Here is a 70,626-nt window from a genome sequence, read left to right as displayed (position 1 = left end):
GGTATTTAAATTTTAAAGCAGGTTTCTTCATATCTGAACTGGCGTCAAATATTCAGGTTTAATCACTTGCACTTACTACAATTTACAGAGGTACTTGTATAAGATCCTCAGGCTTAGTGACCGGTTATTATCTATTCCCTTGTAGTAGGGTGACAGGGGTGCGCGGGTCGGGGTTTTGTTTTGCCGCGATGAAATTGGCCTGAGAAAGAAGAATCAGAATATACTCTACTCTCTTATTAATAATATTCCCCAATGTAATAGCTTTGTTTTACTAGGACTAACTTTACAGTGTGACCGGAAATTTGATGGGCATGTAAGAACTAAGCTTGTCAAAGTAAGTGTTTGCACGTCCTACGAACATTGAGAAAAGAACATTACTCTCAGTCAGAGATTGATCATCTTTTTGTATCCATTGTTTTGCCTAATTTTAGCTATGCTCTTTCAGTCTGGGGGCATCCGAGTCCGATCTTACAGTTGTACAAAATATTTTATACCGATGTCATAAACGCCGTTTTATTTCTTTAATTTCCAGTTTTTATCAGGAACCTTCTAAACAAACAAGAAAGAAACATTTTGAAGAAAGCAAACTCAACGAATTGCCACCCCCTGAAATACATTATTCCTGTCCAAAAGACTTATGTACACAATATCAGGAAATAGGGCTTCGCACGCCAAAAAATTACACAGCGTTAATGAACACCTTTCTAAATAGGTTGATATTTAAGCTCCATTTATTCTAATGACATACTTTTTAATTCATAATATGTTTGTAGATTTCTATTGTAGCTTTTTTCCGAATTCATTGTTACATACGAGATGTAGTTTATATCTTATGAAGGAATAAAGAAATTACTATTGTTGTTAGTATTATTATTATTATTATTATTATCACTGTTATTATTATTATCATTATTATTATTATTATCATTATTATTATTATTATTATTATCATTATTATTATTATTATCATTATTATTATTGGTCCGTTTGCTCTACTTTAACGTTATGGTCACCTGATCATGACCTGCAGAGTTGTAACAACAGTCATTCTGCTGATTGTTTGCAGCATCGAACGACCCACATCCACCCCCACAGGAATCAACAAGGTGTCTGTCTACCACTGCTTCCATCGTCCTCTTTTGCGATTTATCAAAGTTAAGAATGGATTGACGCGGGAAATTAATCGTCTTTATAGCCATATACACCCCACCCGCGCATATCTTCTCGACCCTTGGTTAAATCGAGAGAGCAAATATTGAAAGTGGTTTTATGAAAAATAAAGAAGGTGACATTAGTCTTTCGAGGTCGCTTTCAAATTCTACCACAAAATAGGAGAAGTAACGCAAATTAATAATCAGAATTTCCTTGGCTTTGCAATCACCGATAATCACAATCACTGACACCTCACTGAAACATCATTCAGCTTTCTCTCATGGCTAAGTTCTTCTATTATCAGTATTATATTTTATCGGATGAAAATAAGGCTTCAGAGAAGGTCCAGGCTCTGCTAAATCTCCCTACAGTTATTCATATTAATGCTATGAGTCCCAAGCCGTCCCTTAAAAACTACCTCAGTCTGACGTCATGAGTAAAAGGAATGTAATGGCGGATGCCTTGATTCTCTTTCCTTGTCTTTTCTTTTTTTCTCTAGAGTTGGTGACACGTATTCTGTGATTGTTTTTTTATAGAAATGTTATGGTCACCTGACCATGACCTTCTAAATTGTTACAACATTCATTCTGCTGATTTTTTCCAACATTGAATGACCCACCCCCACCACCACAGGAATTACCTCTATCATCTCCCCTACTTCCCCCGGAGTACCCTCCTCCTCCCCTCCCCCTCCATGTCCACCTCCACCAAATCCACCCACGATATCTTTGGACTTGGCTCCTCCACCCACCCCTCCCTGAAGAAATCCCTCACCACCCTCTTTATTCATACCACTTCTTCCCTCGGAGTAAATCCCGCGGCCACCGCCTGAAAATATTTTAAAATAATTTCAATATAAGTAAACAAGACGAAAATTTGTTTAATCAATGAGTTTAAGTCTTCCTAGGTACTTTGATTAGTGTCAAAGTAAATAACTTCTTTTTTCAGCTATTGTGCTCAGCGAACTCAAACCTCGATATAATGAGTTCGGGTTAGGCACTATCCTTTAGGTTAAATAGTTGAATATCTTCAGGCACAAAAGTTTTCTTTTCTCGATTGAAATAACTAGTCTTTCTCCCAAATATTGCGAGAAATTTGATGACTTTCGTGCTAACTGATTTAGTAAGTATCCACAATCAGTTGGCAAAAATTCAATTCCATGTTTTTGTCTTTTCGCTGTTGTTTTATTTGCTTATCTTTTTGTCTGATTGTTTTATTTTGTTTTCCTTTCATTGATAAGAATGAAATGTAAGGCATGGTCCCAAAATACTCTCACCTGAAGTCGCACCATTATCATTCTGTGTACCTTGTCCATTCTTCCCCGCTGGCCTTAGTCTGTCCCCAGGATTTCCTGTTGTGCTTGTGCTTGCATCACATCCTGCATGTCTTGACTGAGCCATGTCTACCCCTCCACCACCTCCAGCTATCATCAAAGGTGTGCTGGCTCCTCTCACTACAAATGTACCTCCCCCACCTCCAGAAGAATAGGACTCGTTGCTTATTCCTCCTTCTTGACCGATAAGTATCTGAATGACTTCACCCGTGTCTAAGCTGAATGTTCCAGTCATTCTTGCCCCTCTTCCACGGTACTGGGCACTATTTTCAAATGGATCATACCGGCCTGCTGCTCCTATTGCTTCTATTCTGTAGTCACCAGTGTACGGTACAGACCAATGTTGAATACCGCTGGACAGTGTAATTTGTCCGTCTTGATCCTGACCTTTGTAGTGATCCCCCAATGTTGATGGACCATATCTTCCAATTGCATTAAGATTGGTAAAAACAACTCTGAACGATACTGAAGGGGAAAGACAAAGTTAACGTTAAAGCCGTTTTCCTGTCACAAGTGTTTTTCCAAAAAAAATAAAACAAACAAAAAAACAAAACAAGATCTAACAAAATGAAAAACACGTGGAGTAACCCTCGCTGGGCTTTTATTGGTATGCTTGTCTTTTCATCTTACCATTAATAAACTCCAGAAGACAAAAAATTGTATCATCGGGATTAGGAGATAAGATAACAGGTGCTTAAATTCTTGTGAGGGTGGCGACGAAAGCGTAGAATAAACAGTATAATCATTTTGGAAGGTTCGTCTCGTACTCATACCATTGTCTGTTTATTGTGCTTTTTTCTCTTATTTGTTTTACATTTTATGTTATAACTACGTTTACTCAGCAATTTAAATCAAATGAAAAAGATTGAAATAATAGTAACTTTAGAAAAGTTTCATTAAACATCAGTTTGTATAGCATTTTAAAGGGTCATCTATGCAAATGAATAATTGCAGTAACTGTTGTGTCGCCTCTGTGCATTCATCTAAGATTCTTCAATGGATAGAGCACTGGACTGTTGTGCGGGAGGTCGAGGGTTCGAGCCCCGGCCGGACCAACACTCAGGGTCTTAAAATAATTGACAAGAATTTGCTACCTTTCTATAACATCAAGAAATGGTTAGATATTCTAGTCTTCTCGGATAGGGACGAATAAATGGAGGTCCCGTCTCCTCCAGGGTTGGGGTAGCAGACTTTAATCTCGCACACACGAGATTACTTTGAAATGGATGTCCTCCCCTGGGGTGGGACGGGTGGGATATTGGGCGCACTTAATTTGGAGCCTCGCTCTGTTGTGCGACCCTCACCATACTCTGGTGAAAGTGATTAAATATGTACAAATAGGAAATTTTCTAAATTGTTAATATTGGGCTGTTTCTGCCTTCTGGTTGAGTGGAAAATTAATGATAAGGAAAGATTATATGGATCGAGGACTGGTGGATGGGTTATCCCCTAAACTAAAAGGAACATTCGGTCCTCTGTGAAGTAGGTTACTTTAATACATATGCCGGAACAAGATATAGTAGGTGGCTTAAAGTTCTATATTAGTTGTGTGTGTCATCCACTAGACCTTGCATACATGTAATGTATAAGCTTGCTCTCTGAACCGAGAGCCATGTCTTTATAGGTCATTATTACTCAAAAGAAGTGAGTCAGCAGAAGTTTGGAGGTCTTATAAGTCCATTTGCTCCACAAAAGTAAACCAAAAAAGGTAAAATTACAAATAAGGGATTCTCTGTTGCTATAGTAACAGGAAAACGAGTTTGAAAGCACTTTAAGTTCGTTCACTCATTTTTTACCAACATTCAAGTCCAAAGCAGTTTTTATCAGACCTTTTAAATGACTGGAATTCTGAAACGCAGCATCCACAGTTTTTTCTACAAACTTTACGCAATCTAGAACAACTTGAAGTCCTGGTGACCTTGAAAGCAGCGAAAGAAGTTTGACGCCTCTCTTAGAAAGAGTACAGAAAAACTTTGGAACTCGAAGAATAATTTCTGTTCTTTTTGTCACAGCAAACTAGACTCAGTATATCCTGGTGATTTAACCAAACGAAATATCTTGTCAAAAATTCTCCACTGTTGTTGAAAAAAAAAATAGTCATACGTAGTCCACCTGTTTAAGATAACGATTGAAAATCTTAACATATCCAAAGGCTGAGAGTGAATGCAGATTTCGAATAAAAAAAGTTATCTTAAATACATCTTCATCTTTTTTTAGTTTCACCTCTTTCACAATTGTGGCCCATGAATCCAGAAGGACATAAACATCGATATCGTTTTCTTGTGAAACCCGACTGACAGATTCCGTAGTTCTTGCATGGGGCTTGAGCACAAAAATTCTAGAAAAAAAATAGAAATCATAAGTTACCATTGGAGATAAAATTCAGAATCATTTCAACGTTCATTACTTTAGTATTACAATGAGAAGGCTCTAGATCTGTGTTAATTTCAGGACATCAGAACTAGAAGAACAGTATTTCTCAGGTGAAATGTAGCGAGGACTCTCCTATCCCGCCTACGTGCTGCCTCTATCAATTTGAAACTTTGATTTATTTCCTTTATTTTTATTCATGTTCTATACATGATTAGCTGTAGTTGTACATACATACATACATACCTACCTACCTACCTACCTACCTACATACACACACACACACACACACACACACACACACACATACATACACACACACACACACACACACACACACACACACACACACACACACACACACAAACACACACGCACATACATACATACATACATACTTTATTTAATCTCGCAGGTTAAAAACTAGCAGCCGTTGGCTGATGTGGACCTGCGTTACTAATTTACAATATTTATATCTAAAAAGAAGACCTAATATACTATGTGCGAAAATGAACAAAGTTAAAAAAAAATTATCAATAATAATAAAAGTGATCCCATTTGTTTGTGATCAGAGAGCTCTCCTTTTCAAAGGTGAAATTTTTAATCAATTCTGAAAATTGTTTTAAACGATTTATAAACGAACTGACGTTATCATAAATATTTATTAACCAGGGATTTACTTTAATTGGCTACACTGTAATGGAATTTCTACTCCTAGGGTTCATTATGATTCGTAAATGGATGTAAATGTTTGCTGTTATGATTTGAAGCCTGTTTTCTTTTTTTTTTTTTACCGCGAATCCTGAGTAAAATGGCCTTCATCGAAACATCGTACTGGTAGAAGTGTTGTATTCTAGTAAGGCGACGCCAAATGAACAAATGAATAAGTATGAAATACGGATAATACTGATCTAGCTATCATAAGTGGCTAACTGAAAAGTTGAGTAGTTGATACTTAGATGCTTCCACCTTCGTTCCATGGTAAACATAATTTGCTTCTTTCACCAGATTCTTCTCATATTCGTTATTCGTGGAGTTATTCAGTTCACAGTTCTGTTTTTCTGCCTTATTTCCTCCAAAATAAAGGTTAATACTGACGCAGTTATCGTCCAGGTACCAACGATATTCACACGTGTCCCTGTCAATCACGCTGATGTTTTCAATGGTGTGGTTAACAAGACGTTCTCCCACAAAGAACGGAGTAGATGGAAATGCTAAGATACGGCATTGATCTAAAAAAAAAAGATTAATGAAACATCCAAATGCTTTAGATCTACCTTTCCCCTGGACATTTCAGATGTCACTTAGAATGCCATTCGGAGATCACAACGCGTATTATGATAGTTCCGCTATTTGCTTAAATTCTCTATGGCAACACCGAAAACCAAACTTTAATGTGTGCGAAACAGCATTTTCGTCCTGTAAAGTTAATCGTTACAACGGGAAGATACAGACTTTCGACATTTTTGACCTACAAATGTAAATTTTATGAGGAAGTCCTTTGTTTATGAAGCAGACAATTAGCAAGCTAGTTTTACTCCTTTGTTTTACTCAAAAAATTATTAGATATCTTACAGACAGAAGTATAGGGTAAAGACCAAACCTGAGAGGTGTTAAAAGTTCATAACTGCACCTAACACTAATCATTTTGGAAGGAAAGAGGGTTGTTTACTATTGGTGCAGACCTTATTTTTGAACAAAAAATCCCCTTGCATAATTTAGAGGTTGTGTTAAATAACAGTATCCAATATGTATAAAGAAACAAATGTATTGAATAAAAATACTGCACAAGGCTGTAGAAATGCAATCCAAGTTAAACATCCTGTGTGTCGGCTATGATATAATGATGACCTTCAATATCTGCTCAAGGTATGGTTACAGGACAATTTGAGATTAAAGTGATTCCATGTCCAATCCCGCTTATATTTGTTCTATATAATTTTTATTTTGTAGCTAAAATTACAGTATTCCTTTGTCAATCTTGCAAAAATATTTTTGAGGGGTTTTTCCTGTGATCTACAAAGTGATTCACTAAAGAGAAAAAACAATTATTCGGAAACAGCGGTTTATTCTATAAGGAAGGCGCTTAATCGCGTCACCTGTCTACAACGATAGCAAAAATGGAAATATTTTACCATGAAAGTTTAGTTATATGACAGCCGAAATGATATCAACCAATTGTGCTACATTTATTTTACCAGATGCAGATCCTAGCTTTACAAGATTAGGTCGACTAGTTGCTATCTACCTTAAGAAATAAGATCAATGATCGCTCAGAATCAAAATGCCTTCTTTTCTTTTATTCATGTAGGCATCAAAGGTGTTTAGCCACTTTCGAAACTTCTATAGACTAAATTCTATCTTGAATAGTTTAGAGCTACAGAAACATGAATGGATGATATATCTCACAATTTTGTCACTTGGAAGACCTTAGTAGAACTCTGTTGGACTCACTTATCTTTTTAGTGGCGAAAATAAAGTAAACTGACTGGTGAAGAGTATGATACTTTCTTATCTAGAATGTTGCGAGTAAGGAAAAACAAAATCTAGCAAATGTTTCCAAATTATTTTGAAATAACAGAGTATTTAAACTTTGCAAGGGGTTTAAGGGCATTGCATATATTTAAGGTTACCGTGAACCTTTAGAAGTGTCTCGCGTGCAAGCGCGCGATGTAGCGAGTCCGGTTTAAACTGTAGATATCTGAACCCCTATATCGAGTTAAAATTTATAGGACTGGCTATCAGACTATGCCAAAATTTAAAAGAAAAACATGAGCTGTCGAATTTTTTGACAACTTCTAAATGGGAGCGCCCGAATCCCCTTTTGAACGTTATATGTGATGTGGAGTGATCGTACAAAAATCGCTCTTGAAAGTCTTTCAAAAAAAAAAAAAGAACAAAATCGGAGACACGTTTTTGTTGTTTATATGTAAAAATAGCTACTGTCAAAATTTGAGAGCAATCGAACAAACTCCCTTTGAATTGTAGCTCTTAAAAAGGTGATTCGAGCGCTCGCATTTAGAAGTCGTGGAAAATTTTAACAATTAATGTTTTTTCCAAATTTTTGGTATAGTCTGATAGCCAGTCCTATAAGCTTTAATTTGATATAGCGGTTTAGATATCTACAGTTTAAACCGGACGTGCTACATCGCCTGCACGCGAGACACTCCTGATGGTGCACGGTAACCTGAAACTCCCATCTATTGCATTTCCAACTTTTTTAGGAAACAGTTGAAAATAAATTAACCTTAGAGGCGATTAAGAAATTCAGGTAATATAATTCCTCAAAGCGAAAAAGTAAACTTACCATCCGGGCAGGATAAAACATGTCCAAGGGAAAAAAACAGAGAGAAAAAAAAATATGTGGGGAAAAAGCCCCATGTCTTCAAAACTAGGTAGGAAAGGAAATTTTTCGTTGTAAAGGAGAAATGTTTGGCCGTGAGTAAGTTGAGAGCAATTCTCTCACTGATGCATATTTATTGCGTGCTGAATTATATAGTTTTGTTTTCTCTCCTTTTTCCACCTGTTATTATATGTCCGTTGCATCCGCATTTCCACATTAATTATTTCGTACATTCTCCACCTCGAACATTCTCCGCTTCGTTCATGTTTTGAATGGATGTAAGCACTACACGATTTGAACATGATTGCGTAAGAGAACAGTTTAGTAATAACAATTCGCCGTTAAAAGAAAAAAATAATAATCGCACAAGGAAATGATCCCCTCTACTAACGATTATTCGAAGGGATGTTTTTCCGAAAGTGTAAGCCCGAGCTTAATTCCCAGGAAGACTATATTGAGCTCAGAGACCGAGACGGATTAAATATTAGCTGTAGTTAAACTTACGTCCTTCCCGTGGTAACCCTGTGGGTAATAACCTTGGGTTGGGATGAGTTTGGGTTTCCGGTGAGGTTTAATCCTCTGGTTACATTGCAAATAATTACCCGAGGTCAACTTCTGACCTAGCAGTGTTTGGCGGGAAAAAATTCATCATGGAGATCGCAAACTGCGAAACTTATGGCTTTTATTGGAGTATTCAGAGGAAAGACGAGTAAATTAACGATTGGTTCATACTTCAGCGCACGTTCATCAAGATATGAAGCACGCGGGAAGTTTGGAGAGCACGAAAGATGCATAAGAGTTGCTCGAGGCGTAGCTGAGAGCAAGTCTAGCTTCTTGAGTGCTCTCCAAACTTCCCAAGTGCTTGATATCTCGATGAACGCATAGCTGACGTATGAACTAATTGTTTTATAACATTTTCAACGCTGTAGTTTATGTATAAAGGGCAGAAATTCCCTCTCCTACGCTTCAATACTTTTGTTTATTTCGTTTCGGAAAAGTATTTCGTCATGCTTAAATGATCTTGTCTCAGATTGGTCAAAAACTGACAGGTGAATTCATGCGTGGAAATGAAGTTAGAGTTCCGAAAGGAGAAGAAAACGTTGATTGTTTTGGTTTTCCCTTTATCTGGGTTCTTTTTCGGGAGTTAAAAAATCCACTCCAAAAGAAAAAGTATGCAGATCTTCATACGCTTGTTCGCTTGTTGCCACCTCTAGTTTAACATTTTTAAGGAAGTTTTTCCCGGTTTTTAATAAAAAGTGCTGAAGTGACTCGTGAGAAAAACAGTTTTTTCGCGAGGCATTTGTTTGCTGACGACACCAGCGTGCACAATGGAAAATTGAAGCACGCTCGCGCTATTGAATTTGATTGCATGAATTTACAAGCTATGTTATAAATATACTTAATGTGAACCTCGAAAGTTCGCCATATTTGATGCCGCGTGTCTTGGATTTGGTACTTGCGAGGATATCTGCCGCGATTTCAGCGCAGCACCACAAAAATGCCCAGCATGTGCTGCGGTTTCCGGATTTACTTTTTTCTTCTATCCGACTGGTTGAACTACTCTTGTGGTTAGATAAACCATTGCTAAACCCTACGACTTGGATTCGGGAAACGTCATGGGTAATTCTTTTGTTCTTTTTGATGTATCCATAGCGATTTCCCTTGGGCAGTTTCACAGTGGAAATAGAGGTCACACACAAAACACAGACTTCCCGTGGATAAGGTCTTACTTTCCCGTGGGCAAAAGGTCTCGTGTATCCTCAGCTACTGTGTTCTCGTAACCACTCATTAGCGGTTTTCTATGCTATGATGTGTTAATTACCATCGCCACGTTTGGACAACTCATTATTTCCATTATATATTCTTATTATTTGCATTACTTACATTGCTTTTATATCACGCAATGTTTTCTTTTACCTTTCCTGACGAAGCCATGGATCACCGAAAGCTTGGAATGAAAATTATATACCGTATCTCGAGGCCTCAATCGAATCGTCCATTTCATTAACATGCCAACGAGGGACAATAATTTACTATTATTTTTTAATTTCCTTTCGTTCCACTTAACTTTAATTTGCTTTTTTCGATTTTTGCAAACCAAATTTATTACTGTTTTCCATTCAACGTTAAATCCTTGCAATCCGTGTAAGTGTCTTTGCCCTGTCAGTTCTACTTGTTCAGGTATTATAATTATATTCCTTTTTATATCTATTTATTTGCATTCCAATTTTCAGAGCATTTTACAGAGCGTTCAAATTTACAAATTTTCGAATAAATCGCTCATCGCGTGAGCCGCATGCAAAAAACATCCTCAAGCGTTTCAAGCTCGTGTAAGAGAGAGGTCCCTGAGATAGAAAGCACAGTGCCGGACTCAAATGGGCGTCAGTGTTTTGCACCAGCACACTACGCGTGTTCACTCTCTTGCTTGCGAGTTTCTGTTTTCGTCGAGAGGTCGAAAAACCCCTTTTCGAGAGTTTCAGTATTTAAATTTTTAAGGAACTTTCTTTTTCATATGTAAACTCATTTTCATTTCATTTCAATTATTCCTGCTATTCGCACATTGGAGGAAAAAAAATACACAAGAACAGCCAAAGCCCGGGGCATCAAATATCCAGGTTCAATTACTTGCACTTATTATAATTTACAGAGGTTCTTGTATGTGATCCTCAGGGTTAGTGACCGGTTATTATCTATCGCCTGCTAGTATGGTGACAGGGGTGTAGGATTCGGAACAGTTTTGTTGTGCCACGATGAAATTTACCCTGTACGCCCTAAGGTTCTGTAATATTCGTATGAAATCCACCCCTCCCCTCTTTTCCTTCACTGGAAATAAATATTCTCTACTGCCCCATTTATGCACTGCTGGAAACAACCTATCTCCCTTCCACTCGCCCTGAAAACCATAAAATCTTCCCCCTCCCCAAGAGATGAATAATTACCCGTCCCTAAATATTAGAGCTAATAAAGCGATAATTGCAATATAATGATTTTAATAAGAATACTTACTGGTCCCTAAATATATTTAGAGATAATAAACCAATAAATTCATTATAAAGAATATGGATAATAGTGAGTTACAGAACGGAATTATCGCCTTTCTATAACAGAGGCGGATCCAGGAGTTTTAGACAGGGGGGTCCAAACTTTGGCTCAGATAGGACTATTGGACTCTTTGAGGCAAATTACTTCTCCTCCACACTCCCTCTCACCAGTCGCGGTTGCACGTTATAATTCCTTGGCCGCCTACCATTTATTTGGATTCATTAAAAAATCAGCCAGTTAAAAGTGATATACGGTCCTGTCTCAAAGTTATAACCGTCAGGTTTGATAGGGAGGGTCCGGACCCCCCGGACCCTCCCAATGGATCCGCCACTGTATGATATCCTCCTGACACTTATCCCAATCCAGAAAACCTCTCACAGGGCTTGATTTGAACTTTCCCAAAGACCCGAATCTCAAAGTAAACTTTTCCCACGCTACTGCAGCATGACTCATGCAAAGGTAGATAAGCCCTCTAGTCAAAAGCTTGTGCAGTGGATAACATTACTCATGTGTGAAAAATATGTGCAAACTGGCGATAACTCAAACAAATACTGTTAGGTCAATACTAGTTTAGACTTGTCTCAATTTTTACGTTAATTCACAATTTATTTGGCCAAATCGCAAGGTTTCTGTAACGTCTTTGTATTTGCAGTTTTTATACCAACTTGCGACTTCTAATGTTCCCCTCGCCTAGAACCTTGAAAAAGTACTTGCGTCATAGCTTCAGTGAGTTTTACCGGCCTTATTTATCTCACTCGTCAACATTTAATAACCCCAGATTATACTCTAAGTCATGGCTGCGTTCGAAGAACCTCACTGATTCCTTTAGACCGTTTTTCATGACGGGACTGTACTAATAACCTTACATTCATAACCTCAGATAGTTTAGATTACAACACCAATATAATAAGCATTTGGATATAAAGAGGAGTTAAATGATCCTTTTTTCATTAATTCACAACTGAATTAATAACAAATTATTTATTTATTAATTCACAACTGAGAGCGTTTTCCAAACGTTTTGGGAAATAAATAACAAGTTGAAATTATAGTATAATTTTAATATATCAACAAAGTTGAACTGGTAAATTGGCCACCGTAACGATTACAAAAGCTGACGTTTCGAGCGTTAGCCCCTCGTCGGAGCTCCAACGAAGGGTAACGCTCGAAACGTCAGCTTTTGTAATCGTTACGATGGCCAATTTACCATTTCAACTCTGTTGATATATCCAAATTATTTCGTTACTCCCACCGACGCAGCCCCAAACAGTTTCTTTCGAAACTATCAGCCTTTATTCATTTGAAATTATAGTAGGCCGTCAAAGAAAGAAAAAGAGATGGATAAAAAAACTTTAAAGCTTTCTTCCTGCTAGGGTTACTTCTTTTAATTCATGCAACTTCCTACCTCGGTTTTCTACCATGAGGCAATGAAGCCATACTCCCAACGAACACATGATAACAGCAACATGGCTAGAGATCTCGGACACGCACGCGCAGTTGAATGGGCCAGAATAAACAAAAGCGAGTCACGCAACTCCTCACGACTTAGAGACTTAACTGAGAAAATAGATTTAAAATCCCAGTTACCTCCTTACTCCCTTGCAAAGTCTCAAATGTTCACTGACGGTTATTTAGTACGACCCGAGACCCAAAATATTCTTAGAACATTGTCGGCTTCCACGTCGTAATCGTTGCGTTTTTTCAAGAGTAACAGTACAGATGATATTATGTAGTAACATTATGGCGGCAGTGCAAGAACAACATCACCAGGTCTCCGTAGATGTCCTTTCGCCGGCAATCTTTGGAGTGCAACAACTTTGTTCACTGCGATTTTAAAAGCGTCGAAGCCACACTTCAAGACACAATAAATCATATTTCTCAGGACTTCATATCCATTGCGTTTTTAGGTCTTGTTTCTCTGTAATTTTGATCTTTTCTGGTCGAGAAATGATGATATTCCTACGGAACCGTGCGGCGAAATCCACCATAAAAGTAGCACACTTCTTTGCTATTTCTTTGATCAACCATGTTGTTTTCAATCTCCCCGGGTAACCTGGCTTTCTTTCTTCCAGTCTCTTTTTATCTTATTGCCCGGAAATTTAAAACCAGGGGGATCTGAAACCGCACTCTCCTGATGGCGCGAAAACGCCGCGAGAAACTTAAAGGTCACCCACCAACACAACAAATTATTTTCAATATGCAAATTTCAGCATCAGGAGAGCCCGATTTCCGGATCCCAAGATATTAATTATTTTCCGGGCAACAAGATTTCAGCATCACCTGTATTATTATACAGTGAAATGCCTGACAAAACTTATGAATGTGAATGTGCTTATATATGGAACAGTTTCTTCACAACACCCTAACTACAAACATCTGGACTATGTTGCAAAACAAGCAATTGCTGGTGATCAAGTTGTGTACAGGATGGCTATCCAAAACATTATACTGTTGCAGTGGGCAAGTTTAAAGAACTCCGAGAAAAACCACATCGACTTGCTTACCGAAATTATACCTGGAACTGTTCTGAGAAATAAAAGAGATTCCAAACGAATGAAAGAACGTTTGCGAGTTACGACCATTCGTCTAACTGAGAGCTTAAGGAAAAAAAAAAAACAGATCCGGCTCAAAAGAGCAGAGAAATAAAAATTTAAACGGCTGGACAAACCTCAGCATTTTGGCCGGTGATGAAATGAATTCTGGGGAGATGGAGGAAGAACTAAAGAGACTTGAAGCAACAAACAACAGTTTTAATGGAAAGGTTACAGGAGTGTCATGGGGAAGTCGATGAATGGAGAAAAAAGTATGAAAATCTTAAAGACGAAAAGGAAAATCTTCTTGAGGAACTAACAGAGGAAATCCTCAACAGCCAGGATAAGAAAAAAATATCTAATCAAGAAAAAGAAAATGAAGAACTAAAAAAAAATATGTAAGAAAGTTAGAGAAACAGTAAAGTAATGATTTCAGTGAGAGACAATTGTTCACTAAGGAGATGGCAACACTTTCTAAACGACGGGTACGTCGTAGGTTAGAAGCTGTCTCAAGCAGAGCACGAAAAGCCTTATGATGCTCTGGGCTTTAAAGACAATGAGGGAAATCAATACTCATTAAAGATGTCACCTTCCAGTAGTACATCATGTGCTGCACCCACCCCATCCCAAACTCCTGGCCCTACCCCTACACAACTTCCTGGTTCTGCTCCATCAACACCACCAACAGTCCGTGGTTCTAACACATTTACTCCATCTCAGGCCTCTGGTTTTATGACACCTACCCCACCACAAGGCACTGTCACATGATAACAGCAAAGACGAAAGTGAAAACCTGCACCTTTCCATCGCTCGCTAGGTCAAGAGTTTCAACACGAAAAGTTCGCGCAGTATCAATGTTTGCGAACTCAGAACCAGCTCTGACAAGTTGCACACTTCCAGGCTTGTTACTGCTATTTCACCGTTTTCTTTAACCCTGAGAAAGATAATGTTGATTTGTCACAGTAACTGCAAGAGCAATCAGCGGAGATAAGCTTACAGTAAAGAAACCGGCTACTGGAATATAATGCGAACCATGCATTCAGACCCCTAATTGATTATTTGATTTCACCTAATTAATGCGACTACTAACAGAATGTCTCCTAAAAAAGTTTCATCACAGGCAAAAATCCAGAAAGTTTGATGACAAACTTGCAAATTTTGAAGCGCTGAGGTGTTCCGATTAACCAGGAAGGTGTTAGATTAACACAAAAATCCGATTTTTAACCTAGAGCTTTTGATAGACATGACAGGTTTAAGGAAGTAATTATTGCCGAAATGAATTCTGAGCTGCGCCGCAGTTCTTCATTTTTAATCAATCAGTGGTGCCTGTCTGTCAGAAACCAAATATTTCGATCACCGAAATGGATATCAGTAAGTTAAAATGGTGACGATGGTGAAATTTAAGAAAACTTTGAATAAAAAATGACTTTATTTAGCGTGCGTTATATCCAGTCTCTGATAGGATTCTATATTCTTATTTAGCGGCAGCCTTTTTGGAAAATAAACAAGGTTCTAAAGCGCATACATCGTTCAAGATGTTCTTGTCATTAAATGTTTTTTTTTTACATCACAGTCGTTCTTTCTCAAGTCCCATTATTAGATGAAACAATAATCGTTATCCACATTCTAAACACTCGACTAATCTACTTCTTCATGGTACGTTATTTACTGTTTTCCAGAGTTCCACAAGTATCAATTAAGAAGTACTCTAGGTAAACGATTGGCATACGAGCGTTTTCAGCCAATTTCAGCCCGTTTGAGACCCCTTACGGCTACGTAACAAAACGTTACAAAGCACGCACACATATCTGTTAGCCATGAAAACTACATTAGACCAGATCCATTTAAAATCATGTGGCATTCAGTGACTGGGTTAAAATCCTTATGGCTCAGATCCCGTAAGTCTTAGTTGAACCAAATTTCCTAAAAACACTTGCTTCACAGGAACACAGATATCCCGTGTACATTATTTTAATTAAACTAAGGGTAATTTGAAAATATTTGCTAAAGCTATCCTCGCTTTATGATTGACCTGAATCTTCATTTTAAGTAGCTGAAAATAATTTCAACTTTTAACTTTTTTAGCATTTTATCAAGTTTTTTTCTTTAAATTTTTGTTGTAATTGGTAGTATTTCAATTCCTTTTCGTTTTGGCAATGGACAGCGAAACATCAATCCAATTTCATTTCAAATTAAACCTAAAAGAATGATCAAGCTTCACGCTTTTTCATAATTTTAGAAAACGTTAGAAGGTGCAAGCTATCATCTTTTTGCAAATAAAACCTTCACGGGTTATACATGTAACTAATTAATGATGCCCTCGCTTTCTGGAAGCCCCCCCCCCTCCCCCACCGATCCCCCCAATGCGCAACGACCTCATGCCTGAAGGGCAGCTAAGTGTCATAGACAGTTTCCTGAGAAGAGATTGCAAACATCTGCCCCCTTCGGTTTTCGCTGTTTTATCTTCCGAGATTATTAAATTATTATTTAATGATGAGACGTTGATAAGTCATTCAAAAACTGAGAAAACCAAGCTCTTAAACAAATGAGTCCTTGTATATGTAAATTGTTCATTCGCTCGAATTTTATAATTACTATCGTAACTCAAATACACTGGAAAATCAGACAAGTCAGACGAGTTTGACCCGTTATACATATATCATAGCTATCCTATAGGTACAGGTTTGCATAATGACCAGCTTCCTTTTGATTGAAGACTGTAGTACTTTAAGCACCTCAATGAAGGCATTAATAATTGTTCGGCTTTCTTTTCAAGTATGATTTTCTTAGTCTGGCATTCTAGCAACTATGCTGTGCATGAGGCGCTTTAGCGGAGCCCGACATTTAAGAAAACAATTTTTAAACCGAGATAGCTTTTTAAAGGCGAAGTTCTACTTGAATTCTCCAATGTCACCATTCTATCCCTTTTAACTTAATTGCAATAAGGAAACCCCTGTTAAGTTATTGTTCCATGATCACTCCCTACTCATTTATAACGTACAATTCAGATGAAAGAGTTATGAAACTACGAAGGCATTTCACAAAATTATACTTATGAAAGAGCAACACCCCAATAGCTAAAGGACTGACAGATCACTTCACAGAACTCGTTAATCTCTACGACCTATTTCTTCTATCGATCATCATTGAGTCTTGATAAATGAGATGTGATTGGATGGAGACACTCTATTCACTGTCAGATCTCATACAACTTGCAGCTGGAAATATGGCGTTAAACTTTCTCTTCGACCACTCTCTAATCTGCAACAGGAAAAAATATCATGACATTCTTTTAGTCTCAGCCGCGAGAAAGGGTGTCTGAAAAATACTAGTTTGAGATTCCGATAGATAACCTAAAGTAAGACTTAAAACGTGTCGTTAAGGCAAAGAAGAAGGGAAAAGGGACTTTTCTTCGACTTAGTCAAGCGGCAGGGTTGCTAAGCAATATTAAAAATGTGAGGATCGTTTGGCGACTTGCAAATTTGAAGACAATTTCAAAAAGGCTAGGTTACTCCTCTGACAGCTTTTAACGTGATCGTCACCATAATTTTACGTCCAATCTTGAATTGCTTTAATAACCAAGCAGTGTAAGTCTTCCCCATCATACAACTCCTGTAGTTAGTCGCCTGTGGGGGGTGGGGGGGGGGGGGGCTAGAGAAAATTAATCTTACAGCGAAAATTGCAATTTTTCATTCAGCTGAGCATTATGACTTTGTGTGAATTGGCGTTTAAACGTCATCATATTCGATAATCAAACTTTAAATCAGTTCAGTTAAAACAACACCATTTGTACTTACCTGAGTGTTTCGCACACAATGCAAAAGAAAAATAAGAAATCCCTGTAAAAAGAATAAGATGCATTCCTGGATGATACATGCAACTTAACAATTATGAGGTTGGTTTCATGTGATTTTTTAATAAGCTTACTAAAAGTTTGTCGGGTTAAACATATGGATGGATATGTTTACCTGAGTCGAGCTGAAGATAGTAAATACATAAGCGAAAGCTTTGTGAAATGCAGAAAGGATACCAAACAACCACGTAATACCCAGCAAGGGAATCATTACAACGCATGTCTTGATACAAAGTCTATGAAAAAAATTACAATAAGCAAACAAACAATAACAAATTGACAAATAAGAAAAATAGATTAACAATAATATGCGACCGGGCTGTATCACTGAGTTCCTTGCCTAAGACCAACGAGCTCATCCGATTGAATTATAGAAAAAAGAAACAGAAAAAAAGGATAAAATAGAATAAGATATCAAACGAAAAGCGATAATGCACCCCGAAAACCTTACTTCAAAGAGCAAAGACCATGAATTACCAAATTGACTGCAAAACCTAGCAAAACTCCTAAATTTTTCCCCCTGTATCGCCAGAGGTGCATTTCAAACGATACATTTTCATGAACCAATGATGAATACCAAAAACAGGTTCGATACAAGGCAGATAATCATAACTCAAAAGCAAAGTGCCACGGCTTAAGTCTTTGGCTGTTTTTTTTTTTTTTTTTTGTTATTTTTGTTTTTGTTTTTTTTTGCCGTTATTGTTGTCATTATTTTTGTTGTTGGTGTTATGGTTTTCCCGTCTCTAGAGTTCTCTTTTATTCTTACCCTATCTGATGATTTTCCGGAGCTGACTGTATTGCGGATATTTCTTTAATAACTCTGGCCAGAATTAACAAATTAAGCTACAAAATGATAAAATTTAAGATGGGTTAAACAGGCGTGTGCGATTGCCCTCAACCACTCAAATACAAACTTTTTTCCTCAGTCTGAGGCTCAGGTATTTAACAACTATCCCATGGGGGTGCGTTGGGTACGAGATGGTAAAAAAAACTAACAAGAAGCATAGCACCCAGTTGGTTAAAACCTATTTTGTATCCAACAAGAGCGAATGGAATATTCCGGAACAGTTGGTGAAATGCATTTTCATATCAGATAACTGGAATCGGGTGTACAAACCAGAACAATAGAAATGCAATACTCGGAGTTGCAAATTAGATGATTACTAATTCATTATTAAGCAGATAGATGTTTAACATTAAGAAAATTGGTTGACAATTTTAAATGAAAGTCATTATCAGATTCGTGTTGGGTGTCACAACCGTGAGTCAACGGTCTTGGGGAACTTTTTTTGCTTGTTTGTTCCTTTCTTTTCTTTTTCTATCAGCGACTGATAAAATCAGAAAAAATAAAAAAATTGAGCTGTTTCTCTTTGATTATTTGTTATTGTTGTTTTTTTTTGTTGTTGTTTTACCTCCTTTATGTATAAAAGCCATCTCAACTTGATTAATGTGTAAAACACAGCATGCTGTAATTGTTTTGTTTGTGCAAATTTCAAAAGAAGTATCAGTTATGGTTAAAAAGGTGATTTACTTACGACTTCCACCACTCCCACATAAACAGCAAATATCCAGATAGAATGGTTGGCGTGGGACAGCCAGCAGCTTATGCACAATGTAAATTAAATAATTATATTAGTTTTGAAGTTGAATGAAGCCTTCAAACGGATGTGGAAGGAGCGGGAGAGGAGAATGTGTTGCCTTTGCCATGACATCCGCGAAAAGCTGCCGGTTATTCTAGACTTCTTAGTTAATAATAATAATAATGATAATAATAATTATTATTATTATTTATTATACAGCGCGATCTACAATGACATATCAACAGCGCTTTATAATTAATTTCTCTAAATATCAACCCACTCATCCCAACCCAGGGGAAGACCTACATCACACAGTAATATCGTGCGTGGGATGTTCTGGAAAGGTAGTATATTCTCAATTATTTTAAGACCTTGAGTGTTGGTCCGGCCAGGTCTCGAACCCTCGACCTCCCTCACAACAGTCCAGCGCTCTATTCATTGAGCTAACCGGGAGGCGATTTAGCTAACCGGGAGGCGATTTAGCTAACCGGGAGATTGGAATGCTTACTATTCTTTGCTGATGAAACTATCGATTTCCTCTCTTGCTGAAGCAATTATCAGCGAAATACTGACCAAAACGGCTGGGAGACCTGTAATTAAAAAAAAGGAGGAAAGTTTCATCAAAGATGAAATCACTACGCATTAGAATCACTTTGATATAGAAAACTCGATATAGTTTTTCATAGTCTTGGAATAGTGCAAGAGCTTACCCCATGAACAAGCATGGTACAAAGCCATCCTCTCATCTATATTGTAAACTTTGACAACAAACAGGTAAAGATAAATTCCTTCAACAAGCATCCAAAAAAAAGCTGACATGAAAAAATACTGCATCAAGGCTGCCACTGCGACACAAATACCCTACGAATCAAGGAAAGATAACGCTAGTTGTCAAACTTCAAAAGAAGAATCGTTGCAACAAGCATAGACATGGTCAAATGCTCAAAGTTGTCACGAAAGCTAAGACTCCTCCGTCACAAAGTTGTCACGAAGTTGTCACGAAGTTGTCACGAAAGCTTTTTCTGACTTTGTGTTATGTTGGGTTTTTTAAAAACAAAAATAAAGGCAAACGGTTACTTTGTCCTGTGTGGCATTGATCCCGGCAAGAAACATGATCTGACCAAGTCCCAGAGAGGCAGCAAGACTTAACCTCACTTGAGACAGGGGCTGATGTACATCGCTACTGAAAAAAAAAAAAAGACAATTTTGTTGATAGAGATAAAAAGTTAAAACAGCATAATTGTTTTTTACATCAAGTAAGAAACTGTACAACAGTATCAAAATTTAAAGGATATGAACTTAACTACAAGTACGAGAAAAGACAATTAAACTAGAGAGGTCATAGTTCGAGAGTACGAAGTGTAGTAAAAAAAAATCAAGAAAAAGCCAAAAAACAAACAAACAAACAAACAAAAGAACAAATAAAAGAAGAAACTTACGTGAGGAGAGCATACAAAACTATCGTAAGAATGATTCCAATCAAAGACAAGATCAGTCCCACGTAGGTGAGAATCGTCAATATCTCCTCATCTATCTTCGTTGGCTATTTTGCCACCGTAATACCAGACAAAAAATAGCAAATTTTAATTGGTGAAAGAAATCGATATCATCTGACCTAATATCGCGTAACCAGCATAAAATAGAATAACAGCACCCTTTAGTAGACATAACCACAGCGAAATATCTAAAATTGGGTTCGATTTTACTTTAAATCTGGATGAGTTTGTAATTGTTTATCATGATGCTGTTTTGCTGTAATTATTATTATTATTATTATTAAAAAAAATAGTTATTGACCCGTGATCGTATAACCACCTAAAGGGACAATCGCCATTACCTTTGCTGAAGTGTTGCCAAAGTCGAACAAAACTGCAAAGTGAGTCAAATGGTTGCAGCTGCACTCTGTGTCGTCTGAGTTTCTTTTAGATACGCGACATCCTTCATCTGACCATCCGTCAGAACTAATACAACAGACCCGACTTGTTAGCTCAATCTATGAATTGATTAATAATACATCCTCCCTATTCTCTATTCGTTGAGAGGTTGGCTATGTGGCTTGGAGTCATCTAACTCAATTAGCCTGTCTTTCCATTCGCCCATGCTCTGGGGCGTTATCAAGGAAGGATACATGAAGCGTATCTGGGTTTTTGTAACATTTCAGCTTTTGAAATAACTCATCCTTAAAAAGATAGCTGTCTATTTGCTAAAGTGATGCGCAAGAGTGATTAGGAAGATTGGCCAACGAAACACAGAGTTAATAGGTGAGGAGGCTTAGTATTATGGCTTATAATAAACATAACATTATCTAGTAAAATAGCCACTAAGACATATATTACTTGAATTTCCTTAGTATAACACAAAAGTAGAGAAAATAAAAATAGGAAAACCAAGTAAGATAATTAGATAAAACGAGTGGGAAAAATTAGCGAAATTCTCACATTAATCTGAAAACTGATGCATTAAAGTGACTGCCTGGGACATTCTGAAGTTTTTGGACAGTCACTCTAGATTTTTTCAGTCACACTTTTTTTTCAGTCACACTTTTCTCTTCCTGATGCCTACGAAGCGAACAAGTTTTACTATAACAACCCCATTTTAGGTTTTTACGGTGTACGCGTTCGCTGATAATAGAGGTTTGATTACTGTAAAATACTGCTAAGCACCACAAAATTAATTATTCTTACCTTATGGAATCAAATCCTCTCCAGTACACACAACGCCTGGTTGCGTCACGAAACTAAAGAATGAATTACTTTGTCAGCCTGGTTTAATACTTTAGGAAAACAAGAGCACAGCTAATCTCGAAAACGGCATTAGCCTTGTATTGTACTTTTTTTTTTCCATCTATTCATTCGTTGACATAGCTTATCATTCATTTCATATTATTTCAGTTACACGTGTATTTTTTACCCGTCGGTTTCTAAACTTCAGGACGACATTTCGTTTCAAGCGTTTTGGCTTCGGATCCATTGCAGCTGCCATTATCAAGCTGTCGAGACGCCTAAATGACAAAGACACATGAAACCCTCAGTTATCGCTCGCTAAACAAACCAGTAGACGTTACCTTGAATTTCCTTTCGCCAGATTATCTATAGAGGTTTTGCACAGCAGCCATGTTAGATGGCAGGAGCAATAGATAATTTTTCTCATGGGAAGAATGTTTCTTTCTTAATCACAATATTTTCCTGCCATCCAACATGGCTGCTGTGCAAAACCTCTATATTCTATCTGTAAATAAACAATCTCAGCGTATACGCAAGCGGGTGCAGAAAAACGAATGTAGCATTTATGGGCCTAATCGCTGCACAGGATTGTAATGGTTAAGTACCAGTTTTTCTCACGTGACCCAAATGGTGAGGCTGAGACTTGGAACCCTAATTCACACTAAAAGTATCATTTGCGGGACTCTATCTTTCATGCTTTTTGTTATTATCATTATCATCACTAGGATGTATCAAGTCATTGCCAATGGTCTTTGTTCTTCCCTCAGCCATCACTTCGTACATTTTTATTGCCATTGTCATCGTCCTTTAATTTCAAACACAAAACTTTGTCTACAACAAAGAACAAAGACGCTGGGAAAAACGCAATTCCTGATCAGATCTCAGACGCTACCGTCCCCAGGAACTCACAACTCAGCGAGAATTGAAGGGTAAGCTCCTGAATTAGTGGTTGTGATCATACGAGCGTGTTTAAAAATACCTCCTCTTCTTTGATGTAGTGCCGTTTGATTCTCTTTCTCCGAGTAGCTCATGTAGGTCTCTATACACTATTCCGACAATCACTAAACCTATGGCAAAACAAAGGTAAAAAAAAACCTACACAATGTTTCCGTGAGCTAGTTTGACTGCGTATGAATCGTTCTTCATATGCATGTAGATTATATAACGAAACTGTGGACTCTTCACTTAGCCCGCTCCCTTCCCCCCGTAAAGGGGTTGACGAGTATTTCTATAGCATTTACGAATTCAGCAATTATTACTCATTGTTTTCTTTCTGGTATTCATCACATGAATTCCTCTTCGAAAACGTTACTCGGCAATTGACTTGTTATATTTTTGGCGCATTGTTTTATTTTCAGTTGAAGATCATAGTTGTTATGTTTTGGGACATTTTACCCCCCTACCCCTCCCGAGGCTATCGCAAGCTTCATATATCCAAACGGGGTTTTCAGAAAGAAAAAAGGAAAGAAGTAAAATGGTTTTGTTCAAGACAATGGTCAATTCATTTCACGTCGCAAATCACCGCGAGACCAATTCCATGTAACTCATATTGATAAGTTTGATTTATACATCGCATTCTGTTACCTACCCTTTTCTTTAAAGTTGACGGATGGGATGTTGACAGTTTCACCTATTGATTCACCGAGGCGAAAGTCATCTAAGTCTAGTGGACGAATCTTCCGAATACGAAGAACTGGTGTAATGGACAAATAATGATGGTTAAACATTACAGAATTATCGTAAGATATCTTAAGAATAATGTTGAATAGAAATTGATAAACTCTAACATGAGACATATTTATCGTACACTATAAAGTTCATTCTTGGGATTTTAAGTGTATTCTGCTTCAAAGGTTATGGGACTACTTAATGTATTCCTAGAATAAGACTTATGTACTAACACCCTCAGATACTTGATATTGATAGTGATGCTGACTCGATGCTTTGAATAGAAATGGAAATTAGCTCCAAGAAAAAAAAATTTTAGCCTTCAATCTTGGTACCACTTAATTTTTTGTTTGTCATATAGTTTCCATCTTTTTATTCTTGTAGAAAACAAGCAATCTTGGCATGGCTTTATTTATTTATTAATTTTTTTTGGAGGTATAAAATTTTACAATTTTTGTACAAACAAAGAAGATTTAAACTTACCGCGGATTTTATCGTATCTCCTCGTTATCCTTGGCTTTGATTTGTTCAGATGGTGTCGGGCATATCTGAGAGCAAAGGTCTGAAAGGCGTTTGCCGTTGCGTAGATCAACTTTTTCCGTTTCTGTTCTGTTATTATTTTATGCTGAACTTCTGTGAACGATATCTCTTTGTACCTGGCAAGAGTGTCTTGCAACAAATCGACAACGTTCTGCAAAAGAATATACCAAAAAAAATTTATACACAAAGAGAGCGTGCCTCCGTGAGAATGATTTTTTAGGGTGCTGAATCAGCACCCTAAAAAATCCTTATCACTGCTGATGACAATGACTCTTCCATCATTACTATCATTGTTATCTTTTTCTTACAAGATAAATTACTAATTGTGTTTATTGTGCTGCAAAGTTTTAGGACAAGATGTTTACGAGCAGCTTACCGTTTGCTGCACGGAATGTTCACTTTTTAATGTCATCTGGTACGACCGTCTGAACAAAAATGATCGCCCCTTCCTCCATAAGTATAACAGCTAAACGCTCTTTCATCATGAATTAAAAATCGGTCTGACTTTAGTTGCTTTTCGTTCATTTTGGACACTTTTGTAGTAAATTTTAAAATCAGTTCACGGATATAGATTATATCAGGTATGGTTTAGGGGTTGATATCAGCCACTAGAGAGTTAAAACTTTTAAGTGCAAAGGGGTATTAGAGTAAATCTATTGACATCTTCTGAGTCTCAATTTCCATTTTCCTGTCAAGCTGTTTTTTTTTCTCCATTTAACGAGTCAAACATTTGTGTAGAAAAAGTATGAAATCTAAAACAAGTCCGTTATTTTCGATGACGTTATTGGTATATGTATTGTATGTATCCCATAATATTAACATTATTTTGCAGATTATATAACGAGTTATTTATGTAAAAGTTTTTTATCAAATATAGCAACGTAACAAAGACGCTAAGAGCTAAGGGGAGGGAGAGGAGGGTTCAAACACTACCCTGTACCACGTTGGGGTATGATCTCGCATCTATCTCCCCAAATTGAACGAAGATTTGTATCGTATCTGTGTACGGTTTGAAAATTGGGGAATATTACTTGGAAAACATCGCTGGATATCCTCCGGCTTTAGCTGAGGTATATTCGTTCACACGTGTAGAAAAATAATGCCTGATGGATTGTAAACAACAATTGGACATACTTGCAAAGAGTCATCATGTTGAATATCTGTTTTGTTTAACATCAAGGTAAAATTGTTTGACTGAAAGAGAGATAACATATTAATTTAGTTTTGTAATACGTGGCGAAAAAGATTGATAAAAATGCCAAACGTTTTTAAAGTTAACTTTCAAATATGTCCATGGTCTATGAAGTGCAGCTGAACCACGTCTAAATCTTTTTTTTTAAATTCTTGTTGGAAAAATTAAAAAAAAAAATCAAGACAATTGAAAACAGCAAACAGCAAACAAAGCTACCGAAAAGGATCAAAACAAATTAAAAAATCCAAACACAACAAAAAAATCACTTACTAGTATTAATAACGGTAAAAATAGTTATGGCAATAATAATGGCACTAAACAACGATGGCATTAGCAACGACAATAGCGACAACAGTGACAGTAGAAAGTATGATACCATAGAATAAGTACATGTCAGAAGGATTGGACTTAGCAGTGCATACCAATTCTTCTGTTTTTGAGATGTTTTTGGATCTTCTATAACGTTGGGATGATCCAGTCGCTGATTGTAAAGGACCTTAGATTGAAAAAGAAGCTTGTTATGAAATCAAACTATTCTAGTATTTACGTAACGTTTTCTGGCCATTGTAAAAAATCAATTTTTTTTAAGGATAGGATAAATATACGATATTCAACACCATCAATACACTTATGACTTGGACGAAGGGCTTTTGTTTGGAATGTCGGCTTTGCAATCTCACTAATCAACTATTAAGAATCCGATGATACAAAAATTCACCGAGCTATATATACAAGAAAATGTAATTTTTGTTAGTTAATTAGAAAAGGAGATGTATCGTATAGACGCGATAATTGGAATTTATGTTTCTTTGCAGATGCAATCTTTATAAAACCTAAAAAAGTATGGGATCCAATGGAAGAAGCAATTTAAGAAAATATTTATCATAGCAGTAGGTTTTGTCCTGTTTCGCAAAGTAGTTTGCTTGACAATGCCTAAATTCCATGACTTGAATAGTCTTATTTGCTATCGTTAGACTAAAAATCATACATTAATCTTCACCACGAGGCCGAGTCGCTGTGGATTTGATATTTGAGGTTGAAAATTGATTCTTCTATTGCTGTGACTTTAACTGTCAGGGAAATGCCAGTGGCAGTGGTACTTGACACATAATCCGTGATGCATTTAGAGGGGTATTAGCCCGCACTACACTGGACAGGATTTCTGCAAATGCACTGAGTTACTTTTCGGTTGTTAGTGCTTTTGCACTCTGGGCTGTTGTATGTTTGACAGCAAATACCGTCAGCGTTCCACTTCTGGTCACAGCTGCTTGAATTGCATTTCATGGAACAAAAATCCTTAACGATGGTTGCAAGTCTGACGGCGTTCTGTTCCGCTGCATTCCAGATCACATGTGTTGAAATTGCATATTTTTGTGCAATTATCTCCATTGCATAGCAGACTACATTGGTAGTTATCCCTATTACATATCTGCATACATTTCGTCTCTTTGTAAACCTTTCTGCATGGATTTCTATTTTTGTTACAAACCTGCGGAGAGTTCTTTCCAGTAGTTGAAGCCTTTTAAAACACTATGAAGCTCCTGCTTTCCTTATTCATATTTTCATCTTTCATCAGCATACAATTAAACATATCTTGCAGAGGGTTTAAGTTTTTCAAAGCATAATATTATTTTCGTATTATGCTTAACCGATGCAAATGTCATGCACAGGCGAGTCTTTTCGCGCAAAAAAGACTACCCTTAAAAAGCCCTTCCTTAGCCAGACTGTACCCAAGTTGATTTTAGGTTGAATGCGAAAAGCTGATTGAAATTCAAGCATTGGTCCGCCAAAAATTATCCGAGAAACCCAAGCCGATTACAGCGCGTTAAATGCGCTTACCGTTTTCCTTAATTTAGCGAGCAGATGGTTGAAAAAATTAAATGAGTGCGCGAGCAGGAGAAAGGATGCCATTCTTGGTAAAGAGATACCAAAATACGTATTAAATCAGCTTTTTAAGATAGTTTTAGTTGCAAATCGGCAATGGGTTAAGAAAGTTCTTTAAAATGTTTTACAAATCCATATTAATAGGATATGTGGGATATGTAGATGTAAAGAAAATGAAACTTAGCGAAATACCTCGCCATTATAGCGCTAAAAAGAACTAACTTGTAACATGCGAGTTTATACTTACCTGTACATAATGAAGAGACCAAAAATAGTGCAAATTTATGAAAATCATCCATCTCTTTGGAGGTTGACGTGTCGCGACTTCGTTTTCAGTTAGACCATTAAACGTGTTGAGATCAGCTAATCACCTAGAAGCAATCATAAGGTTGTGTCCGTATGATGTGTATCAAATACTTTTGGGATCATGGCAGGAATACTATTTGTTGATATTTGAAAAATTTTCTCCTCTTAAAGAATAAATCAAGTTTGTCATGTTTTTTTTTTTTTTAAGCACCAGTCAGGCTTTTATAGAGCCGTTTTTATGGCCATGGCGTTGAGCGTAGAATTGAGTGTCATGCAAATTATTGCCATCTGGACTTTTATTCTCCATTTTAATTGAAATTTCACCTACTAAAGGGCATTTGAATATTAGAATAGCTTATCTGTCAAATCCAAATAAATTTTAGAGACGGTTTTCTAGAAGTCTCGTAATTCTCTTTGTTAATACCTTTTACCATCCATCAACTCAAATATTATCTTTCCAGCAAAGAACTTTTCCTTCGCTCGAGCGGACTGCACTGAAACCTTATCAATGCATTGAAGGAAGTCGTAACATGATTTTTTTATTTGTTTGGTTTACGTGTTAACTCAGGAACAAAGTAATTCTCCCCCGTCACAACTGACGCACTGCTATCCTAAAATGACTGCTTCCCGTAATTAGCAAAATGCTTTAAATTTTACTCGTAAGTTCCATTTTATTCTATGAATGTATAATTACGAGGAAGATTATAATTTTTCTTGCTCGTGAGGCTTGACCTCTTCACCGTATGCAATTGCACATCATTTATGTCACTTACATCTCACAATTGAGAATATAACATGGTCGTCTTGGTAACCAGGTATTATAGCTGCACGTGATTATTTTTCATGAAACATTAGTGATTCTAAAGTTAACTTTACTCTTTTGATATTGTGATCATTATTCATAATTCATATTATTATTGCAGAGAAATCAACTGAATGCTACATTCAGTTAATTTATTATTATTTATTACTATTATTTATTTATTTTTATTATTATTATTATTGTTATCATCATACGATGGCCTATCAGTGTGAGTTGGCATGTGTTGGCGTTGTCTTGCCGTGAGTTGGCGTTGTCTTGCCGTGAGTTGGCGTTGTCTTGCCGTGAGTTGGCGTTGTCTTGCCGTGAGTTGGCGTTGTCTTGCCGTGAATTGGCATTGTCTTGCTGTGAGTTGGCGTTACATTGCCGTGAGTTTTAACATAAATTGAAGTTGTCTTGCCGTGAGTTTGCTATTTCTGGTTGTTTTTGCCGTGACACTTATGGGCCACCGCATCATCATCATTATTTTAATGTCTGTCGCTGAGATAAAATTTCTTTGAGTTTAAGGCATCGCAACATTCGATGCTTTCGGTTTCCGGAAAAATACTGTCTCAGTTTTCCCATTAGGAGAGTACGTGATGAAAGGAGTTTGGGTTTATCAATCACTCTCACGCAAACGCTGAGTCAGCTGAACTTAAGAGAAAAAGTCCGAATACCTTAGTAGTGTTCAGACTGTTGAGTGATTTAAAGTAATGGAAAAGTGTAATATGCATGCTGCACAGAGAGGAGCACAAACGAGTCGAGTGAGCTTTAGCTAAGTATCCGAAGCAAAACCTCAAAATATCTTGTACGGTGGGATCTTTTTTTTCTTTTCAATGAATTAGGAAAATAAGGAGAGAGGAATAAACGGGTTATCACTTTTCAGGCTCTGAATTGTAGTTCATCGCCAGAAAAAAGATTAAAGATTCATTTATCTACTAGATAACCACGATGCACAACACCACCTTCTACATAAAATGAGGAAAGCTGAATTACCTCTGCTATTCAATTTGAAGACTTCGTCGTTCGTATTTTTGAGTAAACCTCAATTGGACCTAAAAGAAGACTTATTTCTCTGCCTTTGTGAAAATTAGTAAATCCCAACAAAGAGTACATCTCTGAAAATGCGACGAAGCGGCTTTCAAAGAAGGTTAATTTGTAGTTATTAGTTGGATTGCTTTTAGGCGCAGGTGAAGCTTTCTGGAACTTAATTGACTCCTGGGAAAGGCAAACAACCTTTTTGTCACCGAATGGTTGAAAAATATTAAATGTCAGCCTGCCAAATACAGTAATGTAAAGAATGTTTACCGTCCACGTTCAGCTCCTAGGTGCCAAACACACACTCACGCGAAAAAAGTCCCTTTTTCTCAGATATACGAGGATGGGTCGGAAGCTGGATTCATTTTAAAAAGCTTCTTCGCACGCAGCATTTCTTTCCAAAAGCTGGCCTGAAAACGTCGCATTGCTTGTACCTCAAAAGAAGCTTAAAAACGAAGATGCCTTGGGTCCTAAATTGCTGTTTTCTCAGTGCCAAAAATAGTTTTCGCAAATATGTCGAAACTAGTGGAAAAAAGAACCTTTGAAAGAACTACATGGGTTTTACTTTTATGATCCTGAAATACTGACAAATCTGCCATGTTATTTCTATCCCGCCTTTGGTTTTCTACATAAACGAAAAATTGTTCAGCTCTTCTTCCCCATGCGGATACAACGAGCTAAATGTCACGTCATTTGTTTTTCCTGAAGATTTATGACAGCCACACAAGAAGTGATGCAATACATGTGAAAATTCACTTTTAGTTCTTTCATGTTTACATATTTTTCTAAATCTTATAGATACAGATGTTTCTGTTTAATGTCATTCATCTTATAAATGATATTTCTTTATGAACTGGACAGTAGAATTTTTTGCATTCATAGCGATGAGCTGGATATATGGAAAAACAAAGAAATGCGTTAGTTTACGTCTAAAATACTTAACGGGTAAGTGTGCTCATTCAATTTTTTTTTTTTTTCATTTATAGCCAAACTACTCTCGTCATCTATTTAACGTGTACCTAATGGTAAAAGACAAACATTATGGTTATCTAATCTCAGAAATATCGCTATAATGGCGACAAATGGTGAGCTTCAAGACTCGATGATATATTGTGATTCCAGACTAAACATCCTCAACGCTAATTAAACAATTTAAGTGACTAAAAAAAGGTTACTCACTAATTCCTAGGGTTATTCATAAAAATCATTCAAACGAAGGCCGAAGGGTTAACTTTTTCACTCATAACGTCAGCTTCAAGCTATTCTAGTTACCTCTAAAAGAGACTAACGGAAATCAAAACATAAGTGACCGTTTCAGACGAGTGACGTACGTGATCAAAGAAGACTAACAGTTGTTATCTCAACTCTAGCCAGCATTATACGGACGACGTAATCATTCATGACATCATCATAATGACCGACGATTTGAGTCAGAATGACTTAAATTAATTGACATATCGTGACTGAACAACGGTCCACCCTTGTCAACTCTATTATGAAGTCGATTGAATGGTTTTTCTCACATAAAGAGTTACTCGTTGAAAGACTGCAATTCAACTGCCCACATATCGCTGGCGCCACTTGGATTGATTTGTGAGGTTCTCTTTACAGAGTTCCCATGATTTGCGGTGTATGGAAAAATGCGATTCATAGTCGTTTTGAATCGCTCTCTAATCTGTAGATGAACAAGCGAAAAAAAATCAGTTGTTCAGCACTCAAATCTTTATCTAATTCAAAACCTAACAATCCTCTTCATGTGTGTCCTCAGTTTGATATCCTTCTTACCTGGCTGTTTCGCACACAGTGGAGGGCGAAAATAAGGAAACCCTAAAACAGAAAATTATTTCAAGAACAAACTTAATTATTTGATTCTGGTAAGCAGTGGTAGGGAGTCGTATGAAATATTTGATGCAGAGAACTTACAATTCCATTTACTTTTCTTATAAAACGTCTTCATGAAAAAAGGTTACAAAAAGGATATAAGAATCAAAGCAAGTTACACGTCTCACCAACCAAAGAGGAATTTTTCTTTTTCATACTGAGAAAAATTGAGAGCAACCTATTTTCAATTTTTTTCATGAAATTCAATGCGAGAGGGTCTGGCTGTGGCGAATAAGTTGTCTGAGCATTCAAGTATGCATATAGAAAACTGCTATTCTACGGTTTTACTCAAAAGCTCACCTGTGTAGAGTTTAAGATGGTGAAAATGTAAGCGAAAGCTTTATGTACTGGTAACAAAAGACCAAACAGCCATGTAACGCCCAACAGTGGAACCATCACCGCGCATGTTCTTAGGCCAAGTCTGGAATAGAAGAACAACATGTGACTTTTGGAATCGTTAATCTTCAGTCGAAGTTTTCGCTCACCCGCTTGTTTACTCGCCTCATCGTTTATGATTGACCAGAAACGAACTGAGGTAGATATCTTAGAACTAGTTTATACAAAAATGCGTTTTCAGTGTTTAAGGAGTCCCTTTTGAAACTGTGTATTCTTTATCTTGCTTGTTGTTAACCTCTAATTAATTACAATTGTTTGGTAAAATGTTATGGTTCAGTTCCCACCGTATTTGAAGAACATGGTCATCTTCCCCCATTGGCTGTACCAATGTAGTCATCTCTTTTATGACTCGGACGAGTATCAAAATGTTGAGCTGGAACCGAAAAGACATGTTAGATCTCAAAAAAAAAAAAGAAAAGAAAAAAAAAAAAGAGAGAGAATGTTTTATGTCTCGTTACGAGCGTCTTAAAAATAAAAATTGTGTTAACATGAAAACTTTAGTCTCGGTGAGGAATTGAAAACTCGAGCTTTGAATTCACTGCTCCGATACTCCAGGACAACGAAAGCAAACGCAATGGTAAGCTAGGCATTTTGAAGCTTCACAAATGGTTAGAGTTCGTTCATATTGCAAGGAGAAAGAGAACATGTCCAACAACGGTCAGTCCTGGTATATATAAAGTAAAATAACGTATCCGTCAATCGTCGACTTACAACTTCAATGAACGCCACAAATGCAATAAATATCCAGACTAGGTTGTTAGTGGAGGACAGCCAGCAACTTCAAACGAAAAAAGGAAAAAATAAACGTAGATTGTAACAAATAATTCCTCCTTCCTGGCTGAGTCTAAACACCTATAAATCGAAACATAAGTAAAAACACAAAAACAACATGAATTTCAGTTAAAAGAGTGAAAAGATACAGACGAGAAGAAACTAGTACCGAAGGAATTTCTTACTATTCATTACTGGTATAGCTTTGAATTCCTTCTTTTCCAGCAGCGATGCTGAGTGAAATACTGACCATGATCATGGGCAAACCTGAACAAAAAGGAGAGAAAGTCAATGCAGTTCAAGGAATTACATACCCAATCAGAAGCGACTCAAAATAGCAAAGTACCGATAATTTACAACAATTAAAATGAAAATACCCCATGAGATGACGTGATACATGTGCATCTTTTCGGCGGTGTTGTAAACTTTCACAACAAACAGGTAGAGATAAATTCCCTCGACCAGCATCCAACAGAAAGCGGCCATCAGAAAATACTGCATTAAAGCTGCCACCGAAACACAAGCAGCCTATGAAAAAAGGAAAAGAGAGCGTCTGTTGTTCATGCTCCTGTTTACAGAATATATTAGGCCATTAAAATAGTTTGTTAAAAAAAAAGATAGATGTAAATATGACTCACTTCGTTTTCCGTGGCGTTTATCCCGGCAAGAAAGATTATCTGACCAGCTCCAATGGCCACAGAGAGGCTCAATCTTATTTGAGACAGAGGCTGACGAACATCACTAGTAATAAAAAAAATGCGAAGAACTGCAAAAACAAACTAACAAACAAAGCAAAAAAAAAAAGCTTTATATAATAACACACAATGCTCATTTAACGGTATACTTCTCGAGGCATTTCACTTTCGGTTGCCACTGAAGGGGTTTAATTTACCGTTATTTTCTTCGTTCTTATTTGTTGCAAATATCATCATCATTATAATAACTAAGGTTTTTAAGTTAATTGATAGTCCGGTTACAGTACTTACGTTAGGAAGGAATAGACAATAATTGTCAAATATATTCCCGTCATGGAAAGGCTTAATCCAACGTAAGTGATAATTTCCAATATGGTTATGTCCTCCTTGGTGAGCTGTGACACAAATTGTATTACAGTAATATAAAATGTTGATTAACTCAAAGGGATTGTATCACGCATGTTGAAGATACGATCAAAATTATTTCATTACCCCTAAGATACCGTTGTAATCGACTAATACGGCGAAATGGGTCAAATGATTGCAGCTGCAAACTGTGTCTTTTCCATGTAAGTTGTTTTTGGATGTTACAACGTGGCATCCTCTCTCTGAAAATCCGTCGGTGCTAAGAAGAAAGAACAGAAAAAAAAAAAAAAAAAAAAAAAACACAAAACTTTAAGAAACATTGAAGGGAAAAAAAGAAAGCAAAACAAAAACGCACACATATCATAAAAAAGGTTCTTTCCTACTCCTTCCGAATTCAGAACGATATCTACTGCCAATATCTACGGAGAAATAATACGCTTACAATATTCATTTCACTTATCTACTTCATTTGCGATCAAGAATTAGTTCATGAACGGGAAAAATAAATAACATATTCCAGTATCCTACCTTTCGCTAAAGCCACTCCAGAACGCACATTTCTTCTCTCCCTCTTTATAAACCTAAAAACATATTTTATATTCATGGAATAAACCCAACACAGACCAACTATTCTTAGTTTCACTGATTCTGTTACCTCGAGGTTTGTGAACTTGATGATGATATTTTCTTGTAATTTGTGTGATTTCGGATCCATAGCTATAGCCATTATTCTGGAACCCAAAAGCCTATAAAGATAATTTAAATCTCAAACTGAGACACAAATAGTCGAGAGAAAGTTTCTTGTGAGGGATACGGCAAGCTAAGAACCTTTACAAACCAGTGATAGATTTATGGTAGTTTCCTAGACGATGAGCTAATCTAGATGGAGACTAACAGGCAAAGAAATCTCCCTCTAACAGGGCTTTGACAATTTTGCAACAAACATGTTGAACCCAAAATTCTCTTTTTATGCACATAGGGTGAAAGCAACATCTGGCTGGGAGATTTAGGGAAGTATTGTCACCTTCTTTTTCCTGTTTTATTTCTGATGGTTTGTTTTGTAAGAACTATTTCATGGAGATCCTTGTACGCAATCCCAACAATCAGTGATACTGAGGGAAAGAAGAGAAGAAGAATTTAAAATTTGGGAAACCCAACAAACTAATTTGTATCGAATAGGCAGATGTATTTAGTTACAGCGCAAAATGGGACAGAAAGCCAAGGCAAATTGCATATTAAAAGTGAAAAAAATAATCAATACAAACCATTGTTCTCAAAATTTGTTGAGGGAAATTTCATGCTTGCTTGCAATTTCTGTTCCCCGAAATAGAGGTTACTGGCATTTTGTCGGTAGGCTTTCTGAATAACCAGTACTGACAGAAAAAGAATACAATTAATTCAGCTGGTATATAATTATCAAGAACATGTCAACACACTAATTAGGGCATTTGGCGCTAGATTTACAGTGGGTCATGTGCATATCCATGATCGTGGCCTTTTCTTCACTTTACCTCTCGAAAAGTACGTTTCTCTAAGATCACAGCAACATCGTCGAGAAGAGTCGCAAGAAGCTCTGCGCTTTCTCCTTTTCAAAAATATCTACAAATTTTCTTTACCGCCTAGTTAATAGAAACAATAGTTCAAAGGCGGGGAACGGATTGATGATTTTATTTAGAGGTTAGCCCAAAGTCAACAACTCGCCAAGCCAATAAATAGACAAGTTCCATATCACCCCTTGTCTGAAAAGAAGGTCGTGTCATCACTCACTCATTTTGTCGCTTTCAATCACTTCTGAAGACTTCGTTCCAATCAGGTGGTACTTGCTATAATTAAGAGCAAGTGTCTCGAAGTGGACCGCCACCTTGAAAATTGATTCTGTTCTCTTTTCAGACTCTTCTATGCTAGGAGGTCTTGTGATACTTTTAATAACTGTGAAGAAGTCTTCGAAAACTCCTATGGCCTCCTGTAGTTGCATGAAATATTTTTGATAAGGTAATGATGCGATGCTAAGCACTCGTCATAACTGTGAGTCAAAGAATAGACCTGAATTTCTTATGAGTATTCGAAGGATAATGAATTACCTTCAAGGAACTTTTATTGGTGACATCTATTTTGGCAAGATTAGTGACATATTCATTAGCCTAAAGAGGAGTAAACAGTGAGTAAATAAAGTAGAAAAGTAACAGTCACGATTACATTCTATGAATTAAAGAGTTCATACAAATAATGAGCACAGGGGCTATGATCGAATAGAGTACACACCAGCTTCTGAATTGTTCTCGACGACGATGATGTTGGCAATTTTAACGATAGTGACGGCGACGGCGATTGTGATGACGAAGCCTGGGAAGAGAATGAGAGTAAGGACGAGGACGACGAAGAGCTTGAAGCTGGAGGCGAGGATAAGAGGAATGGCAAGAGCGACGGCGACGGTGACGGCGACGGTGATAACGACACCCAGACAGAGGGTGAGGGTAAGAACGAGGACGAGGAAGATGTTGAAAGTGGAGGCGAAAACGAGAGTGGAGGCGACGCTGATTGCATAGGTGACCTCATTAACGATAGCGATGGTGACAACGATGGCGATGATGATGGCGATGTTAACGATAGCGAAAGCGATGGTGACGGTAATGACGAATCCCGGAAAGAGGGTGAGAGTAACAACAAGGACGACGACGAGGTTGAGGTTGAAGGTGAGGACAAGAAGAAGGGCGACAGCGATGGCAACGAAGACGGTGATAACAACACCCAGACGGTGGGCGAGAGTAAGAACGAGGATGAAGAAGAGGTTGAAAGTGGAGACGAAGATGAGAACGAGGACGACGACGAATGCGTTGGTGATCTCCTTAAAGGTAGCGATGATGACGGCGACGGCAACAGCGATGATGATGGCGATTTTAACGATAGCGACGGTGACAGTGATGTCGAAACCTGGAAAGAGGGCGAGAGTAAGAACGGGGACAACGAAGAGCTTGAAGTCGGAAGTGAGGACAATAGGAAGGGCAACAGCGACGGTGACGGTGACGGTGACGGTGATAGCGACGTCCAGACATTGGGCGAGAGGAATAAGGAGGACGAGGAAGAGGTTGAAGGTGGAGACGAGGATAAGAGGAGGGGCGACGGTGACCAGAAAGTGGGTGAGGGGAAGAATGATGACGAGGAATAAATTGAAAGTGGAAGCGAGGATGAGAGCGAGGGCAACGGTGACTGTATTAGTGACTTCATTCGTAACAATGATGAAGACAGCAAAGGCGATAGCGATGGTCGTATCCATGTTGATGCGGAAGATGCGGAGGCTGCCGCAGGTAATGGTGAGAGTGACGATGTTGCCACTGATACGACAATTTAGAGAAAGAGAAAGAATCAGTTCAGTTCACCAGAAAATTGCAACTTAAAACTATACCTATATTATTATCATAACCAAATGACCTATTTTTATAGTCATAATGATTTTATAATTATTTTAGTCACATCTCTTTTAGAATACAGATACAATTATAATAATAATAAAATTATACTACTTCCTACATACGTTGTTTCAGAGTGCAGGGTATTGTTAAGCTAAGTTGTCCTGGTAGTATCCAGTGACTGAAAACGCCGAGAAATATTATAGGTGCTATGAAAACGATTTCGCTAATTCTTAGGAGAAAACAAACTATTATTTGTCTTTGCTGATTGGTAATACTTAACCATGGAACAAGTACGAGATGAACATGATTTACGGCCGCATTTTGTATGCAAACGGAAGATTTTTTTTATCTATGACAGTCAGGAACACAATAGACGCCTAGGCACTGCGGAATATAAGGTGTTTTTAAGAGGATCGCCTTCATGTAGTTTTTGCTGGGCTGGCCGAGCAACCCGCTATAATCGCATAAGGTGCATAATTATCATATTCTTATTTATTATCCAACTACACTCCGTAGAGTACAATTAACGTCATAGACGAGTACAAATATCACGCGGTATTTGTACACCAGAGAACTGGTTAGACAGGTCTTCACGCAGCGCGCAAGCAAAAAATTGGTTGAAGTTAAGAAAAAAGAATTGCCGGAACATTTGAATTGTATTTCTGACGACAGTGAGTCGGAATGGCTGGCAAATATAGATCCAAGTTTAATAGATTAATCGAATGATGAAAAAAAGCTATAAAACCAGGAAATTTCTCCATTTATTGCTGAAAATAGAAATAGCAACACGACAACGCGCCAGTTCCGTTCCGCTTCGCATATTTCTCTCTCGCTCTCCCCGTAAATAAATATCTAGGAAATTCGCCCGCTCTGAAATAACAGTTTGGCGTGCTAGATAATAAATAACTTGTTAAACGTTTTGTTGTGTAGTATCGTTGAGTATTTTAACTTGTCAAGATACGGCAGAACTCGTAAAATACTCGGCGATACTACACAACAGAACTTCCAGAAAGATATATTTACCGAACTATCTGAAAATTTTTACAAAACATTGAAGGAAGCAGTGAAAGTGTCCGGTATTACCTGTACAGACAATACTGTATAAATTACCATTGCTTTTACTATAGCACAAAAGCATAATCTACTTAGATGATGATAAAATTACCAAGATTGCAGTTACAATCTTACTTAGATTACATGTTCAGCCCGATCACGTGACTCATTCATATTAACCTCACGTTAAACCTTCGAGCACAGATCCCCTTTTTTCTAATCTAATTTAGTTTTCAGGATACTTAATAGTAGTTTCATCAGTTCTTGGCGTTTCGCGAGCCCCTTTTCCCTCAATCTTTGTAATAAAGCAGTAAATTACTCATTTTTTTTTTTTATTTCACGCTTGAAATCGAAAACTCATCTAAACCAGTAAGGGGTAATTTCTGCAAACAGAGAACACGTTTAGAACAAACGCAATTTGAATATACAAAAATACAACGAAAACTCGCCGACTGTTCGAGCTTAGGGTTTCTATCAACTACGATAATTTACTGTAACAAATATCCCAACATGAACGCGACAATTTTCCTTCAAGAGCACCTGAGAGATTGCCCTGATGTTTTACGTAAAACATAGGTCCGCAATGGGAGCTACACTAGTTCTGCCTTACCTTTTTTAAACTCACAAATGTAAGCTTTATGTGTAGTCCTATAGACGGTCTCGAATAAGCCGCTTGTACCGTTAAAGCTCTTCAAAATGGCAGCTACCGTCCGACGAGTCCATGTCAGGTTTCCCCTCCATTTCTTGATAGTCAGCGGTCTTCTATTCACCCAATTCCAATTTTCAGCCTCTTTTTCTAAACCAATATAATAGCCCGGAATAGTTCTTTTCTGAATCTCGTTATTGATAAAACTCCATTCTTCTTCTGTCTCTATGGAAACCAGGTCTCCCCCTTGGCTTTGGCAGATGTCTCTGTTGTCGTTCCATTTTCTTCCCAATTTCATAAATGTGTACCATGAATCTTTAAAAGAAGTATTTGGGCATACTACAAAATAATAATGACAATAGTAATTATGATAGGGATGATAATAATAGTAATAATAATTAAATAATAGTGATGATGACAATAACAATAACAGTGACAATGTTCATAGTAACGATGATTACAGTAAAAGTAATAATTGTTACTAAAATGGCAGCTGTAATGAAGATTATAATAACAGTAAATAATAATAATAATGATAATAAATGAGATGATGACAATGATGATAAGATAATGATAATAATAAAAGTAACTGTGACAATAACAATAACAATAACAATAACAGTGACAATGTTCATAGCAACGATGATTACAGTAAAAGTAATAATTGTTACTAAAATGGCAGCTGTAATGAAGATTATAATAACAGTAAATAATAATAATAATGACAATAATAATAATAAATGAGATGATGACAAAGATGATAAGATAATGATAATAACAAAAGTAACTGTGATGATACCGACAATCACATTTTTAGAACATTTAGCACACGTGACTAAGAACATAAAATTTGTTCTATTGTTCTTCATAGCGTTTGATTGATAGATGTCACGTAATACACTTTTCGCATTCGAATCTCGAAAGTGCTCTCATTTACCCATTATGCAAGGAACCATTTGGAACCATTTTGGAAGGCCATCTCACAACAATAAGTTCAAAATACCATAAGGGTTGCTCAGTAAATCCATTGCTTAAAAAATATTTTTTCCTTTTAACGACCATATCACCGAGAGAAAACTCCTGCTTGTATTTTTTTTCTTTAAAAGCGTTAGATTCAACTGCGTGTTTAAGTATCAACCCATTCCTCCTTTCCCCATCTAAAAAAAATTAAAAGTAGGATTCGTGTTTAGCGATCATTTTTTGCAACACGCTCTTATTCACCGCGTACTAATCTCTGAGACGCACAACTTAGGTTAGGTTATCCCTATTCGTTGAGCAGTGACATGCCTTTTTTTAAAGAGAAATTTTCTCGAGGTCGAGTGTTAGCTAGGCGTACATTTTTAAAATGCGATCTCACCTTCAGGAATTTCACAAATAAAAGGTTTGGCATCTGTCTCGGGGATTGCATTAAAAAGGCTCCCATTCTTGATTATTTCCGCAAACGTTCTGTTACCACTTCTCTCCCAGTTTCGCCATTTTGAAATATTCAGCTGCGTTCCACTCCTCCAAGTCCAACCTCCTTCTGTCTTTTTTTCCAAGCCAACGAGCCACGCACTGACATTCCAAATACTACGTTTTTTAATTTCTTGATTGATAAACTCCCATTCTTCCTCGGTTTCGATGGAAGCTAGGTCACCTCCTTGGTGGCGGCAGATTTCACTGTTGTCCCACTCAGCCCATCCCCATTTTGTAAATGTGTACCAGGAATTTTTGAAACAGGAATTTTGGCATTCTATGGAAAAAAAATTCAATAATATCAAACTTCGTCGTTGTTTTTGTTGTTGTTATTGTTTTTATTGTTGTCGTTGTTGTTGTTGTTGTTGTTGTTGTTCAACGACTCGCATTAGGAGCCGGAAGCCACTTGAGGATCTTCCATGCTGTAGTCCGACAATTGATTATTTATATCAATCGGACAGAATATCATCTTTCTTCAAGTCCAGGTTCATGCACATCAATAGAAAAAGTAGGAGTTACACTGCTTCACCTGTTCCTTGTAGCTGCATTGTCAAGGTAAGGATAACTGCAAAAGAAAAGAGAAATAGATGTGCATTTTCAGAACTAAAATTCTGCCACTAAAATCATTGTGAAACTTCCACAGGTAAAAGTTTTGAAAAAGAAAGTAGCCAGAGAGACAATTACAAATGATCCTGACAGAAATAACGATTGAATTTGAACCGTTTGCATGTGTGTGTGTGTGTGCGTGTGTGTGTGCGTGTGCGCGTGCGCGCGCGTGCGTGTGTGTGTGTGGGACTAGTGTGTGTGTGTGTGTGTGCGTGCGTGCGTGTGTGTTTGCGTGCGTGTGTGTTTGTGTGGACAGTCCCGTGCCACTTAACTAAGAAAGAAACAAATGAACAATTATCAAGATTCTACGATATTAAGGAGAGCTTTCGCCACTGTAGGTATTTTAAAACCTAGAAATTTAGGCATGCATTCTTCATTAGTCTGAAACTTTGAAAAAGGGGAACAACTCTCAGGCATTTTGATTAACTACATGTAAATACAAAGATATTCACCTTGTCTCATTCTTCGAAAGAAATGGCATCAACCCACTTCTAATATTTAAAAATTAAAACTTCGCCCTGGTGTTGGATTGTACGGCTAAATAGGCTCGCAGGCCCTAGTATAGTCGGCCGAAGTCACGACAAAGTCGCGAAGCTTACCCCCGTGGAAGAGTGTTCTTCCAATTAGATAAGTCGAACACGCGGGGAGGATGTTTCTACTGCAGAACACTGATTTTATTGTTAACTTTTTATGTTTTTGCACTGGTCTCTTGCATAGAAAAAAGATCAGATTTTGTCTTTTTATAGCTATCAGGATGTACGAGCATATTTTTTATTTATTAATTTTTTTTTTCTGGTGATAAGGTTGAGTTCTCAAATACTTCAAGCCACAACCTTTCCCAGTCGAGGATTGTTCTTTGTCTCGTCTGTTCGCGTTTAATTTCTCAGATGAATCAAAAAAATATATAGCTCGTAATCCTAATTATGCGCTCTAAAATCATAACGATTGAATAAAAACGTTTTTTAATTTTCTTTTCAAGTTATTTTTCTCCAGCTACGTTTTTGCAGTTATCTTCTGAGTCATCATTCAATTGTTAGCAAACTTTACTAATAATGCGAACAAATACGCAAGCGCTGCAAGCGGAAGATGACTACCAATTCACCCTTTATGCTCGTTTATTTTCGGAATCTATTACAAAAATGTCTTCATCGCTACATTTTGTCATATCGACGCAAGAGGATATGAACTAAGCTATTGTTGTCCTGTTTTCCTTAAAATCGCTGCTAAAACCTGTTGCGCAGAGCGTGAAAACAAACCAGTTGTGGATTAAAAGCACTACTTCATTGTCAAAACTTCTTGTATCGTGTCGAAACTAAAATATAACATTGTAAAACTCTCCTAAGAGCCGACGTTTTGAGACCTTTTCCTTTTGTCAATAGAAAGCTGAACAAGGACTTATTGACAAATACTTTCCTGGTTCACTCAAGCGTAGGGTTTCTCAATAGCGTAATATGGTAAATGCATCCTATCAGTCACAACTACTCTTATAATTCTGACAAAAAATGAAATAGAGGGTGTACTTACTCAGCGAACGACGTATAGACCGGGCTATGAACATTTTACCGGACTGGATCCCACTCTTCACCCAAGTTATAAGGTTACAGCTAGTAGATGTCAGTAACCTTGTAATAGTTTGTGAATCGGTAACAGCACATGGGAGGCTACAGATTTTTCAACGAATTTTACAGTTTTTAGCAAGAGGTACAATGTAAAGGATATCACAACACTGCATCGCTTTTCTCTGACAATGGTGATCTTTTTTTTTTCCATCATTAACTGACCAATGAGACTCGCTCTATTTTCACCAGGTGCAGATCACTGTTTTACTTAACAAAAACAAGAAATACACGAAATGAAAATAGCTCTATTAAGTTTACATTTTGTGATAGAACTGCAGATGATAATGAGTCAATAAAATAAGTTTTAAATCCTCTAAAATCTAGTTCATGACCTTTGCTTTCAACGGTATTTACCTAAAGCAAACTTGCGTTCAGCATCATTTGCCCACTGGAAGCTTATTTGAGTATTCCATTAGTAATATTTCCATTTTCCACACTAATAGCAATATTTCCATTTTCCATAATAGCAATATTTCCATTTTCCACACTAATAGCAATTTACCATCTTTCCATGAAACAAGTGAGTCTACAGTTTGAAACTGACATATTATTAACTGCGCATACAACTGAAAGTTGCATATAATTAGCTCCACAGATCCTTTTTCTTCGTCGGAGGCACTGATTCAGTAATATCTTGGTGCACTTGAGCAAATAAGATTCTGTCATAGAATTCGCCGGGTCAAAACATATCTTCACTTTCTAGTTAGATCACTCGATGTGTATTTCGACAGGGGTTGATTGTCAAACGACTGTGCACCTCCTTCCTCCCCTCCCCCCTTCTCCTTCTAAATCGTTTAATAATTCCATCCTTTTCATATCCAGCTATTTATACTCCAACTTTTACACTATATGGCAAGATAATTCTTATTTTCAAGTTCATTAAACCTCGATGGGCGCATTTAGATGAAAGTGCAAGGTATGCATAGAGTCTTTCTTGAAGTTTTCAGACATGTGCGTGTCTGCGAATTTACTGAATTCAACTTGTGACTTTTAGCAAATTAAAGTAGAATTCTCCTGACCAATATCTTGTAACCACCGCGCGTTCAGCAATATCTGTAATGATTAATAGTTGTTCTGTCGCACTTTATAATAACACCTACCGAGCTTTTTTAATAATAATACAAGAAAAGCTGTCGAACTTTGTAACAACGGACCAACGCGTATGAAATAAAGTTAGCTGTCGCACTTTGTAATAACAGTTGTTTTACTTTGTAATTAATTTGAAAAATATTAACGGAGAGCAGAATTCGAGAATTATCATCATCATTATTACTATTATGATCACCCCAATCATTATTGTTATGATTGTAGTTGTTAGCAAAGATGACGTTTGATCGTTGGGTCTACTCGCTCTCTCAGCATTTATACCAAGTTAATTACAAAGTGCGACAAGTAAGTGTTTATACAAAGGGCGACATTTTATTTATAAGAAAGTGTAATGGTCAGTTATATCCGCTAAAGGGAGACAACTTTTTTTTATTGCAAAGTGCGACAATTTTATTAAAGAGTGCGACAGGTTTTTACAAAGTGCAGCAGAACAAAACTTTCGATCGCTGTCCTTTCAGGAAGCTTACCCGATAGACGATTTTGGCTTGGACAGCGCAAAAGCAAACGAACTAACAAAAACATAGACAAAAAAAACAAAAGCGAAAGCAATACGAGAATTATAAAAATTACCTTGAAACACCTCTCCCAATCCCTTTTTTCGGGCAAAAATTAAAGAGTCACTTTTTTTTTCTGTTAAAGGTCGAGAAGACCTCTTATAACAAGAGCGACACTTAATTCATTTCAACAGGGTGGTGGTAAGTAAGTATATATGTAAGTAAGTCCTTTATTTTAAAACGACATTCATTAGAGCTGTGATACTTCTGGGGTCGTTTTAAAAGTTTTCACAATCTCGCCTGTTCCTGTTCGTAAGTCCAGCCAAGCCTCCATGGTCATCGGCCCCCGTAACTTTGGCTTATAAACACAGGCGTTTTGTTATACTTGTAAAACTTCCTCAAGAAGTCTGTGACAGTTAGACGAAACGCGTCGGGGAATAAAGAAGTTTTGCAGCTACTGTTTGCAGAAGTGCTGCTCACTATTTTATTCAAAAAATAATAATTAAAAAATAAAAAAATTAAAACATAGCAAAAATATCTATCTATAAGGTGAAATTAGCTAAACGTCTTGAAAACTACAATATTTTGATCGTTTAACTTAGTTTATAGATGTTGTGTGAACGTCTAGAAGATGTTTTGCAATATTCTACAAATCAGGGGAGTTCAGAGCAATTAGAAGATAGACCATTTGGCATTGCAATTGTCTTCAATTTCTAAAACATTATTTAACCTCCTCGCACTGTGAAATTGTTCTAATACGTTTGGTCAAGAGAAATGAGGGAACAGAGAAAGGGACTATTGGTCCAAGCCTTAGGACAAATACTAATTTCACAAAAGCTACAGATAGTTTTCAGGCGGCTGTCTGTTTTCCGAAAATTTGTCTGGTCAGCTACGCTCTCCCACAGTTTGAATAAAAGCTTCATACTGTCAGACGCTCTGAATCTCCGTTCATCGTCCGTGTCCAGTTCCTGATTGCCAAACACACAGACACAAAACAATGCTTATTTCATTCCCAGCTATATGAGGATGGACTGGAAACTGGATTCGTCATAAAATGGTTCTTAGCACGCAGCACTTCATTTCAGAAGACGTCCCGAAAATATTTTATTGCATAAAGCTCAAAAGAAGCTTGAAAATCATGCTGCCTTGGGTCTTAAATTGCATTCTGCTAAATACCAGAATTTTTCTTTTTTGGCAAAATATTTAGAAACTAGAGTAAAGGAGAACCTTCTAAAGAACGACACGAGTTTTATTGTCAAGATCCTCAAATACTGATGACTCATCTGCCGCGCTATTTCTCTCCCACCCTTGGTTTTTATATCGACGAAAAGTTGCTAAGCCCTCCTTCCCTTGTGGACAAAACGAGCTACAGCTCACGTCATTTGCTATTCCTGAAGATTTATGTCTCTGAGAAGCCACACAAGAAGCGACTTAATACATATGAAAATTTATTTTTAGTTTGTCCATGTTTACATATTTTTCTAAATCGTGTCGATGTGGATGTTTCTGTTAATATCATTCATTTTATAACTGATTTTCTAACTGAACGGGATGGTAGAGTGTTTAACATTCATAACGATAAGCTGGATCTGATACAAGCAAAGACAAAGAAAATGCGTTTGTTTACATCTAAAATACTTAGGAGGCAAAAGAGCACATCCAAATTTTTCATTTCTAGTCAAACTATTTTCTTCACCACTTCAACGTGCGCTCAATGGTAAAGGGCTATCATTATCATGTAGCTATCTCATTTCAGAAATATTGCAATAATCAGAACGACCCGGCTAACTTAACTGACACAACGAGACTGAACATCGATCTACCTTCATCAACTTTGTTATACTAAGTGACTGCGCATTACCAAACGTCGATTCAGAATGTTTTCTCAATTATACAGCTACTCATTGAAAGACTGCAATTCAACTGCCCACATATCGCTGGCACCACTTGGATTAATTTGTGTGGATTTCTTTATGGAGTTTCCATGATCTGCAGTAGATGGAAAAATGGTGTTCATCTTCCTTTTACATTGCTCTCTAATCTGTGGATTTTTATAAACAGGCATCAAAATATCAGTTGCTGAGCACTCAAATCCTTATTGATGTTAAAAACTATAATTCCTTCCATGTACATACTCCTATTTTTATGTCCTTACCTGGCTGTTTCGCACACAATGAAAGGCGAATATGAGGAAACCCTAAAACAGAAAATTATTTCAAGATCAAACTTCATTTTTAGATCCTGGTAAGCAGTGGCTGATAGTCGTATGAGATATTTGATGCAGGGAATTTATTATTGCGTTTAGATTCCTTATAACATGTCAGTAAAAAGGGTATAAAAATTCAATAGAGCAAGTTTCATCTGATGGAAGAGAGAAATATTATCTGATGTATGTGAAAGAGCGTGGTTTTAGAGAATTAGTAGTCCGAGCAGTCAAATACGAATACAGAAAACTGATGTTCGACAGATTTACTCAAAAGCTCACCTGTGTAGAGTTAAAGATGGTAAAATGTAAGCGAAAGCTTTGTGCATTGGTACCAAAAGACCAAATAGCCACGTGACACCCAGCAGTGGAACCATCACCGCGCATGTTCTTATGCGAAGTCTGAAGAACAACAACAATAATGTATAAAATGTAGAATATACGTTCAATTGCTTCACAAGATTAGTGAACGTTTTAGACGAAGTCGTAGTCCTCGTTGCTTCTTATTAACTAGAGAGGAACTTAAGCAGATGCCTAAGAACTGGGACAGTCATTCTTTCACATTCGTTGAGGCGTCCCTTAAGAGACTTTGTATTCTTCATCTTGTTTTACCCTAACTCCATTCATCACAAATATTTGGTAGAACGTTGAATTTTGATCCAACCTTATCTGCTGAATATGGTTGTATTCCCCCGTAGGCTGCACAAGTGTAGTCATCTCTCTTATGACTCGGACGAGTATCAAAATGTTGAGCTGAAACAAGGAAGAAGTACATGTCAGATGTCGTAAAGTAAAGAATATGCTATTTGTCTTGGTTATAAACGTGGTAAGAAGAAAAATGTGAATCCCCTTGGAGGATTGAAAACTCCAGTTTCGAGTTACTTGCTCTAATAGAAATAGAGCAAATTGAATGGTTAGCAAGGCAATTTCTAAGTTCAGAAATGACAAGCGTTCATTTATACTGCAAAGATCAAAATACTGAAAACATCGTGTAAAGGAAAAGAATCGAGTGGAGGAAGGCGTGTTTCGTTTCGTAGGAAAAGAGGAAAAAGTAGCCTCCAACAGCAATGAGTCCTAGTATATAAAAAGTAATACTGAGGAATCTATCCATTGACGACTTACAACTTCAATGAACACCACGAATGAGATGAATATCCAGACGAGATTGTTAGTGTGAGAGAGCCAGCAACTTTAAACGAGAAAAACGAAAAAAAAGGGAAAAATAAAATTTGAAGAAAATACTCCACCCCGCCACGGTGTCAAAACACCCATAAAGCGAAACATGAATCTAGACACAACAAAAAAACAATTTAACTCAAACAAGAGTGAAAGTGAAGACGGAGAAAAGGTAGGAACTAGCACATACTGATTGTCTTACTATCTATCGCTGGTATAACTTTGAAGTCCACCTTTTCCAGCAGCAATACAAAGTGAAATGCCGATTACGATGATGGGCAAACCTAAATATCGATAAGAAGAAGTTAACGTAACTCATAATAGTCAAGGTAGCAATAACTCACAACAAGTAAAATGAAAATACCCCATGAGATGACGTGATACATGTGCATCTTTTCAGTGATGTTGTAAACTTTCACAACGAACAGGTAAAGGTAAACTCCCTCGACCAGCATCCAAAAGAAAGCGGCCATCAAAAAATACTGCATGAATACTGCTGCTGTAACACATGCAACCTGCCAGAGGAAAAATATGTTTTTGTTCAGTTGTTGCTGCTGTTGTTTGTGTGCTTTTTTGTTTTTGTTTTTGTTTTTTTTATTACGCTCCGCTCCACAGAATGTATTAAGCCATGAAAAACTCTTTATTCAATTAACGAATGGAAAAGTTACCAACCGTATTTTCTGTGGCGTTTATTCCGGCGAGAAAGATCATTTGTCCAGCTCCGAGGGACACAGAAAGACTAAGTCGTATTTGAGACAGAGGCTGACGAACATCTCTATTGAAACAAACAAACAAACAAACAAACAAACAAAAAAGTAAAAAAGGACAGGGCATTCTTTGACAAAGTATGCTACTAATTTATGTAAGATGCTATGAATATATGAAGTTCATATATTTTGAACTGCGGTTATAGATACGTGTGATGTACGATCCTCGAAGTAGAGAGCGCTATTTGTGCGATAGTGAAAATCAGACCTGAAAAAAATCAGGCCTGTACGGGATACAAACCACTGCATCATACGTATCTATAACCGCAGTTCAAATTATATGAACTTCATATTTTTATCGTATCTGATTTATCATCACGGGTTTATTACGAATCAACTTAACGGCCTGCTCCCAGTTGGCTTGTTAGCTCCATTGGTAGAGCGCTGCACTAGTATCGCAGAGGTCAGTGGTTCGAATCCCGTACAGGCTTGATTTTTTTCAGGTCTGATTTTCGCTATTGCATAAATAGCGCTCTCTACTGCGAGGATCGTGCATCATACGTAAGTTGTGTAATACTAGTTGATCCATTCTAATCGCTTTCGCTATCTTCATTCTTGTTCTATCGTAATTTTCAACTATAATAACTATTTTTATCATTTGTATTGTACCTTTTTCAAATTTTTTTATTAATTATCATTATCTTTTTTATTATTATCATTTTATATGAACTAGTCCGATTTGGGCCTGAAATCTTCGAAGTCATGTAAATACTAACTCTTAAGTCGTATGTTTATAATACTTACGTGAGGAAGGAATATAGAATAATTGTCAAAAGTATCCCAATAATGGAGAGGCTTAGTCCCACGTAGGTAATAATTTCCAGAATAGTTTCATCCTCCTCGGTGAGCTGCGTCATAAATGTGATAAAGAGCAACTAATGATCTGCTTATTAACCTAACGCAGTTGTATTTTAAAACAATGCTTGAGTTGAAGTAAAAAACAGTTCATTACCTTTAGATCACTGTTGTAGTCCACTAACACAGCAAAGTGTGTCAAATGATTGCAGCTACAAATTATTTCTTCTGAGTTTCTTTCCGATGTAACAAGATGACATCCCCCTTCTGAAAATCCGTTTGACGCAGATCTGAAAGAGGAGAAATGACATATTCGGTAGGAATTATTTAGAAAAAAAGATATCGAGTAAATGAATTTATCTTCCGCCTACTGAGTATCTTATCCAGTTGTGCATAGATTTGAGTTTTTCTTTTTTCAGACCGGGCGATGGGGCTGGGTGCAGTTTCGAAATAAACGCAAACACGACAGTTACGTCCTACCTTACGTGATAGAGAAAAATGAAAGAAAATATTGCATTAGAATATAAGCGACGGAAAAACGTGAAACAAACGCACACAATGAAAGATATCATAACAGGGAACAGATTATTATAGTGAATATAACTACTCTATCAGCAACACCTCTTCAAGAACGGTATCATAATTCACCTTCGGTAATATCCCAGCCCCAAAATAATATGAATATCAACTCCTTTTAGTTTGAGATCGAGAAGCGCTTACTTAAAGAGTAGAACTAAAAGAGAAACATGTTCGAGATTTTCACCTTTCTCTGAAGCCACTCCAAAACGCGCACACCTTTCTTCCTTCCACTTCCTGAAAAAATATCTCATTTCTATAAAACATTCAACGCAAAGAAGGCCAGATGAAAGCAACATATTCCTGCTGTTACCTCTAGGTTTCTGAATTTCAAGATTACATTTTCTCGCATTTCTGGTTTTGGATCCATAGCGACGGCCATTATTCTGGAGCCTACATTCCTGGGAAGAAAATTGTATTTGAAAGTGACTTAGTTTGAGGTAAGGTAGCAACTTTGACAAAACAAATAGACGCTTCAGTTAACTTTACTTCTACAAAGCTGGAGATTTCATAGGGTCAAAGCCAGATTACTTGTCGAGGCTCTCGTAACGGTGTTGTGACATCCACTTGGTTAAGCGTGAAACTTCTTTTGTGTATTGATAGGTGATAAAAACCGAGAACCAGAAGTTACATAACCTTGTGATGCCTGTTCTTTCCTTTATGGGATGTTTCAACTGTAGTAACTGATGAAGATCCTTGTACACGAACCCAACAACCACTTGCCCTTAAAGGAGAGAAAACAAAACGAAAACTGCGAAAATCGAAACACATTAATTGTGTAATTTACTTTTTATAGGGAAAATATCACCACCAGAAGAACAGAGCAAGAGGACAAAAGGCTATAACAAATCTGAAATTTTAAATGCATGGCTGTCAATACAAACCATAATCCGCAAAATTTGCAGAGGAAATATTGATGCTCTGTTTCCATTCTTCTTTCTGTAGATTGAATCCACTTGCGTTTTGGCGGGAGGCTTTTGTGATCATCAATACTGAGGGAAAAGAACAACAAATAATGGCAAACAAAATTACTAATCTCGGGATGAAATTGAAATGAACCATTATATGAGCAAGAACGTTTCGTAGCAGACTTTTATTGTCTTTCATTGCATCTTAACTCCTTGCTAGAAGACTACGAGGGCGCTTTTCTTTACAACGTCTTGAAAAAAATTCAGCCCTCTAAACAACTAGCAAAGTTTTGAGCAACAAAAATTACTTCGTCATATTTCATAATCTATTTTTCAACTGTTTATACACTTGATTTATTTTGGTAAATATCCTTCTCTCTCTCATTATGACAGAAAGAAGCAACATATCAAAGTAAGAACTTTTTGGTCTGATTTGATCCGACAATGATGTTTCTCAGTTGCCAGTTGCTATTGGTAATAACTCGAGCTCGTGTAAGTGATGGTCAGTTCATTCCAAAAAAATTCCCTTGCAGTCATTACTGTACTGTGTTGTTTAACTTAAAAGGTTTATTTTAAGTCAGACTACTCTAACAAGGAAATATGGTCTCGGAAAATCAAATCGATTAAACTTTCCAAGTTTAAGAACGATCTTCGTGATTCAGAATTGTTACTAAACACTCCCAATCTTCTTACTGATCTTATTGACTGTTTTAGCACTGCTTCAAAATCCATCATCGACAGATACGCTCCTCGGCGGAAGAGAATCATGATTCAAAGAACCTAAGCCCCATAGTTGTCCGATGAGATCAAATCTGCGAAACGTCTTCGGAGGATAGCTGAGCGTAATTGGAGGTCTACAAAGTCTGAATCTGACCGGAGAACATTCAAGCCTCTTTCAGAATAGAGCTGTCTTTCCTATGAATAATTCTCGATGTGAATTCTGTTATTGAATCCCTATGCTTCCCATTACCCTTAGCGGGTGGGGATTCATTCTACCATGTGCTCCCTGTATTTGTCGTTACTTTATTAAACCTGTTGTGTTCGTGCCTTATTTCGTCCCTCGATAACATTACAAATTCTACGTAGATTTTATCAGCAACTCTTTTGTGATCAACGCAAGATTTTTGCTGTTACAAAGAAACTGTTAAATCAGTCTGCAGAAACGCTTTTTCCACCGAACGGCGACAAGTCAGCTTTAGCCAATGACATGGGGTAATTCTTTACCAAGAACTGAAATATCGGATCTTTGTGTTAGCCTTGATGCAACTGAGAACTCGTGCGGCACCAACCGCCATTCCTCTCAGTGCTCTTTATCATTTACTGCTTTTCGTCATGTAGACATGGACTATCTAAGAAGACCGGTGCTTAAAGCGCCGAAAAAATCCTGTTCACTTGACCCTGTTCTTACTAACATCCCTGATATTTGGAAAGACTCGGTTGTCACACCACTTTTAAAGAAACAAAGTCTTTACTTGGTGTTTAAAAATTTTCAACCAATCAGCAATCTCTCCTTTGTTTCAAAACTGGCTGAGGGAGTGGCAGCTGATCAGAATCAGTCCTGTCTAGATGAGCATGATCTTTTTCCTTCATTGCAATCGGGCTATCGAAATCACCACAGTACAGAAACCACCCTACCTAACGTCAAAAATGACATTTTGATCAACATGCAGGATCAACATGTCACGTCGCTCGTGCTTCTTGATTTAAGCGCCGCATTTGATATTGTAGACCATCGGATTTTCTTAGATCGCCTCAAATTTGATTTTAGAATTTCAGGTTCTACACTTAACTGGTCTGAATCGTACCTCTCTAACAAAACCCAGCGTATCTCTATTGACGGAGTTTTATCGAATATTTTCGATCTTAAATTTGGAGTTCCACAAGGCAGCGGTCTCGGGCCATTATTAATCTCTCTTTATGCTGGCAAGCTTTTAAAGATCGTCGAATCACATTTTCCTAATCACCATTGCTATGCAGATGACACAAAGATGTACATCGTGTTTAAACCAGGAAATGATCTGAACGAAACCGCCGTCGTAACTGCCATGGAATCATGTATTGCTGATATCAGTCAGTAGATGCACACGGATAGGTTAAAATTGAATTCTAAAGGACCGAATGCCTTCTGACTGGAACGCAACAACAACTTCAGAAAGTTAGTAACATCAGTAACTTATCGGTTGGCGACCACCAAATTGTTCCATTATGTAAAGTTCGAAACTTAGGGACCTGGTTACACTCGGAAATGAGTATGCTAAGTCATATTAACAGAACTTGCTCGTCCGATTTCCATTATCTTTATAATATGCCTTGCATTAGGAAATATTTAAGTCGTCCAGTCACCAAATAATTAGTTCATGCTCTTATAACCAGTAGAGTAGATTATTGTACCAGCCTATGGGTTTGTAGTATCCAATAGTTTCGTATGTTTTTAGTTATTTTTAACATAATTTTACTTTCACAATATTGTGAAGCGCAATTGAATATATCCATTTATTAAACACTGGATCATTGGATAATGCAATTCAAGACTTTTCATTGGCTTAGCCATTATGGTATATGAGCCAATATACCATAAACTACGATATGGGAAGCGTACGAATAAGCTTAAAATTGAAATGGAACTAAAAATGTAATAAAATTTAGTAATTTAATGTAGCGTTTTTAATAAAACAATTATTCCACTCGCGTCTGTTGGATGTTAGAGATCATAGCCAACTGGGCGCTACGCGCCTCGTTGGTTATCTATCATCGCATATTCAACGCGCGCTCGTGGAATAATTGTTAAATGCCCATATTCATATCCATGTATAGAGGCCTGCGCTGTATCAATATAATTATTATTATTATTATTATAATTATTATTATTATTATTATAATTATTATTATTATTATTATTATTATTAACATTATAACTTAGAAATGGATAATCATAAATGTTGATAGGCACCTGTGTTCTAACTTACCCATTTTCTGGCTATCGATCCATTTTGATTGGTTTGTTCCGATCAGGTGATGCTTGCCATAATTAAGAGCAATCTCTTCGAGGATGACTGCCACCTTAAAGATAGATTCTCTCCTTTCTCCTACTTCGTCCACATCAGACTGGCCGTCAGAAAGTTCTGGGATGCTTTCGATGCTGGTAGCGAAGTGTTCAAAGATTTTCATAGCATTCTGTAATTACATAAAAATTCATTTGGGAATATGGAAGCAGTTGTAACTAGCTTCAGTCAAATTAATGATCCGAGCGTACGTAGCTGGCAAGTGAAAGTTAAGTTCGACAGCTAAATACGTGAAAGAAATTTATCTGTCTACACCAGCTTCGCACACGTCTACCTGCGCGTCCAGCGTAGTAGCGGAAGTATAATACGAACATTAAGCAAAACGTCTGCGTGCACTATGAAAGAAGCGTTGAATAAAAGGCCTTATTATTCCTTATTATTTCGTTTTCTTGTATTATGACTTCTAGAACTCAAAATACATACTACGGCCTCATTTGAGAAACAAAAAATTAAAAAAAAAATAATAACAAAAGGAGGAAATTCTTACGACAGCCCAGCTGATATCTGGAGAGTTCACCAGATAAAGTTAATGAAGAAGAATGACATTAGTCTTGCATTATTTACCTTCCATTGCTTTTAATTTTCATAGAAGTCGACCTACAGGATCAATTGTTCAATTATTGTACTATCTTGCATTGATTTCATGTAAAATCTCGTGAGGTTGTTAAGCTTCCCCTTCGAAAGTTTAGTTGCAACTGATCGTTTAGTTGTCGTTGTCCTACGTGTCATTAGCTATGTCACACGAATTTTGCATAATGATAAATAAATTAATATATGAAACTCAGATACCTGCAATGAAGCCTTTTCGTTGACATTTATTCTTTCAAGTTTGGAACGATATTCATTTTCCTAGGATAAATAAGTTGACAATCATCTTTATGAAGCGTCATAGAACATCTAGAAAGATGACATGTGCAAGGACTATGATTCATTAGAACACGCACCAACTTTGAAATTTTTCTTGATGCCAATGATGATGATGGTGTTGCTGTTGGTATTGACTGCGACGACGACGACGACGGCGACGGCGACCGCGACGGCGCGTTAGGTGTTGCTGAGATTAGTGGCAGTGATGACAACGGTTGGGTCACTGTTGAAACTGATAACGCAGGGACTGTAGCTGATGACGGTGAGTATGATAATGCCACCCGTAAAAGTGATAAATTTAAAATACGTCATCAAGAAAAGCCAAAGTAATCATAATTTCCTGTACCCATATTCATTCGTGGCATATTCATTATTTTTTTATTTTTTTATTTTTTTTATATGCGTTTTACAGATAATTCCTCATCTATGGGGAAAATTAGGAATTAAACTGCCTGCCTGCTTGTTTTGTTGAATAATTTAATGATTGGTTGACTTTCTATTAACTTGCTACTATTGAAAAAAACCTCGCATGTTCCAAACCTGCACGGGTATATAAAAAAATAAAGTGATCACCGACGTAAATAAGGATAACCTTCCAAGATTTAAAAAGCACCCACTTCTTGTACGAGCCATTCGCTCCAAAAGGAAACACCACTCCTCATGCCCTAGCAGAGCGATAACCAGTAGCAATAATGCAATCTGACAAATAATAAACACGTCTCAAATCTATTTCAAATTGGTCAGTAAACACTTTAAACCTGTCATTGATCAATAACACCATTGTATTTGTAGTTCTACTAACCGTTTTCTCTTCCTCTGCAAGTTTGCGTACACTTTATATCACTGCAAGTCTTAGAACATTCATCATCTTCACAATAGCAGGTGTTTCTTGTACTAAAGTTCTGTTCACCCTCTGTTAAATCACACTTTGTAGCATTGCAAGTCTGGTTATAGGTACTATTCACGTGTTTGTCGTCAGTGCATTGTTGTACCAATGGATTGAAAGTCTTAGCACATTTTTGTCCGCAAAATTCCTCTGAGGGCTCACAAGCACTAACAGTGCAACTCATACTACAATAATGTCCAGAAAATCTACAAGTCTGTGTCCAGTTCTTTTTATCATATTCCAATTTGCAAGGTATTGCGACAGGCATGTAGCAGTAACCTTGCGAAGTATTCTCTCCAATACCTGAACAACGCGCATAATATTGTAAATGAGGCACAAAGAGGTTATTAAGCACAAGAAAAAAAAATACATAGTTAGGTGTAAAGCAGCAACATTTTGCAATAAAGAAAGTATTCTACTAGAGTTAATGGCTGCTTTTCGTGTTTGCTGAGCAATGCATGCTGTAGTCAGTATCTCACCTACTCAACACTATTTCATTCCGAAGCAGAAATCGACAGAAAACTGGATTTTGATCGTCAGAAGCTCTATTAGTCTCTGGTTGTCTTACCTTTTGCAGTTTCACAAATAAAATATTTCTTCTTTTCTCCTTTACCATGAAGAAAGGTGCGGTTATTTTTGTGTAATCTAGCCACACGACCATTTACAGCTCCCTGATAATTTTTCCAGTTACAAATGGTTAGTGATCTTCCACTCACCCATGTCCAACTACCAGCTCTTTTTTCTAAGCCAATAAACCACGTTTTTGCACTCTGTTTTTGAATCACGCCTTTGATAAAATCCCACTCCTCTACAGTTTCAATGGAAACTAGGTCGCCTCTCTTTTCTTTACAAGCGTTTCTGGCATCTTTCCATGTTTTTTCCTCTTTCTTAAACTCGTAGCAAGAATCTTCAAAACAGTCACTGTGGCATTCTATGAGAAATGGAAATTAAAACAAGAACAAATTTGTCGGCGTATTGCGAATGAAAACAAGTCAGATAAATATGCAACAAACAAAAGTTCTGCAAAACTTGTATTTACATTTCTAGGTTCGACCGTTTGGTAGGATGATGGGAAACGGCTTTTTCGCATAATATGAAACCTAAAACTTTCTTTGTATTCGTTGTCGTCGATTTTTTTTGTTTTTGTTTTTCTTTTTTGTCTTGGTTTGCTTTGGATTTGTTTGTTTGTTTGTTTTCGTTTTGGTGATTTTAACTTATATACGGTAGTTTGTGTATCTGAAAGATCACTCTTTTCCCATTATCTTTGTTGCTTTTTTGCCAACCCACCTATATCAGACCAATTGCATCCATTCGTAAGATTGTTGAGCCATTTCTCGGGAGTCTGATTTTGTTGCTTCTTTGTTTTTGGTTTTCTATTAAGTCTACTGGGAAATGTTTCAAATCAACTGACTTAGGAGTTTCGCAGTCTTACCTGCTACTTTCAACCTCACTATCACGAGAACTAGAAGAAAGAATATTAAGAGATACATTTAATGTCGTGTAAATGTAGCAATATTCCTTTTAATGTGGTAAAGTAAATTTTGTACTAATCGCGGATGAAGAGGTTACCAGTTTGACCACTCGCTGTGGTAGTTGTTGAAACTCTATTTCAGAGAAGTTAACTGAGATATTTGAGTCCATATGACTCCTGGGAACGATAGAGAACAATGAAAACTCGAAATTTTTTTCCTGTATGGGTTGGGATTTTTTTTTTCTGGTAGGATGTAACGAAGTCTCCAGAAATTGAAAGAACAATTTGGAACATTGAACTACCGCATCACTTATATTATTAGCTGTGCTAGAAACTTCTTCTTATTCCGGAACATATTCTGCTGAGTTATTTTAAGGATCTGTCATCATGAGCGTCTAGAATGTTCTTTCTGCTAGAAATAGTGTTTTAGAAATAGGTATGACGTAAACGACTACCCATAATAAGGTTCGAGATCGTAAGATTTAGTGTGGTTTTCAGAATTTTAAGTGTAAAGTTAGATCGCAGACCAATAAATTATTTTGGGTGGAAAACAGGAATCGTCTCTCGGCTTCGTGACAAAGGAGGTGGTGTTAGTTCAGACAACACTTCGCAAAAAATCTACAAACCGTTTCATAAAGTGCCTCCTGTCTTGCCTTCTGTTGGCCGTAGTCGACGAGATCTTTTCATCATTATCGTTGTTATTGTTTTTTTTTATTTTTTTATTTTTTTGTACATATGTTTTTATTTTCATTTTCAAGACTGGCACCTCTGGATGGAGTATGTATTTCCCAGGAGAAATCTTTTCACAGTATCCTCAGAGGATAGTGGCTACATATAGTTTATTATGTTCCTTCTATCCTATATATCGCTGCGAAAAGCTGTTCCACAGACCGTCAAAAGATAACAACTATGAATAACAATTTAAAACCCAAAAATTGCGTTACTATGGTTAATTTTTCCCAACCAATTTTGCATCCTACAGAAATTGGAAAAAGGTAACACACTTTTCCTCCTTTAGTTTTATTCATTTATTCATTTAACCATTCATTCACCTTTTAATCATAAGACTTAAGAGCAGGAGTTTCTCTCGTTGTTTTATCAAAAAGTTAGAAGGGGTCCATTTAATTATCGCTTTTTCTGGTTTAATTGGGGAAGGCCTAGTTGTAGGATTTTCTAATACCAAGTTATCTTTACCTCATCATCCACTATTTGCCTCTAAAACCTGACCAAGATACAAAGCAAACTTCGTACTTACTCAGCACGCAACGTACAGACATGGCTGTGAGCATTTTACCAAATTTATTCTCACTCATCACGCAATTCATCAGGCTTAGGATAAACGTAAGTTACCGACGGTTAGTGACTTGGTCACAACGCTTATGTGACAGTTTCTTCGACGAATTTCAAAGTCCTTTGCAGGAGGTACAAGTTAATGGACATAACACTCAATCGCTTTTTTCTGACGCATTTTAACTGTATTTTTCCGTCATAAACGGACAATGAGATTGTTTTCACCAGGTGCAGAATGCTGTTTTACGCAATAACGACTGGAAAAAAACACGATACGAAAAAAGCTTGTTATAACACTGCAGATTATTATGAATCAATAAAATAAGCTTTTATTTTTTTTTTAAACTAATTCCCGAACCTCGCTTAAAACACTATTTACCTAAGGAAATAGCAGGGTCTCAATAGGGTTAGCCCGCCGTTGGCTGTGAAATAGCAAAAACAAATTAGCCGTCAGGCGTAAAGAATTGACTTATTTTGGCCATAGGTCGAATAATAATGTTTCACTTAAAGATTTTTCTTTTTAAACGGGACGGAAAGAAATCAGTCAAACGTATGCTGTATATAAAATAGCCAAATTTCAACAGTTAGTAGCAAAAGCCATCAAACCGTGAAGACTCGCAAGAAGTATCTTGCTTACCGGTAGTTAATGCGAGTTTCCCATCTGTTTATCTGCACGAATGGAAATAATTACCATCTTTCGATCACAAAGATGAAGCTAGTCGTTGAAACTGACTTATCATTAACTTCGCCGGATGGATCGATTCGGTAAAATGTTTATGCAAGTATGCATAAAATACTCCCATATAATTCCCCAAGTCAGAAAACATTTTCTCCGTTTTTGTTAGATAACCGATTTGCATTTCAACGAGAGTAAACGTCGAACGCGACAGCTTTTTTTAATAACAAAGTGCGACAAGTCTCAACCCAAAGCGCGAGGATTATTATAAGGGTGACAGAACTTTCAGGCTGTTTTATCAATGAACTATTTTTTGGCTTCGGTGATACAATACAGACAATTAGAGAATATAAAATTGTTTTATAAGTTTGTGTCCCAATCCCTTTTCCTGGGCAAAAAGAGGAAGGCTTTTTTCGGCAAGGGTCGAGTAGCGTTCTTAACAGGAGCGGCACTATTTCATTGCCACAGGAAGGAGCTGTACTTCTAGAAAGTGTTTTGTAACGTTATTTTAAATCAGTCGAATTAAAGTCATGGAAATAGTAGCTTAATGCAGTGAAACGGCTGAAGCGTTATCGAACGAGGAATTTTGTTTTGCGCGGAGGAAACCATATTTGCAATTCCCAGTTGACATGTTGTCATAGTAACCTCGACAAACTCACCTGGCTGGTAACTAAGCGGTTGTGCTTAAAGAACCTTTTATGGTATCAATAATGAAAGATGTTATTAAGTCAAGACACAACAAAGACCAATTCGTATTCAAAACCGAATAATTGTCTCATTGCGGCTAATTATTTTCAAATCGCTTGGCATCGTATCGAATCTAGTATACCTTTATAAAGTACGTTGAAATATATATCTTCCGTTATTTCCATGTATCTGTCTCCTTATTTATTTCTTTCTCTATAAATTGTTTAGAGATTTTTCGAGTTCAATTCCCTTTGTAATTAAAAACCTGAATAAAAGCCATTAAAAGGTCTCTCAGCCAAAACAGTGCGAGGATTCGAAAGGGATTCAAATCCAAATTAGACGAATTCTTGCTCATACTTACTACCACAATCTCTTAGTTTTGTTGCATCCTGTTTTGGGCTACTCACGATGATCCAGATCATGCTTCGTTACCCTTTCAATTAGTAAGTAACAATATTCTAGAGGACATTTTCTTTTTATTACAATCATCTTCATGACTAGCTTTTCACTAAGTTTCTAGTATTACCCTCGAAGAGGCAATGACCTCAAATAACTTCTCAAGTTTCAGGATACCTCAACTCGTGGGTATGTATTAGAACGCTTGACAGTTTATAATTCCCGATACCAAATATGGGTTGCACTTGAGTGTAATTTATAGATGTACTCACAAACAAAACTTCTCTTTATAATTGATAATAAAGCAAAAAGCTCATCCAGAATACCTTGTCTAAGTGTTTGGCATAAATTCCTGCAGGACTGGGGTTTGTTTTAACACCAAACCTATGACACGCAGTCGTCGGAGACGAATTTAATGACAGCTGCTAGATTTAAACTAATGGGAAATTTTCCCTTCCATTCATTCTCGCTGCAAAGACTCCTCGCAACTGAACTACGTACTAATAGAAGGCGAATTTAGTTCCTACACTTTGACGTAAGGGAAATAGAAATGAGCAATGCTTTGTGTAGCTAGCCTCGAGCGGATATTCGCTAGTCGTGGAAGAGAAATCAAAAAAAGCGCGCTAACAAATTTAATAGACAGTCATTTAAAGTTTTTTAGTGTTTTTGTGCTAAAAAGGGAAGAGTTACATAAATAAAAGATTAGAGTTCGTATCCGTAAACGTGACACATTGATTAAAAACTTCTTAGTGACACGCAATACTTAATGGAAGGGATAAACAGGAGATATCTTGCCTCCACTGCTTATATTATGTTTCGCAAGTTAATTTTCCTCACAAATCTAAATCGGCTTCAGCATTTTTAAAACTTGCGCGCTTTCAGTGCGGCAACCAAACCCGCCAAACCGTGCCGATTTAGGTTAGGCTGATGTTGTTTTCTTTGAGTTCCAAGTCCACCGTACCTTAGAATTATTCTTGCTGTAGATTTACACCATGCGAGTGATCATGTGTTGAGGAACGTTCTCCAAAGGGGCTTTTTCAGGATGTTGAAGGAGCTCCTTTATTTCCTCAGATACGAATATTCTTAAGTTTTTAACTTTAGTAGTCAAAGGAAACTCTTCTTTGAGTTTTTTTTAGTATTTTTTCATATCGCAAGGAACATTGTAACATTGTGTTAGAGTTGGACCTAACAATCTGAAGTCGAACGCAATGACCAATGGACCAACGCTTCTGCCGCCGAAAGACACTCAACAAACAACCAAGAAAATTAAGAAGAAGCCTCCCTTGGAAAATAAATAAGATGTTTATTTAACTAAAATATAGGAATGTAAAATGAACTCACCATGGTTTGCAACTGTGAAGGTGTAAAGCCAACCTCGATGAAGAAACTGTAACAGAACGATAGAAGAGGAAAGCAATGGACAGCAGTGAAGCTTCATCTTCGGGTTGTCTTCAGGAAAGGTTTTCAGTCTTCTTTCCACGATAGTTTATTTTATTATAGGACTTTCAACGACTTTCAGTCGCCTATCTCTTGCAATGGTTGGTTCTTATTAAGCAAAATTTTGATAGCACTTTTCAGTAGGTGTCAAGAATATAACAGAATTACCTGGGTTTTGGTTTATTTTGCCATTTGATTGGTTTAGAAAATTTGCATCCCCCTCTCGACCAATCAGAATCAAAACTTAAACCGAATACGACTGGCTCATTCGCGTTTTCCCGCGCTTTAAGCAGTGTAATAACAGCTGCACCTAAAAAAAAAAAATAAAATCAGAAATTACCCTCCAGGAGTTTCTCTGTGTCAAGGTTTATAAAGTTCAAAAGCAATTTTTTTTAAATGTTTGGTAACTTATCTCTTGTTCTATGACAGAAACAATTTTGCCAAAACAACGATAAAAATAGAAGAAAAACTAGGAAGAAATAGAATAAGGAAATCTGAAGCTACTCAAAAAGGTTTTTCGTCCTCGTATTAATTCCATCTTATGCGTAAGTCGATTGTTAGTTTTCATTGAGAGCCTCGTGTGTTAAAAGTAAGCCTGGCACTATGTTTTCTGATGGGAGTCAAAACAACTCCGCAGTTTCAATAACTGACTCCTTCGTGTACACAATAGATTACATGTTTTGTGTCGTTTCACTCACTATGCATAAAGAAGTTAAAACCGTCATTTTAACCTTGTTGAGGTATCCGGTATGCTGAATGATCACCCAATCTAAGCATTAGACTTCGGGAATAAACAACGGAAATTTTACGCATTGCGAATCAATGACCCAGATCAGAAACACTTACCCGTGTTTCATCGTGTGGTTCTTACCAACTTTTCCGACACTTCCAATAATAAAAAAGGAAGAGAATTAAAAGAAAAAAAAAGATCATCGCAAACATTTATTCTGCAGGACGGGTGTAGTGGAAGCTTTGTGAAATTCCTGTCGAATTGTGGAATTAGCATTTGATTCATGCTTAGCGTGTGCATATCGAGATATGAATGCACGCGGGAGGTTTGGAGCGTAAGAGAGCGTTAAAGTTGCCTGAGGCGAAGCTGAAAGCAACTTTATCCTTTTGAGTGCTCTCCGAATCTCAAAAGTGTTCCATAACTTGATATACGCACAGTTTAAAGCATGAACTCACTCTACTACAACATAGTGGACAACACTTGAGCACGAAAAAGCGGGTTTTATTACAATCGTGTCTGACTAATTTAAACATGAAGGCGCGCTATAAAAGGAGCCTTAGGTCCCACTGGACCATTTGTCAATCAACCGTAGTGTGATGTGGAACTCTTAGAGTCAAGTCAGCTTGAGCTACAGCTTCTCCAAAGCAATGAACAGCGGGCGCATTCCTCAAAATTGTTTTATGTCTTCATCACAATACAAGAATTTTTGAGATTTGTATTTCCTTTCTCCAGTGGAAACTGTCTTTATTTGTGGCGGTAAATTTGAGATCGAAGTAGGTGGTTCGCACGTTACCTCATGCCACCATGCTGGTGGAAGTAACCAATAGGTATCTCATTAGCTCCTTTTGTTCGTCTACCAGCATTTAAATTTGACCCGCACACGTTAACGGTGAGTGACAAATGAGCCTAGGTCTTCCCAGGGAAGACTTCCTTATATAGCGCGCCTTCGTGTTTAACAAAAACCGTAAATGAAGAAAGGCAAAAACGACAAAGCAATATTCCTCAAATTAAACTAGAAGAAATGCTAAATCTGCTGCCTAGTAGCGAAACACGTTTAAATTTCTTGGATGTACGAGAACCGCGTAGAAGACTGATGAAATTCACGGCCAGTAAATTGCCCATCTGTGTCGACAATTCTGAAAAATGTACGATTAAAACTTGCTGAGTCTCCAGCTTCTCGCTTTGCTTCTTGAAAACTTTTAGAAGATCAAAATGTAACTTAATCTTTTTCTATTTAACTTCTGGCCAGCTGTGGTCAGTATTTGACAAAGTAAGCACTTAATCAATAGAAAACCTACGAAATTAAGCACAAACAGTAACAAAAGTTTTCAAACAAATATATTTTGTAAAAAAAAAAAAGATAGCTCGAGTAAACAACACAACTACTACTTTAACGTTATTTGTTTATGGATAAGGATGGGCAGAAGGTTTATTCTTATATAGTTATATTAATTTTTTTCCCTCTAACTCGAAGTAAAATACTAGGGGTCTTATCAGACAGTGGGGAACTTACTTGTAAGATTGGTTGCTGCACCCTTAGGGTGCGGTGAACCCCTGCACATGTACTGATAAGAAGTCAGAACATCTACGATCTCAAAACGGCCGGAAGCTGGACAACGCGTTGTTAGAAACAAACACTAGTTTCTGCCTAGCACCACACCAAGCAAGGATGGCAAAGAATCTGGATGGAATTTAGAATTTAGATGATGCTATGCAATAAGTCTACAAATAATGGCAACAATAGTTATTTTGGAAACATCACGATGCATTGCAGAACGATTTTTTGTGACCTACATGTCACAATTGATTTCGGCATATGATGAGAGACTCTGCTCGCTGTAAAGCCCGTGAGTCACAATACTACTATAATTATCATAGTTATAATTATAAAAGCTAAATCATATATGCATTTTGATTGCATCTTACAAGTGATCTATTGGAGAGGACGTCACCATTAAGAATATTTTGCTATTTCACTATACGTGTATAAAACAAATAGATCTCGTTGCCATGGATCACGGATGACGTCAAATGTGGTAAGAACATTTAATTTAGTGATACACTAGGCTGCACCGCGTGTGCCAAACGTTTGTTGTACGATTCGTTAAGTTCACGTGAGGTGATCTGCCGCTGACGTGGATCGAGGGCACAGTTTCCCACGCCATGTACGTTCGTATCTTTTTTGAAGAAGCATTAAGTCCAATAACTTCGAATCGTTAGAGAGATGAATGTAAATCACTGTAGTTGTTATTAGGTTACAAAGAATCTAGACGCATACGAGTTATCGTATTTATTGAAGCGTAGCTGGCCCCTACGATTGTTCTAACCACATTTTGATGCTATCTAAGATCTGTTACTGAAAAGACACGGCAACATGGAATCTATTAATCGATAGCTACACATTTAGCATGGATGCACCACCAGCTTGTTGGCTTTGTCCAACACTGTCCATCAAGGGATCAACTTCAAACTAAAGGTGAATGGAGGACAAAATATTTATTAGTATTACAGAAAAACTTGGATAGCTTCTCAATATACATGATTATAATAAGATGCTATCATCATCATCACTATTATTCTTATTATTATCATAATAATTATTATTATATAGTAGTAGTAGTAGATTTCTAATACAGAATTATTACATTATAAATGATAAAAATAGCCTTAAAAAATCACCAGCTGATTGATGAGCTGCATGTTTTTAATGAGTGATTGATGTCTTATAATCACTTTGAAATCATGTATACTTCCATAACTCTTAATTTCATGAATGTGATTTATGTTTTAAAATATTACTACTAACCATCCTGTGTTCACTGATGGGATTAATGCCTATCATATGTATTGATACCTATCTGATGACAATTTCAATGAAACAAATTCTATCAGATCCATTCACAAAATTAGCTTCGCACAACTCGCTTAGTTTGTAGCAGCCCCCAAACCCTGAGTTTTTTTTTCAGGCTGTTCTTAGTATTTCTCTTCTGTAATGGCTAAAATTTCAGCTCATGCACCTGCTTCGATCACTTCGTTATTTGATCTATGTATCAATACCTTTATCAATAAATTATCAAATGTGCAACTTACATCCGCATTCTTGTCAGTTGGCTTGTGATCATTGACAAAGCAAAGGGCAGCAGACCATAATGCTGCAATCAGTTCCAGCAAAGTGAATGCAAAGATGGATCCCACCAAGGCATGCTCCTCTTCAAAACGCGAATCAACAACAAGAGGCGCTTTAACTACAACGACATCCTTGTTATCATAGTTGTTAAGGGAGTAATAAGGAAATGACCTATGGCCTGCCGCAGACAATTCTTGCCCGTAACTAAACATGATCATGCTTGAGAGTATACCACACGTCAGGGAGAAACCCATCAATGTCATGACCTAAAATAATAAAAAGGGAGTTTGCAATTTAAGCTTAAACTTTTGAGCAGTGTGAGTTTTCCACCCACTAGATGTTGAGGAATTCCATGGCAACCACAATAAATTAAGCTTATACATCTTGGCCCAGTTATTAGAAAGTCTATTAACACTAACCCAAGGTTTAATTTTAATCCTAGTTTCTATAGTTCTTTAGGCAAAATCCTTTTAGGATTTTATTTTTCACTCTTTTTGTTCAATATTTTGTCATTTTCTCAAGTTCTAGACAAAAATAATTATACTGAATATCATTTTTATGGTTTTTTAGATGTGAAATCAGACTTTACACAAACCCTTGGTCATCTAATAAGCTAGCTTTAAACATTGCAGCAATGAACAACTACTGTAAGCTTATAACTGAAGTTAAAGAATCTCTGGGTAACCATTCAGATAGCAGATACAAACTACAAAATGACCATTTAAAACAAGTTATAAACGTGAAACAATGTCTAAACGTTGCGGAAGTCTATCATGGTAAAGCAAACATCAAGTTAAAAATGAGAACCCAAGATTACACTGTACTAAAGATTTATCCAATGAAAATGGCATACACAAAGAACAAAAATGAACACTACTGACAATACTTAATGTTGAGGAACTTGATCAATTGGCAACCACAATAAATAGCATACATCAGAACAAAATGATCAACTAAGTTTACACTTAATGAAAGATGAAAAATATCAAGGTAACCACTTATTATAACCCAAATGAATAAAGGCTGATAGTTTCTGAAGAAACTGTTTGGGGTTGCATCGGTGGGGGTAACGAAATAATTTGAACAGATCAACAAAATTGAAATGGTAAATTGGCCACCGTTACGATTATAAAAGCTGACATTTCAAGCGTTAGCCCTTCTTTGTCACAATAAATGGCATATAACAAGAATAAAAGGATCAGCTAAGTTTCCACTTAATAAAAGATAAAAGATATTTAGGTAACCTCTTATTATAACCCTTTCACTTCTAAGACCTCAGTAGTTATTCTCCCTACTGTCTGTGATGTGATTCTTATGATGTTCCTCTAGACAGGACTTCTGGTAGCGTGCAATAAAAAAGGTAAATTGTGTGATTTTTTCAGAAAATTGTGTGATAAAATTTGGTGATTATGTGATTTTTTATGCAAATTGTGTATTTTTTTTTGAGCTATTCTAAGCTTTTTTTAAATATTAGGTTTTAAAGACAAAGAAAAACCTTTTTACACTCTTCAAAAGACATGAAAGCCACTTTCTACGTCTTCTTCCTGAACTTGTGCAGATATTTTGCAACTTAAACCGTTTTTACTGTGTGCTCTTCAACCAGGATGCCATAAGTTCTGGGTCAGGTTACCTGATTATTTAGTTATGCCTAATGTATGTGGATCAAGAGTGAGTAAATAATCTTAAAACAACATGTTGATGGAAAATTTCTTTTGAATGTAAATCCTGTTGAAATAACAAATAAGAGATTTTTTTAAGATTAAGAGTTCATTTATCATATAACTTGTGAAACTTCTGCAAGCTTTGATGAATTTTGCAATTTTCATGAATTGTGTGATCCGATGAAAGTTGATGTCGCTTGTGTGAAATCATACCATCGCACTGATAAATTTTTTTTAATTCTCATCACTCGTGTTCTTTATATTGTATTTGCAATGTAAGGAGAAACTCTCTCTTGGTCACTGATGGGAGTGAAAGAGTTCACTGGCAAATACATGGCACCAAGTGAACCTTGAAGACTTGTTTACTCTTTAGTAAACATTGATGAATTCTATACTCTTGGTAAGGACATTATGATGCATACATCAGGTTCAAAATTAATAGAAACTAAAATGCAAGTTTACACTTACTAAGTATTGAGGAATAGTTACATTTCCTGGTGACTTCTGCACTTTTTTCAAAGTAATAAAAACACCAAATGAACCAGTAAAAGCAACCTACAGATTAAAAAAAGAAAAAAATCAGGCATAAAATTCACAAATTTTGTAGTTTTAATTATTATATAGTTATTCGTAAGCTTTTAAAGTATACTTTTAAAGTAAACTGTTTACAATTGAAGAAGATAATTACAACAGAACTCATCCTTAAAGAACTTATTATCATGATATTGTTTGCCTGTTCAAACAGCAGAAAATCTGCAGAAAACTAAAATATTTTCATCTTTTAACCCAATTAACTCCCAAGATCTGATTATGAATTCCCCCCTCTAGCTGCTACACATTTCCTTGTAAATTGCTTATGAGAATTTGGTGTTCAATCAAGGTAACTAGTATTACCTGATAACTTTGAGTATTCTCATTACCTGTTTGCTGGATCATGTATGGATATTATAGGGAGAAGTTACAGATTAATCACTTCTGGGAGTGAAAGGTTTAACCCTTTACACCCTAACATTAGCATGCATATTCTCCATACTGTTCTCTATACATTTTCCAAGGCACTGACAAGGAGAATTTTTTTAACAATCAAGAGCCTCTTGAGTCTTGAGTTGGTGATAATAATTTCCTTTATTGATATGACCTTCATTTTTAATTCAGGTGTGATATTGTAAGGAGAAATTAGATGTTAGTCACTCTTAGAGGTCAATGAGTTGACGCCTGCTGAGGAACATCTTTTGTTAAGAACTGGAGATATTTCAACAGTGACTACCAATCAGTCTTAAATACCTTGCTCTTTACAAGGAAATATGGGTAACAAAATGGAGAAGGGGGAGATGCTGATCTGTACAGTTTCAAGCACAGATGTTAGAAAAATTCCCACCTCATGTCGATTAAAAGAAAACTTCAAATCTGTGTAGATAATGATGTAAAATATTTCAAGAGCTTATTAGCATGTCTCATACTGGTTCACAAATTAATGAATCAAACCCATCCTTCTACAGAATTCATGAATTTTGAATTAGCAGTAATTTTGCTTCCCTCAGGGACTGTCAAAGTGTGCTGGAGGAGATAGCTACCCAGTACACCAAGCAGGGCATAGGTCATGTGACAACTACATTCCATGTTGCATTAGGGGCCGACCATTTAACTTTTGAGGGGGGGCGGGTGATTTCTGGTCATCAAAAAAATTTTTTCTAGCAATCTGCTGGGCATATTTTTTTCCATTCTAAGTGTTCTGCAGGATATTTTTTCCCTCAAAAAAAGGGTGATGTGTTTACAATCATATACAAAATGTATTTACATTTACATTGTGGTTGATTGCAGCAATAGTTCCAATATAGCCATGTTTTCAGAAAGTCATTCTTTACAATCATTTTATATTACATCAAATAAAGTGATGCATCACAGGCAGATGTGAAAATGTTTAGTTTCTTAATTGAAAAAAAAAAAAGCCAAAAATAGCAGAAAGCAGTTTAGAAATGCTCATAGCAAGGTAAATGCTGAATAATACTGCTGAAGATAGCTAATAATGCACTGCAGGTATGAAGCGATAATTTTTCAGCATCATCAAAAGGAGCAATGGTTGCAGTTTTGCTGTGATTTTGTAAAAGCCCCCTGGAGTGATGAAACAGCTTTGCAACAATTTTTTTTCTTTCTTACAGCAACGCAAGAATTTTTTTCTGTTACATTTGGGCTGCATGCAATCTTTTTCTTCGAACAAGAGCTTGCAAGAAATTTTTTTTTTTCAAAATCACCTACCCCCTCATCAAGAGTTAAAATTAATGGTCAGCCCCTTAAAGGATCTAGTTCGGTTGCATTATCCATATACTACACTGATAAAAACCACACGGAAGGGAATGGGGTGCTACTAGTTCATAACAGTCATGAAGAAGCGAATCATACCAATTAATTCAGCGAAAAATTAGCCAATAAAAAGTCCAATTTACCCACTAAAACAAACGAACAATATAGGTCGCCTGTCTTCAAAGTAAGAGGTCTCTTTGGTTAACAACTTGGGTTATAAACATAACAATTTCACGCAGGATACATCTTAGTGATCTAAATGTATATCTTCCACAATGTTACATTTGCATCTACCCCTAAGTAGTCCTACCAAAATATCTACAATCGAATCAATCGCATCTCGAATTCTTTCAGTATAGTTAGAGAATAATAAAAAGAGAACCTATCATTAGCTTTGATTTTACGCTTTATTACATCCATTTTGAAATCACTGGTGGTCCCTGTAATTTGACTGGCTCTAATTGGTGCGATTTATTCACAAATCGCACCATTTTTGAGCTCTAAATGGCATCATTTTACGCTTGACTGAGATTTTCACACAAGAAGTCAAAGACTTTCTGTTTTGCATGCAAAATAAGAGGTGAAAGCATTTCTGGTTCTGCTTCTTATTTAAAAACCGGCTCAATACTGCATCAATAAAATTATTTGAATTGACCAAGTCCTGTATTTGGGCGATTTCGAAATGGATGTAATAAAGTGGTAATTGAACCTCGTGTCGGGCAATATTTTGGTCTGAAATCATACTTGTGATTTCAAATCGAACTCGCGCTGTGCGCTCGTTCGATTTTGAAATCATGCGTATGATTTCAGCCCAAATTGCACTCCACTCAGTTCAATTACCATTATTTATGAAATTCAATAATACACAAACTATTTGATTAGAGGAGAAACCTAGCAACATTTTGCTTGAAGAAGATCCACCGATGTATTGCGAGCTAAACAAATCTGTTTACAATGTTCTTACCAACACTCCGGTCCAAATAGGCATACCCAGTCCACTGAATCTCCATTTTACCCGCGCAACTTCCACAATTCCAAGCACTATCAGCCACAAAGCTAACCAGCATTGGATCACAGACAAAGCACGAAGAATCTTTATCCTAACTGTGAGAGGCATTTATTCGATCGATCAATTCTTCAAGGGCGAACGGGTAGAAGTGAGCACACTGAGAAATCACGAACTCCTATGTTTTGCTTTGGACTGATGAGCCAACCGCTGACCTCGTTACATTAGAGGGGTAGGGTCAGATAAATCATGCTGCACTGACTTTTGAGCGTCACCCTGGGTCCCTAAAAACAAACCACTATGCCAAAAGTATGCTCAAAATGTTTCATGGATCCAAAATCTTAGATAGTGTAAGCCTAAAATACCGGACTTACATTCCTGACAGTACCCAGCCTACCAAGAATGGTCAATTATAGTTTTTGTTCTAGCCTGTGCTACGTGGAATGGTTGAGTGACATCAAAATTCTAAGCTTCAATATTTTCTTTAAAGAAAAGTTTCTCCATACCAACCTCCTACTTATGATATCACTCATAGTGACAAACCTCCTACTTATAATATAATTATAGTGTCTGTCCCACAGATAAATCATTTTTTGGTCTTATTGACATGATTGTAACAGTTGTATTTCTTAAGTCTTCCAACTCTTATTCTCAGCGGGGTGGTATGGGGGAGGGCATCTTAGCGAGGCGCGTTTTCGTCCAAGAAAAGAGAGACCCCTCACTTCATTAAAGCTGTCATTTTAGCTTTGCC

The 70,626-nt window shown here is 36.9% G+C and overlaps 5 protein-coding genes across 8 annotated transcripts; all 5 read right to left on the bottom strand.

The window, feature by feature from the left end:
• Nucleotides 1-15,181: 15,181 nt before the first annotated feature.
• LOC111345021 (adhesion G protein-coupled receptor D1-like) lies at nt 15,182-29,734 on the bottom strand. Of its 3 annotated transcripts, none has more exons than XM_088749008.1 (19): nt 29,313-29,734; nt 27,459-27,582; nt 25,750-25,823; nt 25,270-25,329; nt 24,079-24,286; nt 23,516-23,620; nt 22,907-22,994; nt 22,115-22,205; nt 21,889-21,941; nt 21,042-21,165; nt 20,644-20,747; nt 20,282-20,387; nt 19,915-20,065; nt 19,713-19,794; nt 19,160-19,226; nt 18,391-18,467; nt 17,740-17,860; nt 17,569-17,610; nt 15,182-17,032 (listed from the first exon to the last, which is right to left on the bottom strand). In XM_088749008.1, the coding sequence occupies exons 2-19, from the start codon at nt 27,508-27,510 to the stop codon at nt 16,958-16,960; spliced, it is 1,680 nt and encodes a 559-aa protein (XP_088605134.1). In that variant the 5' UTR covers nt 27,511-27,582; nt 29,313-29,734; the 3' UTR covers nt 15,182-16,957. The 3 variants fall into 3 exon arrangements, with proteins under 3 accessions (XP_088605134.1, XP_088605135.1, XP_088605136.1); XM_088749009.1 differs by lacking the exon at nt 29,313-29,734 and adding an exon at nt 27,942-28,420; XM_088749010.1 differs by lacking the exon at nt 29,313-29,734 and having other exon boundaries at nt 20,282-20,384; nt 27,459-27,914.
• A 363-nt stretch (nt 29,735-30,097) lies between these two features.
• Nucleotides 30,098-35,766, bottom strand: LOC111345024 (adhesion G protein-coupled receptor D1-like). Of its 2 annotated transcripts, XM_088749016.1 has the most exons (16): nt 35,545-35,762; nt 35,231-35,426; nt 34,729-34,836; nt 34,488-34,575; nt 34,119-34,209; nt 33,992-34,044; nt 33,590-33,722; nt 33,389-33,492; nt 33,041-33,143; nt 32,780-32,930; nt 32,588-32,669; nt 32,343-32,409; nt 31,916-32,004; nt 31,536-31,656; nt 31,140-31,181; nt 30,098-31,029 (listed from the first exon to the last, which is right to left on the bottom strand). In XM_088749016.1, the coding sequence occupies exons 2-16, from the start codon at nt 35,232-35,234 to the stop codon at nt 30,886-30,888; spliced, it is 1,380 nt and encodes a 459-aa protein (XP_088605142.1). In that variant the 5' UTR covers nt 35,235-35,426; nt 35,545-35,762; the 3' UTR covers nt 30,098-30,885. The 2 variants fall into 2 exon arrangements, with proteins under 2 accessions (XP_088605142.1, XP_088605141.1); XM_088749015.1 differs by having other exon boundaries at nt 35,231-35,766.
• Nucleotides 35,767-38,283: 2,517 nt separating this feature from the next.
• Nucleotides 38,284-40,575, bottom strand: LOC148737236 (secretory phospholipase A2 receptor-like). The gene is made up of 4 exons (XM_088749285.1): nt 40,557-40,575; nt 39,930-40,304; nt 38,537-38,911; nt 38,284-38,309 (listed from the first exon to the last, which is right to left on the bottom strand). Exons 1-4 carry the CDS (start codon nt 40,573-40,575, stop codon nt 38,284-38,286), a joined length of 795 nt encoding a protein of 264 aa, XP_088605411.1.
• A 4,709-nt stretch (nt 40,576-45,284) lies between these two features.
• LOC111319749 (uncharacterized) lies at nt 45,285-58,020 on the bottom strand. The gene is given in 22 exon segments (XM_088748976.1): nt 45,285-45,894; nt 46,009-46,050; nt 46,339-46,364; nt 46,367-46,458; nt 46,721-46,809; nt 47,179-47,245; nt 47,435-47,516; nt 47,597-47,747; nt 47,905-48,007; nt 48,744-48,847; nt 48,952-49,084; nt 49,558-49,607; nt 49,684-49,771; nt 49,902-50,094; nt 50,255-50,362; nt 53,245-53,452; nt 54,130-54,189; nt 54,285-54,460; nt 55,010-55,396; nt 55,662-56,024; nt 56,526-56,555; nt 57,820-58,020. Coding segments are annotated over 22 exon segments (2,766 nt in total). The 5' UTR covers nt 57,890-58,020; the 3' UTR covers nt 45,285-45,750.
• Nucleotides 58,021-62,260: 4,240 nt separating this feature from the next.
• LOC148737235 (uncharacterized) lies at nt 62,261-70,080 on the bottom strand. Its single transcript, XM_088749079.1, has 4 exons — nt 69,834-70,080; nt 67,037-67,123; nt 64,871-65,173; nt 62,261-64,250 (listed from the first exon to the last, which is right to left on the bottom strand). The coding sequence occupies exons 1-4, from the start codon at nt 69,984-69,986 to the stop codon at nt 64,176-64,178; spliced, it is 618 nt and encodes a 205-aa protein (XP_088605205.1). The 5' UTR covers nt 69,987-70,080; the 3' UTR covers nt 62,261-64,175.
• Between the last annotated feature and the right edge of the window lie 546 nt (nt 70,081-70,626).

Source organism: Stylophora pistillata, chromosome 2 (genome assembly GCF_964205215.1).
Source record: "Stylophora pistillata chromosome 2, jaStyPist1.2, whole genome shotgun sequence".
NCBI classification, from domain to species: domain Eukaryota; kingdom Metazoa; phylum Cnidaria; class Anthozoa; order Scleractinia; family Pocilloporidae; genus Stylophora; species Stylophora pistillata.
This window is presented reverse-complemented; position numbering and strand designations above follow the sequence as displayed.

What these genes read in the sequence shown, in the direction of transcription:
- LOC148737235 (XM_088749079.1), bottom strand. Translation starts at nt 69,986, where the DNA reads ATGCCTCTCACAGTTAGGATAAAGATTCTTCGTGCTTTGTCTGTGATC. An exon ending in CTATTTGGACCGGAGTGTTG is followed by an intron (nt 67,124 to 69,833) that starts GTAAGAACATTG and finishes TTTAATCTGTAG; the next exon opens with GTTGCTTTTACTGGTTCATT. An exon ending in TAACTATTCCTCAATACTTA is followed by an intron (nt 65,174 to 67,036) that starts GTAAGTGTAAAC and finishes TTATTATTTTAG; the next exon opens with GTCATGACATTGATGGGTTT.
- LOC111345021 (XM_088749008.1), bottom strand. Translation starts at nt 27,510, where the DNA reads ATGGATGATTTTCATAAATTTGCACTATTTTTGGTCTCTTCATTATGT. An exon ending in GGTCTCTTCATTATGTACAG is followed by an intron (nt 25,824 to 27,458) that starts GTAAGTATAAAC and finishes TTTCAATCTAAG; the next exon opens with GTCCTTTACAATCAGCGACT. An exon ending in CTATCTTCAGCTCGACTCAG is followed by an intron (nt 17,611 to 17,739) that starts GTAAACATATCC and finishes TTCTTTTTACAG; the next exon opens with GGATTTCTTATTTTTCTTTT.
- LOC148737236 (XM_088749285.1), bottom strand. An exon ending in TATTTGTGAAATTCCTGAAG is followed by an intron (nt 38,912 to 39,929) that starts GTGAGATCGCAT and finishes ATTATTTTGTAG; the next exon opens with TATGCCCAAATACTTCTTTT. An exon ending in CATTTGTGAGTTTAAAAAAG is followed by an intron (nt 38,310 to 38,536) that starts GTAAGGCAGAAC and finishes CTCTGTTTGCAG; the next exon opens with AAATTACCCCTTACTGGTTT.
- LOC111345024 (XM_088749015.1), bottom strand. Translation starts at nt 35,438, where the DNA reads ATGCAACTACAGGAGGCCATAGGAGTTTTCGAAGACTTCTTCACAGTT. An exon ending in GATTGAAAGCGACAAAATGA is followed by an intron (nt 34,837 to 35,230) that starts GTGAGTGATGAC and finishes TTTTTCTGTCAG; the next exon opens with TACTGGTTATTCAGAAAGCC. An exon ending in AACAAATTTTGAGAACAATG is followed by an intron (nt 34,576 to 34,728) that starts GTTTGTATTGAT and finishes TCTTTCCCTCAG; the next exon opens with TATCACTGATTGTTGGGATT.